The sequence below is a fragment of the Mus caroli genome, unplaced genomic scaffold (assembly GCF_978045245.1).
Source record: "Mus caroli unplaced genomic scaffold, Mus_caroli_1 scaffold_2, whole genome shotgun sequence".
Classification (NCBI taxonomy): Eukaryota; Metazoa; Chordata; class Mammalia; order Rodentia; family Muridae; genus Mus; species Mus caroli.
In genome coordinates, this window is record NW_028227257.1 from 94,886,548 (window position 1) to 94,958,636 (window position 72,089).

A 72,089-nucleotide genomic window follows, 5' to 3' on the forward strand; every position below is an offset into this window, starting at 1 on the left:
CATTTGTAAAGCACTACTACAAGACTGTCACCTCTTTGGTTGGCTTAGGACATTGCAGAACTAGGCAACAGTCATATTGATGTGATCTAGATTTAAACAAAAGAAGTAAAATGGAAGGAGGAGTAGGACTCTGGGGGCAAGGAAAAAGCCAAGAAATGGGTAAATAAAACTAAGAGGGTAATGGAGCCATGATTAGAACCAAAATTCATTTTATACATGTTTGAAAATGTCCCAATGAGGGGACAAGGGAGATGGATGGCTCAGCTGGTAAAGTGCTCGCCACACAAGCACGAAGACCTGAGTTTAAGCTACACAACCTACCAAAAGAAAGTCAGGTGTGGCAATATGCATTTATAATTCCAGTTCTGGATTGGGACAAAGATAGCTTGCTAGCGAGCTATCCTAAAGTAATGGATAAGCTCCATGAGAGTATGGTCCTGCCTTAAAAAGAAAGATGAGCTGTATCTGAGGAATACTATTTGATTTTGTCCTTTGGTCTCCACAGGCCAATACACACATAAAAGTCATGGTATAGCCCATTATCTTTAACAACAAAGATGTGCTGAAGGAGAGAGAGAAAAGACAGCAAAGAGAGGGAAGCTGAAAAGGAAATTCAGAGTGATACTGTGGAGGCTCAGAAAACCAACCCTGTGTTGATGACAAAAAAAAAGCAAACAAAAAACCAGCAACAACAACAACAACAAAAACCACACAGAACCATCAGCCTGCCTCCAGCCTATGACTTATACTTGATGCTTTCCCCATCAATTTATTCATGCATGTTCTTCTTTTGCCCTGACCATTTGGGTGTCTATCCTCATATATCCTGCAGGGAAATCAAATTACCATAAAGACTCACTACCTGACGGGAGCGATTGTTCTTTGAGTATGTGTTGTCATTGGATACTATCCTAACTCAGAGATATATACACAGCTGAGGACTTGGAGAATTAATCTGCAGTAGATAGGAATGCAAATTAGCACAGCCACTGTAGAAACGGAGCATAGATGTCCCTCAAAGAAAGATAAAGAAATAGAGCTACCTTATGATCTAAAAATTCCTACAGCTCTTTTTATATTCAAAGGAAGGTATATCCGTAGGTCAAAGAGACAGTTATATTCTCATGCTCATTGGAACTCTATTCACAATAGCACAGAAGTGGAAGCAAACAAAATGTACATTGAGGTTTATACATAAGGCAAGTGTGGTTCATAGTGTGTTGCATGTGTGCACACACACACATATGCGCACTCACACACATACAAACACATGTGTGCATTTGCACATGTGTGAGGCAAAATTCTTCAGCCATGAAAGTTTTGCTGCAGTAATGAAGCTGGAAGATGTTTTGTGAAACACAGAAGAGAGGCACTTACTGGTGCTTACCAGAGGTTGGAAGGAGTGAGGATCATGAAACAGAAAGGGTGTATAATGGGTAAACCCATCAGTTAGCTTTGAATAATCACCATAGAGTAACTACAGTGGACTAAAGCTAATTATATAGTTCAGAATAGTCAGTAGAGAGAACTTTAAACTTTCTCAGCAAGCAAAGTAAGAGTATGCAATTATGGTCAGAGCTGCTCCTGTGATCTAAGCATTAGATATCATAGAATGTCTCTACTATAGGCTCTACAATAGCTACATCACTTTAAATTCTTTATTACCATTTATTTCATTAAATGTCTTCTCGTGTGTATGTGTGTGTATGAATTACACACACATACATAATGTATCCTGTTTACTATCCTCTCCCCCATATACACACACATAACATTTCCTCTCCCTTCCATCCTTGTTCATGGCCCTCCCATCCCTACAAGTCCCTTTTCCATGTTGGTGTCTTTGGTTTTGGAGAGCCCGTTGAGTTTAGCCAGCACCATCTCCATGTCTATGAGTTTGGAACTATTCAGTGAAGCTTGGTGGTTTTACCAGTGGCTATGCAACTTAAAATAATGACTCTCTTCCCCTGAATCCATCAGTATCCAATATGTCAGCAGAACTATTCACTTCTGGCTATTAGAAGCCCCAAGTGTTTTTAACTATTTTATTATTCTAAGCATATCATGCCTGTGTATATGTTTGGGGGTCAGAATAGGGCATCCCCTGGAACTGGAGTTACAGACAATTGTAAGCCACCAGGTAGATGCTCAGAATCTAAACCTTGGCCCTCTGCAAAAGTGATAAGAGCTTTTAACTGCTGAGTGAACCCTCTAGCCCCCAGTTTTCTTTCTTTCTTTTTGTTCGGATCTAGTGCCATCAACCACAGTTGTCAGTTCATGATTTCATTTACATGAGATAACCAGAAGACAGCATTTCTTGCCCTTCTCTACCTCTTCTACGCACTGCATCCTTCTGATTCTCCTTTTCATGGTGTGCCCTGGGCCTTAAGGAAGGTGGTATACATGTTCTAGTTTGAGCTGAACAATCAACATTTCCTTATTCTCAGGACCTCATGCAGTCATGAGTCTGTATTCATCAGTCTGTGCGAAAGAAGCTCCTCTGACTAACACTGAGAAGCCTTTGTCTGTGGCCACAATCAAAAATTATTTGGATGCCCAAGTCAGGCATTCCATGTCAGTTTAGCTAAATAATAGTAAATTCTATACTGCGATCTATGATCTCTCCTACTAAGGGATTTTTATTGTTATTATTATTATTGATTTTACAGTATTGAGTATGAATTCTCCAAATCCAAGAGCAGTTGGCCACCCGTATAACAGTGATCCCACAATTGTACCAGTGGGCACATCTTCCCAGATGGTTAGTACCATACTTCACAAAGTTCAGAACTGTCTGAGACTATTGTTTTCTCATTCCTAGCTGCCTGAATAATGTTTTTCACACCATGAAATCTAAGAGGACGTTTTAAGCTTATTTTCTGCTTGATTTCTCTATATGTTACAAAATGTATGTATGATGTCATCAGCAATGGAGTCCTATTGACTAGTTTTGCTAGGCAACCAAAAGGAATTATAATAGTTTGCATGCAATGGGCCCCCTGAGCTTTCCAATCCAACTGAACATAAGGGAGTATCCCACTCCTGGCACTGGGATTGTTGTTGTTGTTGTTGTTGTTATTGTTGTTGTTTAATAACCCATGTTTTCTAGAACCAGCATTATCTAATCAAACAGTATCTTTCCCTTCAGACTCCTTTAAGGAAAAAGAAAATTTTAAAAAGTAATGCCAGGGACTGGGGAGATTAGATGAACTTGCCACACAAGAATGAAAGGGGCAATACTTCAGAGGCACTAAAGAGGCAGAGACATGGGATTCTCCCAAGAGAGCTGGCCAGCTAGAATAGCCAAATAGGTGAGAGACCTGGGTTCAGCAAAAGACCTACCTCCCTAAATAAAGTGAAAGCAATTGAGAAAAGCACACAGAGCCAATCTCTACTCTTCATGTGCACACAACACACAAATACATACACCTGCACATGTGTGTACCTTCACTCATGTCAACAGGCACATGCATCTATATACATGCAAAAGAGGAATAATACCAATAACCAACATTTTTAGGCTTACCCTAATAACTTCACATGAATTCACATATTTAACTGTCACAAAAAAAAAAGCATGAAACATTTTTACTAGTAGTTTCGCCCTTTTTTTTTAACTTTTTTCTTTTAAAGTGTGTGTGTGTGTACACATGAGTACATTTCCCTAAGGAAGATAGAGGCATTGGATCTCCTGAAGCTGAGCCACTCAAGGTGGATTCTAGAAGGCCAGATTAGGGTCCTCTGTAAGAGCAGTACATGCTCTTAAGCCCTGAGCAATGTCTCCAACCCCATCATCTATGTTCTAATGTGAGGAAATTAAGGTGGATGCAGTGACTCACCTGTCATCCCATTACTTTGTGTCTGATGAATTAAAACTTGAGTTAATGACCATCCTGGTCTTCATAGTGACTTCCACACAATCTTGGGATATAAAGCCAGTGTCTATCTCAAAGTTAATTAATTAATAAATTGTGACACAGTAAAGTTAAAGAATTTTTTCACATTAGGAGTTCTTGATTTTTATCCTCTGTTGCTCTATAAAGAAGTTGAAGCTCAAGAAATGAAGTTTTGTTTCAATTTGTTTCATTCTTTTTTTAATAGTTTTCTGTAAAGAGAAATGAGAGTGTGGCTCATGTCTCAACTCTAAGATGGCAAATAGAAAACTCTTAAGTTATCGGAGAACCTTCAGTAAATTAGAGAATGTTCTTATGGACAGGAAAATACTTTCTGATGCTTCTAAAGAGATCTGGGCAGAGGGATAAGGATGTGGCTCATTTAGTAGAGATATTATGTCGAATGCACAAGGCCCTGGGCTCAAACCCTATCATCACATATACTAGGAGACTGCAGCATACACAGGCCTGTAACTTTAGCTCCCAGAAGATGGAAGCATGATCAGAACTTAAAGACCATCCTTAGCTACATAAGGAGTCTAAGGTCAGCTAGAGATGCATTCAACCCTGTCTCCAGATAAACAAAAAATAAAAACAAAGATTACAGAGATGAGAGAGCCACAGGTATTATGAAGGTTGAACCCAAATAGCTCAGAGATATTGTTTGAGACTTTTCTGTACCTGGCATTGCTCAGCCATGTCCTGTTGAGTGATGGTGTCAGAGTCAGTTGATTTTGAAGATTACCACAGTGCTAATCACAGAAGCTGCTCAATACACAGCTCTCTTGCAGATTTGAAAACAACTGACTCACCTTCTCCTGACAACAGATGGTGGCTTTCAAAAATCTCTTTATAGGATTGATATCCCATGATCTTATCCTTACAAAAAACTTTGGGCTATACCCATCTTTTTATAATCAGAATCAGCCTAAAGAGTACCTTCACGATGAAGCTTTTACTTAATTGTTCCCCAGCAATTTTACTGAGGTCTGTTGCTGCTACAAACCCCCTAATACTAGTCCCTTCTGAATCTCCCAGATAGGTAAGGAGGGTATGAAGGATGGATATGTTTATGTCTTGAGGTACTTTCCTAAGTGGTGTGTCTGCCTGGCATGATATGGTAAAGACAACACGTTCTCCAGCTTATAAAACATTCCAGCCTATTCCCTCAGAGAAGCGAACCAGCCTCGAGTAAAATGCTAGGCTGACTGTTGTTTCCAGACAACCCTATTACCAAAATCCTTGACTTTTCCTAAATTTATCCATATGATCTACAAATAGTCCACACTGGCACATTTGTTGGAAAGCTCCACTTAGAAATCATGGAAATGATGAGTTCGTGTGATAGCACAGCATGAAGGCTGGTTTAATGAAGTCACGAGGTAGATGCTTCTCCTTTCATTTATCGGTGGAAAACTAAAATGCATAGACATCATTTAAGGGATACCCCTTAATAAATGATACAGATGAAATATGGTTCTATCTAGTATCCAAACCTATGCCATATTTTCTTTGGTTCTTGTAAATTTTTCATTTCAAAATCATAAAAATTGCATCCATTTATTTGTAAAAATTTGGGAAATGCCACAAGCCTCCAAAGATAATGAGCCAATAACCTACTTCCTTCTTATCACATGTTATTCAGTAAATACAACTTGGATGTTTTTTAGTAAAATTACTTTAAAGTACAATTTGTCTAATATTTTTCCTTTGCATTAATGGTATTGCAGTCATGAGAACCTTCCAATAAAAATTCTGTGAACTTTGATTTAAAAATGCTTATATCCAGAGACTTGATGCCTCCAGGAAGAGGAAATGCCTGGGAGAGGCGAAGAGGAGGGCGTGAGAGGGGACCGGGAGGGAACAACAATTGGGATGTAAATAAATAAAATAATTATTAATAAAAATAAAAATAAAATACTTACATCGTATTCAATGTTCAAAACAGATACATTCTTCTCTCTTAGAGCTGAGCACTGAGACCAATTTTAGCAGCTGCAAATATCAGTAGAATAAATACCTTTTTATGACAATTTTGAACTGTGTTGAAGAATCAATTCAGTCTCGCAAACCTGTGTTCTTTCTGTTATTTTGTGCAACTGCTTTTCTCAAAATTAAGAGTCTTCCCATCACTTGGGAATCTCTTCTGCTTTGCTTCCAAACAATCTCATTTAGTTGCTGCATTTCTAGAATCCAGTTGTGGGCAGAGGAAAAAAGACCTGGAGTTAGACATGGACACATCTGGCTTGCTCTGGGTTACTTCTCATTCACCCACGGGGTGGCTATGATAGGGTGATATGCTTCCTGGACTGTCAGTCCTTTGTTTTCTAAGCTGGAAAATGGGGCACTAAGAAGCTTCCCCGGAAAGAGGGATGACAGGATTAAGAGATAAAACATGTGACAAGGACTCTAAGCATGGTTTGCTCAGGTAGCCTTTAGAAATGTTTGCAGATTCAGAAAGATTTTAACTGAGGTGTAACAGGGTGGGGAGGCTCCCCAACTCACGCTTTTGAAAATGACACTTAAAAAAATTTTTTTAAACCTACTTGAAAGCTTTTGGGTAAAATGACAGCTGTCCAAAGAGCATTTCCCTAATCCAAGCAACAGACTCCAGTCATCCAGGAAATTCTGAAAGCTTTTGTTCTCATGTTGAATTTACAAATCTAAAGGTTGTCATTTGGAGGCGTCTCAGAGAGCAGGTAAACCCAACCCACCACCATGAAGTCACTAGAAAAATCAGAGAGCAGATCTTAGCCCCTCCTCCCATGGCGCGGGGGGGGGGGGGTGAGCCAGAGAGGGTGTGGAGGGAGGGAGGTGGCTCTAATCCATCCAGACTGTGATTGGCTCAGGTTCTGTACTCTGGGACATTTAATACTGAAGGAAGATGCTGCTAAGGTAACAGCCAGCAAGGAGAGAGGTGAAGAAAGAAACGAAGTCTAGTTGTCCTCAGTGCAGAAGATTAACTACAGACCAAAACAGGGCACGCTGGGCAGGTGCTCACTGTCAGTTTCTGAAGAGCCAATTTAGTCAAAGGCTAAATTGAGTACCAGGACTGCTGTGGAATGAAATAAGAAGAAAGGAGTAGTTTTATGGCTCAATTATAGAACTAGAAAGTTTAGGCATCGACTTAGATAATCTCAGGGATCCAGGAATAATGAAGTTGGAGGAAAAGCTTGAGCACAATGAGAGCCTTGTTGGAAAAAGTCGACCGTGTCTCCATGACACACATCAGGCAAACGGGAAACCGATAGCTAATGGGAATCCGACAGCAAATGGGAAAGTGGAGGTCTATGAAAAGCAGGAGGCAAATCGCAAGGGCTACAGGCTCGGGAAATCTCTCAATCTGTACACCTGGCAGGAGATCCAGAGACACAGTCAGGAAGCAGACCAGTGGCTGGTGATTGATCGCAAGGTTTACAATGTGACTGACTGGGCTGGCAAGCATCCAGGTGGACGTCGGGTTCTCAACCACTATGCTGGGGAAGATGCAACGGTAAGGACATCGACGTGCTAACTATTCTCTCTCTCTCTCTCTCTCTCTCTCTCTCTCTCTCTCTCTCTCTCTCTCTCTCTCTCTCTCTCTCTGTGTGTGTGTGTGTGTGTGTATGCGAGTTTCCCTTCCTTCCTCCCTCTCTTCTGACCCCTCTCCCATCCCCTCCCACTTTCTTGTCCTCCCTTCCCTCTCTCCCTCCATTCTTTGCCTTTCTCCAATGCTGCTGAGTGCCTGAGGTCTTAGCTTTCATCCCCAAAACACTGACGTACATGATGTGCATGCCTGAGCTCCACTATCACTGGCTCCTCCCAGACCAATTTCTCAGGATTCCTATCTGTCAAGAAACTGAAAGCAGATGGGGCTTCAAGGTCTAGCTGTCCAATATGGGATACATTCAAATGTCTATGGTGAAGATTGTGACTTTGCACTGTGGATTTTTTCTTTGTTGTTTTTTAGTGTTTTATTTATCCTCCTTAAAGTAGAATAACTGTCCTATAAACAAGAAGTTATAAATAGATAAGTAATACCTGGGGAAGTCCTGTTGTTAATTCAAACAGGAATTTACCGAAAACAATTCACTTCATGTACATCAAATGTTTGTGAATAATAGTGAAAGCCAAGGACTTCCAGGACTTGGAGAGTTCACGGTTTTCTCCTGCATAGTGTAGCTCAAGCAGTTTGACAAGTGTGATGCAATTCTCACAGATGAGATCAAAGGCACCACCTTAGTTACTCTTGCCAGGGGTGTGCATGTTATTCCCACATCACAGCTGAGGTACCTGATGCTCAAAGAGGTAAGCCATGTGCATAGAAGGATTGATCATGATAATGCTGGTCTTCAGGTTGCTTTGTTTTAACCATAAAGTTCTGTGTATCTGCATGTCCTTTAAAATAAAATAAAATAAAATAAAATAAAATAAAATAAAATAAAATAAAATAAAATAAAATAAAATAAAACTTAGAGACAGAATATAGCTCAGCAGGTAAAGACATGTGCCACAGAGCCTGGCAATCTGAGCTCAACCTCCAGGGACTACCTGGTAGGAGATGAACCAACTCCTGCAAGTTGTCTTCTGACATCCACATGTATTAGTATACACACACACACACACACACACACATTAAATACGTTAAGTAATGCAAATGAAAAATATTTTAAACTTCACTAAGTGTTTGATAAGGAGGTATGCCAGACTCTTTAGTGCATTTAAGAATCTGTTTTTAATCTGGATGTGGTGAGGCACACCTTTAGCCTCAGCACTCAAGAGGCAGAGACAGACATATCTCTGGGAGTTCAAGGTCAGTTGAATGTAAACAGAGAGTCCTAGGCCAGCCAAAGCCCTATAGTATGATCCTAGTTTTTTAATCCCTCTTTAAATATTGTGTGCATCATGCACTTCCTCTCACGCTGCAGGTGTTCTTTTCTGTCACAGTACAGAAAAACAAAGAGCTAGAACCCATGTACAAACTCAAGTCAGAAAATCTGTATATGGCAAAACAGGAATTTAAGCTGGGGCTTGATAGTTTTTGCCTTTATTTCACAAACTAGCAAAGAATTTCTCCAACTGGTTTCTTCTCATAGAACATCTGTATGCAGATAGTATGTTCCAGAAATAGTATTTTGGTAGATACCTGATGGATTTTAAAGTTTAAATTTGATGTCTTTCCCATAACTCTCCTTTTTCCCCTAATTTTTCATCCCCCTTCACTGTCTAGCCCTTGATCTTCAGTCAATCAGATGAATGTCTTTCCACTCAGGCCTGGTCATATCTATACTACTTCAGTTCTGATACAGTTATTCGCACGCATGCACACACACACTGTAGCTATCTTTAGACACACCAGAAGAGGGCATCAGATTCCATTACAGATGGTTGTGAGCCACCATGTGGTTGATAGGAATTGAAATCAGGACCTCTGAAAGAGCAGTCAGTGTTCTTAACTGCTGATCCATCTCTCCAGCCCCTGATATGGTTTTTAAATAATGTTCAATCTTTACTTAGCAGCTAAGGAGGAGGTGTCATAGGTGTCAGAAAAGCACACTCAGAGCCAAGCAGAGTATATATGAAAATAAAAGAAGAACAATGAACAAATGTCAAATGGCAAAAAGACAACAGCATAAAAACAAAATAGCCACAGCTGCCTAGCTAGTCCATCCATCCCCTTGTTCCTACAGCACACAGGAAATACATGGCTTTATTTGTTTGTCTGAAACAAGATCTCCAGTGTGCCAAGCTGACCCTGACCTCTTGACCTCCACCTTCAGAAGGAAAGGCCATCCAGAGACTGCCTCACCTGGGGATCCATCCCATATACAGTCACCAAACCCAGACACTATGGTGTATGCCACCAAGTGCTTGCTGTCAGGAGCCTGATATGGCTGTCTCCTGAGAGGTTCTACCAATGCCTGGCAAATACAGAGGTGGATGTTCTCAGCCAGCCATTGGCCTGAGCACAGGATCCCCAATGGAAGAGCTAGAGAAAGGACCCAAGGAGCTGAAGGGATTTGCAGCCCCATAGGAGGAACAACAATATGAACCAACCAGTATCCCCCAGAGCTTTCAGAGACTAAACCACCAACCAAAGAGTAAACATGGAGGGACCCATGGCTCTAGTCGCATATGTAGTAGAGAATGGAGTGAATGGGTTGGTGAGCAGGGGAAGTGAGGAGGGGATATTGGATTTTCAGAGGGGAAACCAGGAAAGGGGATAACATTTGAAATATAAATAAAGAAAATATCTAACAAAAAACACATCTATTACAAGTTATGTGAGGAGCTGGAGAGATGGGCTCACTGATTAAGAGAACTGGCTGCTCTTCCAGAGGGCAGAAGTTAATTCCCAGTACCCAGATGGTGGTTCACAACCATCTATAACTGTAGTCCCAGCAAATCTGATGTCCTTTAGTGCTTCCACAGGTACAGCACACATGTGGCACATACATGCAGGCAAAACACATACACATAAAACTAAAACCTTAAAGATTAAAAGAAAGTAAGTTATGTCCATGACTTATATTTTTTAAAAACTTTTCTTAAGTTATGTGTATCTGTATGTGTCAGTGTGCATGTGAGCGCAGGTGCCCTAGAAGGCCAGATTTGGGAACATTGAATACTAATGTAATACTCTGTGTGGTGGTGCATGCCCTTGATCTGAATCTTTGTCTCTAGGCCAGACAGGGCAATACAGTAAGAGCATGTCTCAAAAATAAAATAAAATAAAATAATTGATTTTAAAAAACCAGAATGCTGGGATTATAGGCATACATCATCACACTTGGCCTGGGTCAGGGTTTTCTATGTTAAATCACAGAATTGCCTCACAGATGTGTTGGCCAGTACTTGAGCTTTCAATCATATTGAAAATTGCTGACTGTCTCACTCAGTTTGTAGTAGCCCAGGTGATAGATTTGAATTTTGATATGATTTTTAATACCCCAGATGTTAGGAAGTGGTCATTTCCAGCCTAGCCATTGAGGAAGAAATGCTTAATATCATCAAAGCCACCAGCCTTGATGATGCCACCTTATTAGTATTGAGACATATCAAGAAAGAAAATCCTATGTTTGGTCAACCACATATTTTAGAAAAATAAATCCAAAAGCATTCAAATAGAAAGTTCTCTAAAGGAAGGTGGCTCAAGAATGGTAGGAGAGAGACATGGGAAGCAAGGAAATTCTAATTCTCCCCGGCTACTCAGAGGACCAAGAACACATGTACTGGGATTTGTTGCGTGAATTTAGGGAAACTATTGAAATGCCCAGAGTTTCAATTCCATGATCTACAAAAGAATACCATTGTCTGCCTGTCTGAACTATGGTAAATGGAATGAATGCAAGCATAGTATGGTGTATAATTGAAGACATTAAGGTTCAGCAAATTATAGCATCCATATCCTCCAAGTGTGATTATTACTCTCAAAAAGTTTATTCTCAGCACAGAAATTCTGATTATAGTTTGTACCATTTAATTGGGATCAGAACACCAAGCCCAAAGGCCCAAGGACAAACGCTCACTTTATGGCTTAGGAGGTATTAGCACAATTTTTCCTGACTGGCAACTGAAGACCACAGTATAATTTCTGCATAGTAGATACTAGACTCATGACTGCACTTGCCCAGATAGCGTACCTTTCTCTTAGTTACAGAGAAACTATTTTCTGGGCCTACTAAAAGGTGAATAGGGTACTTAAGACATGGAAGAAATACCACAGGGTCAACTCGAGTAAGTGACTCAGAGGTCAGTCACTTGCCTTTTTAAAGCTTTGTTAGGAATCTGGCCTAATGTTTAAAACTATACATTTCAGAATGGAGTAGACTCAGCGGAGATCTGGGATCCACACTTATAGGGGAGGTCCTGAGGAGACTGTTTAAGCTCTTGGAATCTTCATTTCTTATTAATTAAAGGAGATAATAATATTTTAATCTTGGTTTTTGTTATAAAAAAATCAATGGAGGTCAAAGAAAATGCCCCTTATGGTGCTCAGTTGAAATTAAATATTCAACTGTGACAGTTTTGTATTTTGTCATCTCTTCATTCTCCTGAGATGGATTTTAATGCTCTCCATGGTGGTTTAATAAACCAATAAAACAAAATCCACACATAAGCTTCTGCTACTGCATGCATTGTTATTTGGTTGCTTGCAAGCTATATAATTGTGAGCTAATGTAAGAGTGTCAATAAACAGAGTTTAGGGCTCAGGACTTCCCATGTTTATGAATTTACTGAGGAAAAGCCAGTAAGTTTAAAACTATTGTAAAGATTATCATTTAATTTCACAATGATAGATTATTTTTGCAGTCTCTAGAATGAATATCTCTAAGAATTTTGATGATAAGACACACATACAAATAAATACTTGTCCATACATTTTATACTAGACATTGGTATGTTCCAAGGAATTAGCTACAATTATAATGGTAGATACATAGATGCTGCAATGTTTGCAATAATGAGAGCAAGTTCAGGGCAATCTCTCAACATCACACCTTAGGAGAAGCAATGACAGGGCTGAAGTCAGAAAAGTGTTTGCCATTTGTGATGGTCTGTATATTCTTGGACCAGGGAGTGGCACTATTTGGAGATGTGGCCTTGTTGGAATAGGTGTGACCTGGTTGGAATAAATGTGTCACTGTGGGTGTGGGCTTAAGACCCTCACCCTAATTGCCTGGAAGTCAGTCTTCCACTAGCAGCCTTTGGATGAAGATGTAGAACTCTTAGCTCTGCCTGCATCATGCCTGCCATGCTCCCACCTTGATGATAATAGACTAAACCTCTGAATCTGAAAGTCAGTCCCAATTAAAGGTTGTTTTGTTTTTTTTTTTTAAGAAGACATTATAATTGGTTATGGTGTCTGTTCACAGCAGTAAAACCCTAAGACGCCATTCAAGCATGAGGGCTTGAATGTGAATCCTCAGCACTCTCTTAAAATGCTGGGCACTGCATCATGTATGTGGTCCCAGTACTGGAGACCTTTAAATTAAAGGATATTCTTTACTATCAGTGTAGACACAGGTAGATTCCTGAACATTGCCTCTGGCCAGCTAGCATAGAAGAATTAATGAGCTCCAAGGAAGGGAGAGGCACTATTCAGGGATAAACAGTATCTCTAAGAATAAGGGAGAGAGTGACTGAGAAGATGCCTGACTACAACCTCCAGTCTCCATATACATGTGCACACACGCTCACATGAGCACACACACACACACACACACAATATAACACATTCTGTCAAGTCTTTTCTTATATTGAATGTGGAAAAAACAAGGAAGAGATGGCCAATGAAAGCATAGAATGAGTCTTCCTCAACACTTTAGAGGATGCTTAGGGAGAAAACACACCATGTACAACTGCAAAAGAAAGAAACCATATGGACTGGGATGAGCTCAGCTGCCAGAGGCAAAGCTAGGGCAAAGAGAAGACAGTGTGAGAAAACAAGGTGAACATATGTGACTATGTCATGACTACGTATCCAAGCATCATGGCCATCCACTTCCTCTGCTTAGCATAATACTGGCCAAAGTGCACACTTGACTGATGGCTGAGAAAAACAGACAAAAGACATTCCAGGTTCTAGGAGATGAAAATAGACCATGGCAGCTAAGAGAGAGGGGCACAGGAGACCTCACCCTTCCTGAGTATCCATAGGAAGTTAACAGTCCTAGCGATAGAGAGAAATCTTTTCTTCAGTAGTGTAGCCATGTTTAAGGAATCCATGCTCCTATAAATAATCTCTCACTCTGGATAATATAAGCAACCCTAATGAAATTCTTTAGGTCATCAAATGAAAGAGAAAAGGGAGAAGGAATAAAAAGACAGAAAGACAGGAGGGAAGAGGAAGGGAATCTTCTAGAGTGTGAGAAGAACAAGGGATAACTGTAATTAAAATTATATATTCATAATAACATATATAGAAATTGTATGTATATGGTAATGCCATAATGAAACTGATTGTTATGTATAATTACCATCTGCTAGTAAAAAAGTTAATTACAAAAACATAAAGAAGAGAGAATGGAACATAGAAAGATGTTGCCACTCTGAGAGGTCAGCCTGGCAATTAACTAAGAAACTAAGAAAAGACAGTCAATTGCTTCTCGGCCTTTTGGCTTAGATCAAATGTAGAAAAGACAGTCAAAAGGAAGGGAACCAAGATGGAGTCCCAGAAACATGTTGAAAGTCCAAATAGAGAATGAACAACAAAGCTGGAAAGAGAAGATGAGTGGGAGTAACACTATGGAGACATGATTTAATGTTTGATGGGTAGCCAGATAAACAAGGAGGATGCCAATCTTAATTGATGTGGGCACCTCAGTAAGCCACCCCGGTGCCCATTATTAGAATATCAAAAGAAAAGTTTGTAAGGTAGGAGAATGAAAGGATAGAGGGAGAGGGAGGAGGTGAGAGAAAGAGGAATGGCAATAGAGAGAAAAGGCTGGAATTCACCTGAAAGTAGCAAATGAAGGCCTTCCAGTGGGACTCTGGTGGAGATATAGCCACCTGAAAGCTCATGTGGGCACCCTCTCACGCTGCTTCTCTCTCCCAAGGCAAGGACAAAGATGCATTCTCCCCATAACTCAGTCTACTTACAACTCACCCTACATTTGGATCTCAGGATTCTTGTGCTAGCCACAACCTAGAAGCATACAAGTTCTGAAAAAAAATGGGGTGGGATTACTCAAGGGAATGTAAAAACAAGTGGTCTTATGTATTCCAGGCTACCTGTAATTCACTATATATCCAACAATAACCTCTTGGCTCCACTTCCCAGTATGGACTTATAAATTTGTGAGCTCATGTGTGGGAAAAGCCACATCCCACATGTCTTTTTTTGTGATATTGATCCTACTGGTGCCTCATGAGTTTGTGTTTGTCTGTTAATCATCATCTTTTGGAACAGTTCAACCCTTATCAGACTAACTGCTAGGGTCCAGGTTTGATACCTAGCACTAAACAATATTCCAAAGTAAAATAATATTCAATATGATATGATGTGATATGATTTTGGAAATAATTGGTTTCAAGAGGCACTGCAATATTATGCAATTGATGGTGACCTTAAAGAGCAGAGATGATTGAAGAGGGAGTCAAAAAGAGTGCAGGGAAAATGGGAGCAGCATATTATTCATGCTTCAGTCATTCTGACACCTCATGCAGAACTGCTCTGCCCACCTGTTTTTCATATTTTCCTTACTCATCAGGGGTGTATTCACTGCACATTGTATTCTAGGCACAGTGGTAGATGTTAGGTCTACATTAATTGATAACTAGTAAACAGTCTTAGTTTCAGAAGCTCACTAAAGAAGCAAGGTTCAGTACAATACAAAAAGGCTTTATAGTCTATGAGATGGCTCAATAGGTAAAGACAATTTGCTGCCAGCCATGAGGGCCTGAATTTGAGCCTTGTGATGAATGAACCCCATAGTGCAAGGAGAGGACTGGTTCCCAAAGTCTGTCCTCTAACATCTATGCATGTGTCCCAATACTCATTAAATAAACAAATAAATGTGTGTGTGTGTGTGTGTGTGTGTGTGTGTGTTATGAGATTGCAGGGGGTATTCGCGAACAACTTTCCTCCATGTGCAAAGGATGGAAAATATCTAATATTGGTAACAAATTCTAAGAAAGACCTTTGTGTAGAGAAAACTGGAAGGAGGAACTGAAGGGAAGAGTATAAAATCTGTAACCATTCAGTTCTATAAAGGTGGAGAATTTTACTCAATACAAGGTTCCAGTAGTGAATTCCACAAAGGGTTAGCCTAAGGAGGCAAATTGAAGTCAGCAGCAAAGTGCTTCATGAGACTGCCTACAGTAGGGAACCCATCACCATTTGTCCAGAAGATACAGACTGATTTTAATATTATCTCAAGATTATCTAGCAGCATGTCTCTCAGGAAAAGGATTATAGATATTGATGGCTGGGGTAGAACTTTATGGTGTCATTCCTCTATTTAGCTCCAAGGTCAAACATTAGCTCTGCTGTTCTCCATGTAGTATGTAGGAAAACGCGATGTCTCTCTGTACAATAAAAGCAATAACTCTTCACAGGAATAAGCTGGTAGCTATGAGCCTGTATGGTCCTTGTACATAGAGTGAATTCTGTATATACTGGCATTCCCAGACTTCTTCCTTCTCTTTACTCCACGCCCTTCAGCAAGAGCATGCTTGCCCAAGAATGTGGGTAACAGAACCTGTTTTTACTAGCTTTCAAGCAGGGATTTCACAATTTAGTATATGGATTCTATTAGAAAAGCATTGAGTACTTTAAGATTAAATGAACTCCTTTGTTCTACTTCCTCAATATTATGATGCAAAGAGCTCCACAAATCGTCATACTTACTGTTCTGCAATATTCTGTGGCTCCTCAGTGTCAGTCCCCAGAGCCCAGACTTCAGATCATTCCTCAGGCTCAAAAGTGGCAAGGAACCCAGAAGAGTAGGTTATCAACACAACTTAAAATCATGCTAGATCACTTTATTGTAAGGTCTACTAAATATTCTGAAACTTATTATGGTCATCTGTACGCTGACACTTGATCCGCCAGTATGCTATCCCATTCTAACCTGCTGAAAAACAGCAGGTGGATGATTTAATCAGTATAGATTATCATGAGACACATAAATCACTCCCTTAACCAATGAATAATTATTTGCCTGGTTAAGAGAGCTAAACTTTAGTATCACAGAATGTAAAAAAATGTAAAACACCTTTGAAAAAATGTAGCCCATTGTTGTTCAAAGTTATCTTGAGAAGTGTGCAGAGTAAAATGAACATAGAGCCCAGGAGGATTCTAGCATTCTATCTATGGACCCTTTGGTGAAGTCAATCTACAAACTTGATATTACTGCATACTTCTAATTCATCATATATGTACCTTCTCACATGAAGGCTTATGCAAACTTCCATGGCACTAAAAATCCAGGGTTCAGTATATTCATTTGTATAATCAGAGCCTACTGATGGTTAGAATATATAAATAAAAGCCTGAATTGCCACATTGAAGAGAAGGTTGAGTTCTTATCACTGAACAAACATAAAAAGATGGTTAACAAGTACTATAGAATGAAGCCTAAGAAAATGGTTCAGTGGTTATAAGTACCTGTTATTTTTATAGAACCCAGTTCGTAGCACCCATGAGCAGCAGTTTACAACAGCCTGTAACTCCAGCTCCAGGAGATCTCATGCTCCATTCACCATTGCAGGCTCTCACACTCATATGTACATATACATACATACCCATAAACATAAGTAGTGATAAAAATAAATCTCCTTTTAAAAGTACCATATAGTTAGTATGCACCAATCAGCATCCTAATTAATCCATTCAAACCTTATACTGAGTTCTGAATTGAGTGTCAACTGTCACTTCAATTTAAAGAAGAAAATATAGGATTCATATAAGGCAAGAACACAAAAGGCTCACACTTGCACAGCAGTAAACAGCAAAACCAGATCTGAAGTGTAGGAATGGCTCCAGAGTCCTCGTTTTACAACCAGTACTGTGCAAAGCCATTGCTCCACATTTGTACCCGATCCTTGAGTATATATTCCAGGCAGAACATTTGTTATTTTTATTCAGTTTTAATCACTCCAACCTCAATGTCATAACAGCAGAAAGCTAATAATCCCCATCTTGTAAAATCCAACCCCCCCAAAAAAAAATTATAAAAGCACTTGGGAGGAAAGAGCCATTTACTTGCAAACATACACAGGATATAAGAACTCCACCGTCCTGCAGTGATGTGGAATTACTACTTAGCAACATCATTTCTATGGCGTGATGAGAGTCCTTCGATGATGAATAAAGCTGAGAGTATACAGCCCATGGCTCAAGGACTGTACTCCTCCAATCATTCATATCTTTATTTTAAGATGTTGCTCTCAAATTCAATCTACTGTTCTCTGGAATAACTAATTGAAGAGGCCTCATTCTTCTGAAACTTAGTCAAGAGCCTAAAGGGAACCCTCAATAGAAAATGTAATTTGCGTAGAGTCTTGTTGACTGCATGCCTTACATAGTTTAAGAAACTTTCACATGAAACTTGATATGGACTTTAAAAAGACTCACCATGGCTAATTAACTAAAGGAACTCTTCTTTTCAATGCTTAATAAAAAGAAACAATGATGTAATCAATGTTCTAGGAATTACCTGTTCCTCGACAGTGTCTGCCCTAGACCCTTGTAGAAGCATCTCAAAAATAAAGTTGGTGCCTCACCTTAAAGCATCAGCATGGTATTATAAGCAAATTCTCTGAGGGAAGGTCTGTGCTGTCGCCAGTTTAGGACCAGGATGGGCAAGGAAGGAGCATGGGTGAGAATAAACACATCTTTTACATGCTTCTAACAAGTATCTATGCTTTACAGGATGCTGTCAGGGCCATGCACCTGGATCTGAGCATTGTGAAGCTGTATCTTAAGCCACTACTCATTGGAGAACTTTCTCCAGAAGAACCAAGCCAGGAGAAAAACAAAAATGTAAGTACAGCTTCAGGATCGAAGAACGTAGAAGGATTGGGGTAAGGCTGTTCCCCAAGAACACTGAATATTACTAGAGTATATCCTTATTGTCTTCAAGGTGTCCACCCTAAGACTTTTCCCCAACTAGAGGCCTAAAATACTGGATAATATGAGCAGTAGGAGAGTATTTATGACTATCAGAATGGCTGCTAACTAACTGGGTAAAATGTAGTATATCCAGGATGAAGGGGCAATTCAGGTGAAAGAAAGGGTGGAGCAGAGTAGCAGGATATTCCATCACTATGCTCAGAACAATGCACAAATTATAAATTCTGGAATTTTCTTCTATTTTAGTTAGGGATAACTAAAAGTAAGTGAAACTGCATGAAGTGCAGGTTCTTTTTTTTCTCCATCTACTGAGGATTGATTCTTTCACAAAATATCTCCTGATTGAAGTTCCCTCCCTCTATTATTCCCAACCCCTCTCTCATCATGATATGATCCCTGTCTGTCTCTGTAAGGATTCTCAGAGATTATAATAAAATATAACAAAATATAATAAGACAGAATGAAAACCATCACGGGAAATTGGACAAGACAAACTAATAGAAGGAAAACAGCCCAAGAAAAGGCACATAGACCAGAGATACACTCATTCCCACACTCAAAAGTCCCATAAAATACTAAATTAGAAACAATAATGTATATGCAGAGAGCCTGGTGCAGATCTTGTGCAGACCCCTCTTCAGTCTCTGTAAGTTCATGTGAGCTTCTACAGGGCATTGTTTTCTTGATATCCTCAATCTCCTCTGGCTCTGGAACACTGTCTGACTTTGCTTCCTCATGCTTCCCTGAGTTCTGAGGGGAGTAATTTGGTATAAACATCTTATTTAGGGCTAAGTGTTCCAAGGCCTTTCTCATTCTCTGTGGTAATATTCAGCTATAAGTCTCTATATTTGTTCCCATCTCAAGGAGGAAGAAGATTCTCTGGTGATGGCTGAACAAGGCACTAATCTGAGTATAGCAGAATATCATTAGGAGTCATTTTATCACTAATTTTTATACTTTTGTTTTTATTTTAGATCAGTATTATTTATTTAGTTTTACTCTGGGTCTCTGGGATATATTGCCTGTGATTCTTGACCACTGAAGCAGTATTGCATATGGGTTCCATCTTGTGGTGGGGGCCTTAAGTCAAATCAGACATTGCTTGGTTACTCACAATGTTTGTGCCACCACTACTCTAGCATATTTTGCAGGCAGGGCAGTATTATAGATCATAAGTTTTTTGACTAGCTGGGTGTTTACATTTGGTAGTGTTCAGAGAACCTTCCTATACCAATGATGGTAGTATGTAGGGATGAAGGTCAACCTCTCCACGATCAATGAGTTATGGAGGTGTTGTCTTCAGCAACGAGTCCTTGCTGTCAGTTTGTAGAGAGTAACCTATTGTCTTGGCAAGAACCTAGGTTATAAGAACCTTGGGATTCCATTGGACCCCTTTATCCAGTAACCCAATTTTGGTATTAGAAACTTTAATTTATGGCAAGAGATGGCCAGTTGGGACTCTTTTCTCCCATTATTTGACAACTTCATATATTGATATCCATACTACCCCTAAAATGCCCCTTAATTTTAGCTGTATCTTCCCATATTCCCTCCCACAACCCCCTTTCCTCTCCTCTCTTGATCTCTCTGTTCCAGCTCTATGCCCATCAATCCATAATTATATATTCTATTTCCCTTTCCTGATAATATCTATATGTTCTTCTAAACGTTTACTCTATGCCTACCTTCAGTAGTTCTGTAGATTGTAGTTTGGTTATCACTGACTAATATAAGTAAATACTTAGCATATTTATTTTTCTGGGTTTGAGTTATCTCTCTCAGGATAATTTTCTCTAGTTCCATCCATTTGTCTGTAAATTTCATGATGTTATTTTTTTTAACAGCAGTATAATGCTTCATTGTGTAAATGTACCACATTTTATTCATCCACTCTTCTGTTGAAGGGCATCTAGAATGTTTCCAACTTTTGGTTATTATGAATAGTACAGCAATGAACATGGATAACCAAGTGTCTCTATGATAGAATGAAGTATCCTTTGGGCATATATACCAAAAATGGTATAGATGGATTGTAAGGCAGATCAATTCCCATCTTCCTGAGGAAATGCCACACTGATTTCCCTACTGGCTGTACAAGTTTACACTTTAACCAGTAATGGAGAAGTGTTCCCCTTATTCCATATCTTTGCCAGCATGAGCTGTGACTTGTTTATTCATCTCTAAATAAGCAGATTCTGCACATTTCAAAACTCATATTTTTCTTGCGAAGATATTTTCTTTACTTTTTATAATTCTATATGCATATAATGAAATATAATATTTTATTCCCAGAATAAAGCAATGGAATTTATAGCATTTCATCCAATACAACCTTTATGTTTCTGAGCATTTAATTCATCATGCCAGACAACTTAGACATGACTTTATTTCATATTTGAAGCCTTGCTAAGATAAGTTCTATGGGAACAAAGACTGCTTCATTTATTCTTGTGTCCTCCAATCTGCCTACCTAGGATCAGACATGCAGAAAATACTCAGTAATTATCTGTTGAAAGAAAGATACAAATAAATCTTAACCACGGTCCTTTTATGTTTAGGGAAATTACCATTCATGAAGAATAAACTACTTTCTATACACAGTTACTTTATCAAAGAAATGGGGCTTGAAATCACTTCTCTCTAGCCTCAATTTCCTAACTGTTCCCCAAGATAGGTGTTATTTTTTTTTAATAGTTTGGCTGTTTTATACAGTCTTCTAATGTTTTTACATGACTAAAATTTTGCTGGAATGTATTTGCAAAAAATCTAAAGGAATTTTATTTAATAACAAATGGTTCACTTGTTTGAAATTTATGTTTGTAGAAACTTAAATCTGTCTGATATTCAATAAGTCATTTATACAAAGTACTGTGTCGTATAGTGCTATGAAGTAGATAAGAACTGAAGAGTTGACTCAGAAAATGAGACTACTTAAGGAAATAAAGTTGTTGTGTATCTGGAAGTAATACTTGGTTTCATTTTACACACATGCATCCTACATAGCTGTGTACCTGGTGGCACCACTTTATCTTGAAGACTGGACTCCGAGAGCGGATGGCAGAGTCTCACCCTAACCCTCCTCATCTCAAACCCATTTAATCGAGTTCTCAAACTTTGTTGTATCCCAGTATCTTTTCATGGAAAATAGTAACACTATCACCACATCTTTGAATTATTGGGACTGTAATAGAAAAAAAATCACACATTTTTTGAAATAGTGTTTAAAATACAGTAAATGCTCTAAAATAAAGATATTAACATTATTATGAACATAATGGTGCTAGAACCAAATCTTACAACCTCCACACATGTCCCCACCACTTTCAGCTGGTGACCCTAGGTTTAAAAGATTAATTGTTATTTTTAAAGTGTTTCCAAAAGACAAAGCAAATTCAAATGACTTCTGAGAGCTGAAAGGTTATCATTATCTAAACTATTGTTCTTCTATGAGAGTTAAAGTTGACTGTGAGTTGATATCTGTATAACTATTGGGGTTACTACTATAAAAGGCTGGTAAAACTGGGTGACAGGAGGTGTGGACTTAAGTCCAGCATCTGTCGCTGGCTTGCTAATCATTTTGAGGTAGTTGCTCTTCTGAATTTCAGTGATCTTCTACTCTAATTGTAGTAAAAATGAAAAGGCTGGGAGAAATCCTAGAGACAAATTAATATCACAGGCTAATCAAAACTGTCGATAGCCACCAGAATTCAAAGTTTGATGGGAGTTGGATATGGGCTTGTGAGCATTTGGGGCTGATAGTGGGTCCTTTAAAAGTTCCATTAATCACAGGTACACCCACACACATAAAATAATGTGATAGCCATTAGCAATTAGGAAATCTATTTAAACAAATATGCTACTTCAGGAATTTCACAGCTTGGTGATTGTGTAACCCAGAACCTAGGTTCTGTGATACTTCTTATTCATCTACCCATCGCCCCCAAGAAGAGGCTTTTCATGCCTAGATGAAAAGCACTCACCAGTGAAATGGATACATACTGTATGTTGCTGAAAACAGCACACAGTAGCTTCCTTTTTCCCAAGATTCACTTTATATTATTTCAATGATCTATCATGAATCAAAGTCCAAAAAATTCCCTAAAATTTCTAGAAAATACAAATGCATATGTGTTCAATTATTCAGAGCAGTATGTAAAGAATCATCTCTTTATTTGGTTTATTCAAACTGTGTGATCACCTACCCATTTACCCTAGAAATCCTCTTGATTATGAGATGGGACTATCTTTTATCTCAGATATACATTGATAATATCTGAGTATTTTCTCTGTAGATAAAAGAGTCAACTGTGTAGTCATTCACACATTTCAGAATCCTTCAAAAACTTCTTCCATCTTCTTCCAACTTCCTTCTTCCCCACTTTTCATATCTTCCTCTTCCTCTGTATATAAGAGAAAGAATTTTGAATATGAAGTGTCTTGACATGACAGCACGTTCTATATGAATGAATGTATTGATCTCTAAATTTTAGTAGGAGATAACCATGCAGGCCTAAACACTGGAGCATGAAAGAGAACTAAAGCCAACCTTGAACCACCCTGAGAAGAATTAGGAGTAAGATGTTGCTTGCAAAATTCCACATCCTAAACCCTTCACTTATTAGAAGTATAAATCTATTGATTGGAAAGTTATCCATGAGAATAAAGATATGATTCAAATGAAATATTAGACAAATATCCTTTGTTTTAATTTTAACTCTTTGCTTCAAAGTGAATTTCATTGAATTTTCCATAAATAAATGTAAATGTAAATAAGTTTATTTCTATTCCTCTTGGCCATCCAATAATAAATCTATGGTTTTAGGCACCAGTTACTCATACATAAGTAGATAATATGGTTGTTGAAATGTCTTTGGTGGCCTTCAAGATGGGTCAGCAGGTAAGGGAGTTTGCTGAGCAAGCATAACATCATGAGTTTGAGCCTCAGAACCAGCATAAATGTGCAAGAAAATAAAACTGTTCTGCAATGGCTGTCCTCTGCCTTCCTCAAGCATAGGACATATGTGCCAACCTTCAAATGTACTGTAATAATAAATACATTTTAAAGATACACATAGGAATTTTAAAATGAGACTCCTGGTATCTGGAATTTCCTTTACAGATCTCTCATTTCTATTTCCACATTCCATTTATACATCTCTAAAACCCTGCTACTTTTCTCCTGCCCCACTCACATTTTGAACTGTTGTGATTTTCAACTACTGTCCTCATTAACCCAAGAATGTTTCTGCTCAACCTCCAGAACAATATGGCAAGTTTGCAAACTAATGCTCGTATTTTACTCATGCACAAATGTATAATATCCATGTACTGAGACCATGCTAACCAGCAAACAGACTGAGGCTGATCATCTTGTTCTGGGGGGAATCCACTAAGAAGGTCTGTGAAAGTTTATCCCACAAGCTAATCTACCCAGAACACACTGTTCTGGCCTACTTCAATCTGTAATGATTCACTTGTATGCAGTAAATCACTGATGACTGGAAAATCACTTGCACACTGTACTAGCAACTGTGGCAATACATATTCCCACAAACAGTGTGTCCTCCCAAATGGAAACAGAGTTCAACTCAGTTGTCAATTGAATAATAGTGATGGTTTCAAAAGCAACTGTTGGACTTTCATATATCACAGCTGCCCCCACATTGCAATCATCCCCCAGCTCGTGAAACAATTGCTTTTACCTGCCCTTCTTAGGAGCTGAGGAGAGATTTTCTCATTGCAACTCATTCTTTCCTACCCATAAAACATGTTATCCCTACCTTTTCAACATCTCATTTAGGCTTCATGGACATTGGTTTTCAATTTTAATCAAATACACTCATATTGAAAAATAATTTATTAATAACTTAATAAGTGGCTACTTGCATTCATTTATCTTCCCAGTCCCCTGAATGAACTAATTCCAACCTTGAATATTCACTTCACAGCCACAGTTGGTGGAAGATTTCCGTGAATTGCGCAAGACGTTAGAGGCCATGAACATGTTCAGTGCCAATCTGTGGTTCTTCTTTCTCCACCTTGCCCAGATCTTGATCTTGGAAGTCTCAGCATGGCTAATACTACGTCATTTTGGCAGCGGCTGGATTGTTACAATACTTATTTCCTTTCTTCTTACAGTGTCTCAGGTAAGCAGTTGCCCTGAGCTACAAGAGTGGCCTCTGAGAGAAGCTTGAGGGTTGTGATCCTTTTGTTTTTCACTTGAAAACTTCACATATGCATTCAACATGTCTTGATCACATTCACCCGTCATTGTCCACTCAGGATATGACTCATCTTCCTGCCAACTTCATGTCCTCCCTTTTAAATGGTAATTTTAACACATGATGTCCAATTAGAGCTGCCCATATGCACAGGGGTTTGGAATCAGCCATTGGAAGACTTGAAAACGACCAGTGGCCACACCTACAAATTAAATTTATTCTCCCTTTCCCAGAAGCCAAGTAACCTCTCAGCTAGAATGGTGCTGTAATTTTTAACTGGCTTGATCGTGTTCTGGTTGTAACCATAGCTGCTGTGTGTTCATGTGTGTAACATGTATTTCATATCCAGAGGACAACAGTTCACATCTCTCTTCTTCATGCTCCATTTCCTACATCCTTTCTGTCCTCTCTACTGTAATGTTCTCTATCCTACTTAGTTGTGCTGGTACACATCTTGACATATTACTCATATTACTCATAAGCTTTAATAGCTTTCCAAAGTGTTGGACTCCAGTTCTCTCATCTATTAGTTGACGACAACAGTGAAAATGGAATTATTATGAAGAAAACTAAGCAAGTTAATTTTTAAACAAGCTAGCACAGCATCTAGCATATGGTAATGGTTAAATAAATGGCAATTGATATTATTCCCCCTATTTTATCCTGACTTTAATAACTAAAATTCTATCCTCAGCCATATCACATCAACCTCTATCTTTCACTAATCAATCCACTAACATTTATAAATACATCAACCCATGAATTCTTCAAGGGAAAATTACATCATAATATATAAGAATAAAATAACACAGGCGTTTCAACATAAATAACATCAGCAACTGGCACTTATCGGAGCATTTGATGAATCTTTGTTAAGTTATATATGCATGTCCAAATACTTGTGCCCTCATATGAGCCCAGGATTTGTACAGATATAAAAGGAAATTCCACGTTCCTTGTTCTTAATGAAGGTGTCCTCCAGGACTGAGAGAACCGCCCAACTGAACACACTGAATAGTAAAAGGGGGGAAGCACTGCCAACAAAGGACACACAGGCTCCTGAAACCAGAAGGAAAGTTCATTCTCAGTGGAACAACTCAGGAAGCGTTTCTAAAGATGAAAGAGTAATGTTTCCAAATCCCAGAATTTTTACATCAATATATTTCTTGAAAAGTCAAACTTCTTTACTCTTTAGGAAGTAATTTTTGGAAACAAATATTCATTTCATACTTAGCATTAACTTGACACTTTACAGTAAGTAAATTAGATGACAGTCTTATGAGTTTGACATTATACCCAGGGGGGATCAAACAGATTGCTGAGGATCAAAACTGCTGTATAACTTGACCAGAGTTATCAGCTCTGATAAGTATTGAAGATCCCAAACTTATTAGACACTAATGCCTATTCATGGTCTTTCTACTCCAACACAGAAGATGTCAAAGAGTGACAATGAAAGAGCTTGAGGCAGGAAGAACCAGTTGCAAATATATAGATAGAGGTTATAGAGATAGTGATATATGAAGGAGATTGAAAATAAACTTGAGTGAGCTCAAAGAAGGTCTCCCAATATTCTGCTAGGCTTGCAATCTACTTGTGGGCTTGATAGTCCTTCTTTGTAACTTCTCTAACCGCCTTTTCTTTCTTAGGCTCAAAGTTCATTTTTACAACATGACATAGGACACCTTTCCATGTTTAAGAAGTCCAAGTGGAACCATCTAATGCACAAATTTGTAATGTGTCATCTCAAGGTAAAGGATGTGGGGAAGTGTGATGAAGATTGATTGCAACTCCCTAACACAGAGGTTGCTTTGTCTTGCTTATGTACTCGAAGCAGCAAAACTTGTTATAACATGTATTTATAAGATAAGTTATATACGTATAATATTTAATATAACACCATAAAACACATAGCAAAATCAAATTGTTAAAGTTTAAGAGGAAAATGTTTAGTGTTTTTACTGTTATTGTTATTACTCTGATCAACTATTTGGCTCAATTCGCATTGCTCTAGGGAATGTATACAAATTCTTCATATCTAGCTATGCACTATAAAATCATGAACAGGAATCTTCTTAGAATGGATGTGAAATTTTTTCTTGGAGAACTCAGCAGACCTAGTTAATCATGAAAGGTTGAGACTGAAAATGTCAGAAGACAAATAGCAAATAAGATAAAAGAATAGTTGAAAAAGGTTAGGTGATTCCATTTAAAAGGTGGATTACGAAACTCAGACTTCTGCAAAAAGCAAGAACTAATAACAAAAACTGACATTATTTTCTGAAAAGGGTATGTGTTATCTTATGTAGCATCAAGTGAGTTCCTAGACACGGTTCTTCACTAAGCTTCTGTGCATGAATGAGTGAAGGAACAAAGGAACAATGTGGTAGGATGGCAGCGTTAAGGGATTTGGTCCCTGACAGTGCTCAGTATGTCATCCCAAGATCATCATGTCTGTCTCTGACCTTTAGCATCCTGTAACATTAGGAGATAAGCTACATCTCTGTTTTTCTTTAACTATGTACATCTTTCTTACCATGTACTCTGGCTCAGAAGGTGAGAAAATGTCCTCCAGTCAAGAAATCTCAAACAAATTCTCCCACTCAAGCTAGAGCCTCCTAGGAAAAGCTAGAACCCACTCATATTGCTTTTTCTTTCATAACATACTGTCTCTTTATATTACTTCTTAAAGATGGCTACTTGGTTTCCCAGACTAAAAATAGGCAACTAATTAGTGGAGTAAAGGAGTACTGGAGCCAAAACATTGGAGAGCAATGAGCAGCAGCCATGGGCAGCAAGTGATAATGGATGGTGGGCAGGAATTTGATGGTAAAATTTGCCAGATGCCAAGTGCAGAGCAATCTCCCTAGAAATGCTTGTAAGACTTCTGTAAGACTCACGAGATGAATATTACCTTATACCTGTTTTTCAGATAAAATGAGTCTTCAAAGGGGTTGACTATTTAAGCAATGTCTAGGAAATGATTAATTAGAGAAACTAACACCACAGTAGTGAATAGTGTAGGCCAGAGTGGGGTTCTCAATTTGAATTATCATTTGAAGGACACTGAGAATCTTGGTAAATGTAGGCATGCCTAGACTATTAAACATGATTTATTTTATTTTATTTTCAGTGGGGGTTGGGTGTTAGTAAGGGTGAAGCTCATCTCAGATGATTCTAACCTAGAGCCAGTACTGAGAACTACTATTCCAACAACAAACCTTCTTGCACTGAAACTCAGACTCCTGTGAACTGGGTCACTTTGAACAAGTTATTTAATGTGTTTGAACTTAATTTCTTCACTGAACAAAAAATGAAGAAGGATAGATAAAAGCTTTAACCTGTGGGATTTTTATCAGCTATATGTGATACTTGTGTGTCATGTGTAACACAATGCCCAGAAACAGTCATGTCAGCTGCTGCTAATATTAGGAACAATATTTTCACAACCAAAATAAGGATCCAAACTAAATAAGAAAAATGTTTGATCATGATAGTAATAATACCTAGATTATAAGTCAGACTATGATTAGTTTACAGAAACCACGTGCTCTTAGCCACTATCATTCACTATATGGAGCCATAACTAGGCTAAGCAATGGAATTCAACTTTGAGTTACTATTAGAAATATGTCTGCCCATCAAAACAAAGAAGTAATTGTCACATTGTATGAAACTATTTATTTAATCAGATAATTTCTAGATATATTTTCTTCCTTGCTTGTAGCCACCATTGCTAAGGAGATGAGTTTTCTGAATTCACTTTGAAATATCACAAAATAAAAATAAAGGCATTTTCCCTATCATTACGAGCTTTGGGTAGTGAAGTGTACGTGTTTCCTCCCCTGTGCTCAGAAGACAGAATAATTAAGAAATTTTTCCTCAAGGTAATTGGCACCAATTACCAAGGTTTGGTCCCAATTAATTCCAGAGAGTTCCACCCTTGCTTGTTGCTTTTAAAGTCAATGTTTTCCCACTAACCCAATTTTACACATAAGTCTTTCTATACTACATCTCTAAAAGATAGTTTTATGATTTGAAATGTATATCTTTGGTGACTCCTAACTTGAATGAGAAAATGGGAAATAGTTCTAAAAGCAGAGCCAGAATGCTTTGCCTTTTTGCTAGCAAAGCCAGTGAGTGATTCATGAACAAGGTAAATGTAGGCTTCAACATGTACAGAAGAGAAAATTACTTGTGGGGTGGTAAAGTAGGCGGAAAGGAGATGGCAACAAAAATTATAAGCAGCAACATCCCCTGCTCTTACAATCATTACAATTCTAAATTTCAAAACTAGGCTTAACCTCAGTTTCCCTTACAACTAAGAAAATCATGGATAGCACTGAAGTTATTATTCAGTGTGTGTGTGTGTGTGTGTGTGTGTGTCTGTGTGTGTGTCTGTGTGCAAGTGCATGTGTGTATACATGTGTGCCTATGTGTATGCACATATGTATGTGTTTGTTCATATATGTGTTCTAACATACACAGTATACAGACATTCAAATACCCTGTCTAAAAATGAACAATGAAATCTCTATATATTTTGAATTCTCATGTATTACAGATTGAGTATTCTTAATTAAAAGATCAAATACCAAATATGAGGTATTTCAAAATCTAAATATTTTTAACACCAAGATGGTTCCAGGAATAGAAATTTTCATACCATGAAACTTCCTTTCAATTCTCTCAAAATTATTTTAAATGCTAATTAAATATATCCCCAGGATCAGGTGTATATGAGACAAATGAATTTTATGTTTATACTTAACTCTCATGTTCATATCTCATTTTATATGTACAAGTATTCCAAAGAGGTTTTTAAAATTAAATTAAAAATACTACTGGCCCTAACATTTGATATAGACATGTAACTTTTTCTAAGATCTTCCTATATGAACATTTCCAAATAGTAAGAATACAGTATGATGATAGAGATAATGGAGCAGGAAAATTGGGATTACAACCTGGCCTGACTACAGCCCATGACTATATCCTAAAATAATCTGGTGGGAGGGAAGAGGAGATGTCAGGAAGTTACTTCCTGTAATCTTGCAGAACTACATCCATTTCCTGGTTGAGGAAATTTCCAAATTCATACACCTAGTAGATGGTCAAGCAAGAATTTAAGTTCCAATTGACTTCAATCCAAAGACTAGGTTTTTTTTCCTGCACTGAATGAAGGGCATAACTTAGGAATAAGGACTGGCCTAAGGACGATCTGTGTAGAACTGTCCCAGGATAGCCACATATGGTAGTAAAATTCCTCCCCTGCTCATGAAAAAATCTCCTTCATCTCCAGTAAGAGTGTTTTCTAGACACAGGGGTTCAGGTAGAACTGGTTGTTTAGATCACACCCATCATTATGTTAGCCACCATTCTAACCTCTAGGGCTTTGTGGTATTAAGATCTGTTCTCTGATTTACTGTGCATTAAAACCTGTCTCCCATGTTACCAGTTACCACAGGTAGTCATTGCCTAAAAGTGTACAGTCAGCTGATAGAAGAGGCCAAAATATCAGCTGTGGGAAGAGATCATTTTAAAAGAGAACCACTTCTTATCATGTTGAGTTTGGCTGTCAACTGTTCCCATCAGATTGTATATGGCTAGCGTGGGAACCTTCTCACATCACGTCTTACTTAGCATCACAGGTACCTACCTAGATCAGAATCTGATATGCTTCAAAATAAATAGGAAATGAGTGAATAAGAGAGTGGATGTGAAACCTGAAAAGTATAACTTGACAGGAGTAGGAAAGACTGTAATGGAACACAACTCTGACATAAGCAATCCTAGAGGGAGATATCTGGAAAGTGACTCCTGAGGCAGTCAGGAAACAGATACAAACCGGAGCTCGATCTTCCACTGGAAAAGTGTTAGAGAGTGTTGGAGGGAAATGGAATACAATGTCCCACTCTTTATGTCTGTGAGTGGTAGATAATCATTATGTCTCATATTAGAGCTTCCAGAAAGATTATGGGAAAGTGGGGCTAATGCTTACAACTTTCTCAAATCATTCTCATCATGTTTGGCAGAAATAATATATAAGCTACATGAAGATGACATCACAAGGCCAAGGAGCCTGCTTCTCGATGGTGTCCTTTAGGCATAACAAGAAAAATGAATTCACAGACTCTCAACAATAAGGTTATCTAAACGATACCAGCATAATGATAACACCAGTGGATAGGACAATATGGACATGGGAAATTCTGCAAGGTTCTACCCCTAGATAAAGAGCTATATGTGATCGAGAGAGAGAGAATCAGTTTCCTCCAGGGACAAGCTCCCTCATAGATTATTCAGACACAAGTAATCAGCACTCAACACAGGTACATATGAATAACCCTAAATGGACTCTGTAGGCTATATAAGTATGCATATGAGTATTAAGTGTATAGGTGTGCACATATATACATGTGTATATATGTAACAATAATAATTTTCATGAATTTGGGAGAGTAGGGGACACAAGAGTAGTTGGGGGTTTAGTATGGTGTAGATAGATACGATGTTGAGGTATAAAATTTCCAAAATAAACAAAATTTAAATGATATCATTCACCTTAAATTTTATATAGTCATACTTAAACTGCCTATTTATAGCTATAATATGATAAAATATTATGGCTCAAATCTGTGACTAACATAAAAGTTAGTGAAATATTTTGTCTTTAATTTTTACATTGATTCTTCAAATTGAATCTTGAGACATAATTTGTCTAACCATATACAGTTAGTAGCTCATATTGGACAGAGCTGATGTAAAATATGTATACATTAATTATTAAGACATGGTAAATATGCAATAAAATATTATTGCTATTTATTTTTCTATAATCAATTGACACAAATGAGAAGAAATTGGGTTTCTCAAAGAGTCAATATTATATCTCCTTGAGCTATCCATTGAACTAAGTGTCACCACGCTCAGTTGGAATTGAGCTTCAACAAGGATGAGTGGATTGTAAAACCTACACATTGGCATTTAAAAGCCAGTATATGAAAGCAGATTGAGAGACCTCATAATCTTTTGCTTTATTAAAACTCTCAAACTTAGAGTAAGAGAGAAAACATCACTAACAGCTTAATCAAAGATGATTCTAGCTTGGCACCCGCAAAAATGTTTTTATTCTCATTTATTTTTATAGGAGAGCATTGAGCTGGGACTTACAATGATCTGAGTATATTTCTCCAGGAAGAACACTTGAAAATCATGATTCTTTGAAATATTCATTGAAGTCTCATATATAGGGCCACTTTTCTCCCAGAAATAATTAAAATCTTGGCTGTGAGATTCGTTTATGTGTCAAATAGGAATAAGAATCAAATCACTGTTCCATCTACCTTCAGAATCATTTCTTAGATTATGCTCTTATACAAGAAGGCTAGAAAACCATTCCAGATGAGGAGATTGTTTCCATTCTCACCTGTTCTTTTTAGCTTGCAGTGTGTTCTTGAATTAGAAAAGTCCTTCTTCCTAAACTAATTGCCTTTTTCTAATAAGTCATCCTGTGGCCCAGCAGCAGCAGCAGCAACAGCAGCAGCAACTAGAGAAGCCAAATCTCTTATTTTCACGTTGAAGATACAGAACACTCCAACAATGAGGGTGACTTGGGGGAAATTTTTCTGTTTGTTAATGAGTTCTGTCTTCTCCTCAGGGCCTGTCAGCTGATTGGTGGAATTATCGACACTTCCAACATCATGTTAAACCAAATATCTACCCCAAGGATCCAGACATTGATGTGGGCCCACTTTTTCTGCTTGGAGATACTCAGCCTATAAAGGTGCATTTAACACTACCATCAACATTAAGAAAATATCCCTGGAAGTGGCCCCTTATCACAGAAAGATAATCACAAAGGTTCTCAAAGCTCTTCTCTCCCTTTTAATGTCCATATATAGATCTGACATTTTAAGGATAAAAGCATTTTACGAGTGATGACTCTCTGACCATAAAGGTCACTTAGTGCAGGCTCCCAGAGCAGAAGACACAATAACCTGTGTCACCCTGCTTGAGCAACCCCAATGATAGGTTCACTTCTAGTGCTTATCACTATCTATGAGGCAACATAAACAATTCTCAAGCAGTAGAATCAGGCGACGAAGACCAACATTAGTTTTCAAAGCAAGATGGAGAGATGCTCACTGAGAGAAAATATTTCATTGCATTTGGTTAAGACTAGGCTGCAAACATCTCAACGCTGGTTAACTGAACTCACTCTAGTCTAGTTCAAAGAAGCGATATTATTTTAGTTCATGTTCATTTTGGTGTGTTTGCTTTATATGAACCACATTGCCCAATGATGCCTGTAATCTCACGCACAATTTGGACACTCAAAACCTAGACTGTTTAAGTGTTATGCTGAATTTTTCAGTCATGGATTTTTCTTTAAAATCTCAATTTGAGTCTATTTAAATTACTTGAGACTATTTAAATTACTAAATTTTTATACAAAATAGAGTGTTTCTTAAACAAAAGAGGCATACTGATTAAAGCAAAGCTTTATCCCTCCTCTAGGAGAATGGTAGCTCCTGAAAATCACATACTTTCAACACAGGTCTCTGTCTCTATTTTCTAGAACTTTGGGGTATTAGAAAATGTGATTCCATCCTTGTTGTTTGTTGTCTATGCCTGTCTTACACAGAACCCAAAGACTGTGTAACTTTTAGAAATTTTTCTTTTCTTAGCTTTTACGGATTTATTTCTGCCCCAAGTAAAGTAGAAAACGAAGGTTCTTGCTAATATATGTGTTAAAGATGATATAGCTGTCTCTTGTGAGGCTATGCCGGGACCTAGCAAACACAGAAGTGGATGCTCACAGTCAGCTATTGGATGGATCACAGGGTCCCCAATGAAGGAGCTAGAGAAAGTACCCAAGGAGCTAAAGGGATCTGCAACCCTATAGGTGGAACAACAATATGAACTAACCAGTACCCCCCCAGAGCTCGTGTCTCTAGCTGCATATGTATCAGAAGATGACCTAGTTGGCCATCAGTGGAAAGAGAGGCCCATTGGTCTTGCAAACTTTATATGCCCTAGTACAGGGGAACGCAAGGGCCAAGAAGTGGTAGTGTGGGGGGGGGGGGGGTAGTGAGGGGGGAGGGTTTGGGGAACTTATGGGGTAGCATTGGAAATGTAAATGAAGAAAATAACTAATTAATTTAAAAAAAGGATTTACAAAGTTAATTAAAAAAATTAATATAAATTCAAAAAAAATGATGTTACCTATTATCACAAATTGATTGCTTTTGACAATAGCTCTACAAAAACTTTGATTCCCTTGATGCTTGTGGACTTGTGTGCTCATCACTAGAGTAGTGTTACATTGGTGTCTGTGATATCCTCTCTTGAGCATAGGAAGTTTGTCCATGGAGCACCATCTAAGGCACCTTCTAGACAGCTGTGCTTAGTGTACATGCTGACACTTCACAAATACAGAAGCCACCTCTATAAATTCTAAAAGCTACCTGTGCCATTCATAGACACTATAGTTCAAAGCATGACTTACAGTTATTCCATCTCTGAAACTCAGTGGTGTAGCTGCACAGCAGTGGTATTTCTTCTGAGTTATGAGCTTTTCCTTTCATATATCTTTCCTGAAACTCTTCCTAACCCTTCTTTCAAACAATGTTCTTAACCCACATTGAATGAATCTTCAATATCTTCTGTCTATGTCCAGAGAGACTTACTGTCCTTCTTCACTGTATTGTTCAGCCAGTCTATCTACGTTTACCAAGTCTCAAGTATGTTCCACATTATCCCTTTTTCTCATTTCTCACTAGTTAGTTTTTTGGAGACTTGAGAGCATTTATAGATATTTCCTCATACTTTTTCATTTTTATGGTAACAAAATGAGAAGATAACTGCATGATCGAGATAAATGAAGATACCTGTATATAAGAGAGGGAGGAACAACTGAATAAAATGAGTAGAAGACATTCTCTAGTGTTGTAGTTGAGTCAGAGGGTGAACCGAGTGTGTGTGAATTGTCATGCTCTCATGTAAGCTTTCAATGAATGTCAGCTACATACTAGAGATATACAAACGTCAGTGCTGTGTCTCCTGACAAAGTAATTGCTACCATTGTGTCCTGAGCACAGGTCAAATTGACCAAGGAAAAACCCAACAAGTGAACCAAATTCTAGTTTATGAATGGAATCTTATAGTTATACATCATGAGTAATTATATAAGATGTTTGTAAAAATATTATATATACTATCATGATGACTTAGAAATACTAAGATGAAATTGAAATCTATGATGAGAATATAAAGGATAAAAGATAGATAGACAGGCTGGATCATGTATGTCCTTTTTATCAAAAAAAAAAAAACATTTAATAAGCATCCATTGGATGAAGGGGGAGAGATAGTGCATGATGTTCAATCCAGGCTCTAAGCACTACAGTCTTAAGAAGAGCTTAAAGGCTCCACAGAAATATAGATTTTGAAATTAACATTGCACATAAAAGGAAAACATTTCAGAGTTTTTAAAAAATCACAAAAGGAAAACTAATTTTATATTCTATTAGATAAGAATTTTTATTTTTTTTTTTTTTTGCAGAATTCTACCATACCTTTATTTTTTTTTCCAATTTATTTTTTTTAATTAGGTATTTTCTTCATTTACATTTCAAATGCTATCCCCAAAGTCCCCCTGACCCCCCTCCCACTCCCCTACCCACCCACTCCCACTTCTTGGTCCTGGCATTCCCCTGGTTCTTTTTTTTTTTTTAATATTTTTATTACATATTTTCCTCAATTACGTTTCCAATGCTATCCCAAAAGTCCCCCATAGCGCCCCCCCACTTCCCTATCCACCCATTCCCATTCTTTTGGCCCTGGCATTCCCCTATATTGGGGCATATAAAGTTTGCAAGTCCAATGGGCCTCTCTTTCCATTGATGGCTGACTAGGCCATCTTTCGATACATATGCAGCTAGAGACAAGAGCTCCGGGGTTCTAGTTAGTACATCATGTTGTTCCAACAATAGGGTTGCAGATCCCTTTAGCTCCTTGGGTACTTACTCTAGCTTCTCCATTGGCAGCCCTGTGATACATCCAATAGCTGACTGTGAACATCCACTCCTGTGTTTGCTAGGCCCCAGCATCATCTCACAAGAGACAGCTATATTTGGGTCCTTTCAGCAAAATCTTGCTAGTGTATGCAATGGTGTCAGTGTTTAGAAGTTGATTATGGGATGGATCCCTGGATACGGCAGTCTCTAAATGGTCCATCCTTTCATCATCGCTAGGAACTTTGTCTCTGTAACTCCTTCCCTGGGTGTTTTGTTCCCAATTCTAAGAAGGTGCACAGTGTCCACACTTTGGTCTTCATTCTTCTTGAGTTTCATGCGTTTAGCAAATTGTATCTTAAATCTTGGGTATCCTAAGTTTTGGGCTAATATCCACTTATCAGTGAATACATATTGTGTGAGTTCTTTTGTGATTGTGTTACTTCACTCAAGATGATGCCCTCCAGGTCCATCCATTTGGCTAGGAATTTCATAAATTCATTCTTTTTAATAGCTGAGTAGTACTCCATTGTGTAAATGTACCATAATTTCTGTATCCATTCCTCTGTTGAGGGACATCTGGGTTCTTTCCAGCTTCTGGCTATTATAAATAGGGCTGCTATGAACATAGTGGAACATGTGTCCTTTTTACCGGTTGGGACATCTTCTGGATATATGCCCAGGAGAGGTATTGCTGGATCCTCCGGTAGTACTATGTCCAATTTTCTGAGGAACCGCCAGACTGATTTCCAGAGTGGTTGTACAAGCTTGCAATCCCACCAACAATGGAGGAGTGTTCCTCTTTCTCCACATCCTCGCCAGCAACTGCTGTCACCTGAATTTTTGATCTTAGCCATTCTGACTGGTGTGAGGTGGAATCTCAGGGTTGTTTTGATTTGCATTTCCCTGATGATTAAGGATGTTGAACATTTTTTCAGGTGTTTCTCTGCCATTCGGTATTCCTCAGGCGAGAATTCTTTGTTCAGTTCTGAGCCCCATTTTTTAATGGGGTTATTTGACTTTCTGGAGTCCACCTTCTTGAGTTCTTTATATATGTTGGATATTAGTCCCTTATCTGATTTAGGATAGGTGAAGATCCTTTCCCAATCTGTTGGTGGTTTTTTTGTCTTATTGATGGTGTCTTTAGCCTTGCAGAAGCTTTGTAGTTTCATGAGGTCCCACTTGTCAATTCTCGATCTTACAGCACAAGCCATTACTGTTCTATTCAGGAATTTTTCCCCTGTGCCCATATCTTCAAGGCTTTTCCCCACTTTCTCCTCTATAAGTTTCAGTGTCTCTGGTTTTATGTGAAGTTCCTTGATCCACTTAGACTTGACCTTAGTACAAGGAGATAGGAATGGATCGATTCGCATTCTTCTACATGTTAACAACCAGTTGTGCCAGCACCATTTGTTGAAAATGCTGTCTTTCTTCCACTGGATGTTTTTAGCTCCCTTGTCGAAGATCAAGTGACCGTAGGTGTGTGGGTTCATTTCTGGGTCTTCAATTCTATTCCATTGGTCTATTTGTCTGTCACTATACCAGTACCATGCAGTTTTTATCACAATTGCTCTGTAGTAGAGCTTTAGGTCCGGCATGGTGATTCCACCAGAGGTTCTTTTATCCTTGAGAAGAGTTTTTGCTATCCTAGGTTTTTTGTTATTCCAGATGAATTTGCAGATTGCACTTTCTAATTCGTTGAAGAATTCATTTGGAATTTTGATGGGGATTGCATTGAATCTGTAGATTGCTTTTGGCAAGATAGCCATTTTTACAATGTTGATCCTGCCAATCCATGAGCATGGGAGATCTTTCCATCTTCTGAGATCTTCTATAATTTCTTTCTTCAGAGACTTGAAGTTTTTATTATACAGATCTTTCACTTCCTTAGTTAGAGTCACGCCAAGATATTTTATATTATTTGTGACTATTGAGAAGGGTGTTGTTTCCCTAATTTCTTTCTCAGCCTGTTTATTCTTTGTGTAGAGAAAGGCCATTGATTTGTTTGAGTTAATTTTATATCCAGCTACTTCACCGAAGCTGTTTATCAGGCTTAGGAGTTCTCTGGTGGAATTTTTAGGGTCACTTATATATACTATCATATCATCTGCAAAAAGTGATATTTTGACTTCATCTTTTCCAATTTGTATCCCTTTGATCTCCTTTTGTTGTCGAATTGCTCTGGCTAGGACTTCAAGTACAATGTTGAATAGGTATGGAGAAAGTAGACAGCCTTGTCTAGTCCCTGATTTTAGAGGGATTGCTTCAAGCTTCTCACCATTTACTTTGATGTTGGCTACTGGTTTGCTGTAGATTGCTTTTATCATGTTTAGGTATGGGCCTTGAATTCCTGATCTTTCCAAGACTTTTATCATGAATGGGTGTTGGATCTTGTCAAATGCTTTTTCCGCATCTAACGAGATGACCATGTGGTTTTTGTCTTTGAGTTTGTTTATATACTGGATTATGTTGATGGATTTCCGTATATTGAACCATCCCTGCATCCCTGGGATGAAACCTACTTGGTCAGGATGGATGATTGTTTTGATGTGTTCTTGGATTCGGTTAGCAAGAATTTTATTGAGGATTTTTGCATCAATATTCATAAGGGATATTGGTCTGAAGTTTTCTATCTTTGTTGGGTCTTTTTGTGGTTTAGGTATCAGAGTAATTGTGGCTTCATAGAATGAGTTGGGTAGAGTACCTTCTGTTTCTATTTTGTGGAATAGTTTGTGAAGAACTGGGATTAGATCTTCTTTGAAGGTCTGATAGAACTCTGCACTAAACCCATCTGGTCCTGGGCTTTTTTTGGTTGGGAGACTATTAATGACTGCTTCTATTTCTTTGGGGGATATAGGGCTGTTTAGATCATTAACCTGTTCTTGATTCAACTTTGGTACCTGGTATCTGTCTAGGAACTTCTCCATTTCATCCAGGTTCTCCAGTTTTGTTGAGTATAGCCTTTGGTAGAAGGATCTGATGGTGTTTTGGATGTCTTCAGGATCTGTTGTTATGTCTCCTTTTTCATTTCTGATTTTGTTAATTAGGATGCTTTCCCTGTGCCCTCTAGTGAGTCTGGCTAAGGGTTTATCTATCTTGTTGATTTTCTCAAAGAACCAGCTCCTTGATTGGTTGATTCTTTGAATAGTTTTTCTTGTTTCCACTTGGTTGATTTCACCCCTGAGTTTGATTATTTCCTGCCGTCTACTCCTCTTGGGTGAATTTGCTTCCTTTTGTTCTAGTGCTTTTAGGTGTGTTGTCAAGCTGCTAATGTGTGCTCTTTCTAGTTTCCTTTTGGAGGCACTCAGAGCTATGAGTTTTCCTCTTAGAAACGCTTTCATTGCGTCCCATAAGTTTGGGTATGTTGTGGCTTCATTTTCATTGAACTCTAAAAAGTCCTTAATTTCTTTCTTTATTCCTTCCTTGACCAAGGTATCATTGAGAAGAGTGTTGTTCAGTTTCCACGTGAAGGTTGGCTTTCTATTATTTATTTTGTTATTGAAGATCAGCCTTAGTCCATGGTGATCTGATAGGATGCATGGGACAATTTCAATGTTTTTGTATCTGTTGAGTCCTGTTTTGTGCCCAATTACGTGGTCAATTTTGGAGAAGGTACCATGAGGTGCTGAGAAGAAGGTGTATCCTTTTGTTTTAGGGTAAAATGTTCTGTAGATATCTGCCAGATCCATTTGATCCATAACTTCTGTTAGTTTCACTGTGTCCCTGTTTAGTTTCTGTTTCCATGATCTGTCCATTGGTGAAAGTGGTGTGTTGAAGTCTCCCACTATTATTGTATGAGGTGCAATGTGTGCTTTGAGATTTACTAAAGTTTCTTTAATGAATGAGGCTGCCTTTGTATTTGGAGCATAGATATTCAGGATTGATAGTTCCTCTTGGAGGATTTTACCTTTGATGAGTATGAAGTGCCCCTCCCTGTCTTTTTTGATGACTTTGGGTTGGAAGTCAATCTTATCTGATATTAGAATGGCTACTCCAGCTTGTTTCTTCAGACCATTTGCTTGGAAAATTGTTTTCCAGCCTTTCATTCTGAGGTAGTGTCTATCTTTTTCTCTGAGATGAGTTTCTTGTAAGCAGCAAAATGTTGGGTCTTGTTTGTGTAGCCAGTTTCTTAGTCTATGTCTTTTTATCGGGGAGTTGAGTCCATTGATATTAAGAGATATTAAGGAAAAGTAATTGTTGTTTCCTGTTATTTTTGTTGTTAAAGTTGGCATTCTGTTCTTGTGGCTGTCTTCTTTTAGGTTTGTTGAGGGATTACCTTCTTGTTGTTTCTAGGGCGTGGTTCCTGTCCTTGTATTGGTTTTTTTCTGTTATTATCCTTTGAAGGGCTGGATTCGTGGAGAGATAATGTGTGAATTTGGCTTTGTTGTGGAATACTTTGGTTTCTCCATCTATGTTAATTGAGAGTTTGGCTGGGTATAGTAGCTTGGGCTGGAATTTGTGTTCTTTTAGTGTCTGTATAACATCTGGCCAGGATCTTATAGCTTTCATAGTCTCTGGTGAAAAATCTGGTGTAATTCTGATAGGCTTGCCTTTATATGTTACTTGGCCTTTTTCTCTTACTGCTTTTAGTATTCTATCTTTATTTAGTGCATTTGTTGTTCTGATTATTATGTGTCGGGAGGTATTTCTTTTCTGGTCCAGCCTATTTGGAGTTCTGTAGGCTTCTTGTATGTTCATGGGCATCTCTTTCTTTAGATTTGGGAAGTTTTCTTCTATAATTTTGTTGAAGATGTTTGCTGGTCCTTTGAGTTGAAAATCTTCATTCTCATCCACTCCTATTATCCGTAGGTTTGGTCTTCTCATTGTGTCCTGTATTTCCTGGATGTTTTGAGTTAGGATCTTTTTGCATTTTCCATTTTCCTTGATTGTTGTGCCCATGTTCTCTATGGAATCTTCTGCACCTGAGATTCTCTCTTCCATCTCTTGTATTCTGTTGCTGATGCTTGCATCTATGGTTCCAGATTTCTTTCCTAGGGTTTCTATCTCCAGTGTTGCCTCATTTTGGGTTTTCTTTATTGTGTCTACTTCCCTTTTTAGGTCTAGTATGGTTTTGTTCATTTCCATCATCTGATTGGATGTGTTTTCCTGTTTCTCTTTAAGGACTTCTACCAGTTTGGTTGTGTTTTCCTGTTTTTCTTTAAGGACTTGTAACTCTTTAGCAATGTTCTCCTGTAGTTCTTTAAAGTCCTTCTTGATGTCCTCTACCATCATCATGAGATATGCTTTTAAATCCAGGTCTAGTTTTTCAGGTGTGTTGGGGTGCCCTGGACTGGGCGAAGTGGGAGTGCTGGGTCCTGATGATGGTGAGTGGTCTTGGTTTCTGTTAGTAAGATTCTTACCTTTACCTCTCGCCATCTGGTAATCTCTGGAGTTGTTATAGTTGTCTCTGTTCAGAGGTTGTTCTTCTGGGGATTCTGAGTATCCTCTGTCAGCAGACCTGTACAGACTAAGTTCGGCGGAGTCCCGGAGCCAAGATGGCGCTCCCTGCAGGGCAGGTCACTGTTCTCCAGCTGGGAGGGTGCCGGATGTCTGCGGCCCCAAAAGGGTGCTGCCTCAGCGGCTCTGTGGCTCCCGCCTGTCCCAGAAGCTGTCTGCCTCTGTGGTCCTCACTCTAACCTGTAGACTAAGTTCGGCGGAGTCCCGGAGCCAAGATGGCACTCTCTGCAGGGCAGGTCTCTGTCCTCCGGCTGGGAGGGTGCCGGAAGTCTGCGGCCCCAAAAGGGTGCTGCCTCAGCGGCTCTGTGGCTCCTGCCTGTCCCAGAAGCCGTCTGCCCCCGTGGTCCCCACTCTGACCTGTAGAGACTAAGCTCGGCGGAGTCCCGGAGCCAAGATGGCGCTCCCTGCAGGGCAGGTCACTGTCCTCCGACTGGGAGGGTGCCGGATGTCTGCGGCCCCAAAAGGGTGCTGCCTCAGCGGCTCTGTGGCTCCCGCCTGTCCCAGAAGCTGTCTGCCTCTGTGGTCCTCACTCTAACCTGTAGACTAAGTTAGGCGGAGTCCCGGAGCCAAGATGGCGCTCCCTGCAGGGCAGGTCACTGTCCTCCGACTGGGAGGGTGCCGGATGTCTGCGGCCCCTAAAGGGTGCTGCCTCAGCAGCTCTGTGGCTCCCGCCTGTCCCAGAAGCCGTCTGCCCCCGTGGTCCCCACTCTGACCTGTAGAGACTAAGCTCGGCGGAGTCCCGGAGCCAAGATGGCGTTCCCTGCAGGGCAGGTCACTGTCCTCCGACTGGGAGGGTGCCGGATGTCTGCGGCCCCAAAAGGGTGCTGCCTCAGCGGCTCTGTGGCTCCCGCCTGTCCCAGAAGCTGTCTGCCTCTGTGGTCCTCACTCTAACCTGTAGACTAAGTTCGGCGGAGTCCCGGAGCCAAGATGGCACTCTCTGCAGGGCAGGTCTCTGTCCTCCGGCTGGGTAGATAAGAATTTTTAAATGATAATAAACTCAATATAGTAAAAAATAGAATAATTCATGTGGGCAAGAAGTACCCACAGTTAAAGCACACTAGTTACTCCCAAGCCTGTTCTGGTTCTTCTAGTGCCTCAGATTTGGCAGGCAAAGTCCTAAAATCATACCTCTCTTTCCTCCCTCTCCCTGCTCTCTCTCTCTCTCTCTCTCTCTCTCACACACACACACACACACACACACACACACACACACACACACATGTACACACACACACACATGCTGAAGAATAATGGCTCTTATTCTCTGTCCTTTTAGTATGGCAAGAAGAAAATAAAATACATTGACTATGAGAAGCAGCACCTGTACTTCTATATGGGTGAGTCTCCTGTAGCCACTCTCCCTGTAATCAGTAGTCAAGCTGATGGCATGACTAGAACTGTCTCACAGAAACCAACCCATATCTGATTTGTTAATGATAAAATAAACAGATCTTATGTCAGGCTTGCTGGTGGGAAACTATGAAAATGAAAGAGGCAAAGTAAATAGGCATTTGTAACAGATGTCCATCATACTAGGCATTGGACAAGAAAGGAAAGGTATTTAAAAAAAAAAAAAAAAAAAAAAAACCTTAAAAGAGAGTCAGAAGGCAGACTTCTAATCATATTGTCCAGCATTCTTGTCTTAGGAAAACCTTTACAATATATAGATAAAAGAATAATAACATTTTTGTAGGGAGAAGAGGTGTGGGAAAACAGTGTGATACCAGAGAAAATAGACCCAAAAGTCAAGAGCATCAAGAAAGTTTGTACATGGAAGAAAGCTTTTATCTGCTATGATCAGCAAACAGCTCTAAAGTATGCACACATACCAGATGCTTAGATGATAGGTAAAGGATGGATATGGTAAACGGATAGATGTTGAATGATATATTAGTATAGATATATTAGTAATGATATATTAGTATAGATATATTAGATAAAGGTATATTAGTATAGATAGATGATTGATATATTGATACATGATAGATAGATAGATACATATATCCAAATATTCATAGACAAATAGAAGACAGATTACGTTAAAGAGATGATAGATAGATAGATAGATAAATAGATAAATAGATAGAAAGATAAATAGAGATAGAGATAGAGATAGAGATAGAGATAGAGATAGAGATAGAGATAGAGATAGACATGATAGAGATAAAGATAGAGAGGTAGGCAGAACAGTATATTATCAAGCTACTAAGCAAAATCACTTAGTTCAGTAATTCTGACATTATTATTATTATTATTAAACAAAATCAAACTCCTGGTGACTTATGGACAAGTGTTCAAATAACTCCAAAGTCTACTCATCTGAAACAGACGTGTACATCTGATAAACCAACATCAGAGAAGGAAACAAACGCCTCCTATACCAGAGGTTGTCCACTGAGGATATTTTTGTTAATGAAGAAACATTTGAACAAGGTCTAAAGACATTTTTGTCTCTTTTGTGGAAGGGGTTGATGATAATTTAAAAAGTCCTATAATGCACAAGAATAGCCCATCATAATAAATAATTACCTAGCCATATAATTTAGTACTTCTGAGACTAAGACACCAACACAGCCTCTCATTTGCCTATAAGGCAGCTAGTGGTCATTTGTAACATACCTGTTGAACACAACCACTGAATGAATTACTTGTCAAGTGGAATTACCCATTTCGGCTCTCAACTCCACACTGGGATTCAACCCCTACACCCTGTACCCATCATTAGACCCTTTTTTGTGACATATTCCAAACGGCAGCTGACATCAGATTAAATCATATGTAGTTTCACACAAACACAAAAAATGTTTTTTATTACTGAACTTGACTAAGTAATATGCCTTAATATCATGTCTCTGTAGTAATAAAGTTTCCCCTTTGCTGATGAGGAATGAGTACTGATTATAAGTTCACTCCAGGATGCCTATGTCACAAATCCTCGACAGTTTCTTGATGCCCCTTTCCTTGGAATATCAGCTCAGAGCCTCTTGAATACAAATAAGTCAGGCTCAAATTGTTACAGAAAAACAGTGTCAAACACGGCTAGAAAACTTTTATTCAGACTGATGCAAAATGAGAGAAAAATTTCAGTACCAACTGAGCTTAACTCAGCTGAAACAAATGGTGAGGGGGAGACTTTAAAATACTAAAGAAATAGATTTAAAACGATTGGATAGGAGAGAGAGAAAGCAGTATGATGAAGTTAGAGCGTCTGTGTTTGCAGTCATGTGTTTTTCGGTGCTAAGCTCTAGTACCACTAGGAAACATGGACCTTCTTCTTATAATTTGAAATCATATGTAGTCTAAGGTAATTCTCTAAGAAAAATGATGGTAGGTTTTTTTTCAGTTTTCCCAAGCAGGAACTTTGACAAGGCTGATGTGCTCTGGCTTTGAGCTGCTACAGTGGGTATGGGTGAAATCATGTGTCCTGACAATTAGCAATTCTCATTGGTCAAGTCTGAGATCTAGTTGAGAACAAAGTTCAAAGTAACAAAACTAAAGCTTGGCCAGTGAAAGGTAATTGCTCAGAGCATAAGGGTCCCTCTGAGATTATTTTTGCTCTTGAAGGTCTTGCTGATGCTGTAAGAAAATTGGGTATATAGCTCTGAAATAAGTATACGGACATAATTCTTGTCATACCAATGAATCATAACAGAACGCACTCTGAAAAATTCAATATATCATTTGCTACTTCAGGAAACTTGAACATGGAAATTCTGACCAAATTCTCTCCCCAGCCTCTGAGGTGTTAAAGCCCAGAATGTCATTCTGGATGTCCTCCTTGCATCCTTTCTCAAGGCCAGCACTCTAGGGAGGGCATGCAAAAGAATCAAACACCTGCTGGCTTACACTGGGGTCCACATTGCTCATTTGTCTTTTTTCTTTTATCTTTTTTCAGTTGCACTCCCCCTCCTCATGCCTGTCTACTTTAATTTGCAATCCATGCAAGTGATGTACCTGCGAAAATACTGGACGGTGAGTCACTCATCCCATTTTCTAAACCTAGACCAGATAGAAAATGAGTTGACAGTGCTTAGTGTCCTCGGGTATAGCTTCTGTGAGTAACAGGACATCAGATTGAGACATTTCTCAAAGAACAAGATCTGAAAACATATTCAAGACTTCTCACTGTATTGCTTATCTCTGCAGGACATTGCATGGGTCAGCAGCTTTTACATTCGTTATTTCATCACATTTGGCCCTTTCTATGGAATTTTCGGAACAGTGTTGCTCATATATTTGGTCAAGTAAGAATATTCTCTTATTTCTATAACTTGTTTTTACCAGAGCTACTTGTAATTAGCAAAATATCATGATAATGTGGTCCATTCCCATGAAAGGCAACAGTTCAAGTGATTGAATAACACAAATTCCATCTAAGAAGAATTTGTCCAGGTTCAGTTGTCCCCATGTTTTTAGATTACCAACTAAGCCATATCAATTTTTCTTTAAGGCCAATATAACTTAAGCTGCTTTGACATCATAAACTCTGCCAAGAATCATGATAGGACAAGACAAATTTTAAGCTGTAATGCAAGAAGTTCTTCACCAAACCACATGGCTTCAAAGCACTATTGTGCATAAATAGCCCTTTCCAAACTTCTAATTAGTTTATAGTTCATTCAGTTGCATTGCTATACTAAATCCCTATTAGTTGTAAAGACAATGAGAGAAACCGTGGATCAGACAATCTGTTAAGTGTTAACAGTCATCATTTTGTTTGATGTAATCCCCATATTGCCTTACAATGTAGATAGTATCATCTTTCTGCTCAAGGAACTGACGTTTGGGGGATTAAATTGCTTGCCTAAGGTAACAGAACAAGTAAGGGCAAAAATGTTGTCAATATAGAACTTGAACAAAACTCTATCTGTTGACAAACTGTCAATTACTTTACAAATGCCCTTAAAGAACCTGGCTTAGTTTTTTTCTTTTTTCTTTTCCTTATGCTAGGCATTGAACTGAACTTCCTGCATATCAGGAAAACACTCAGCCCCCCCAATATCTTTTATGCTTGCACCAAAGCTAGAGTAGAATATTTACAAGCAGTGCTCCTTTGAATCAGGAAATGGGACAAGCCATTATCATCAAATACTTGTGTGCCAAAACTTGTTAGAAATGGCACTCGATGCTCGCAGTCAACCATCACACTGAGCTCATGGACCCTGACGGGGGAGCTGGAGGAAGGACTGGACAAGCAAAGAACAATGTGGGCTGGCCAGACCACCCGGTGCTCCCAGAGACTAGGACACCAACCAAAGGGTGTACAGGGAGGGATCCATGGCTTCAGATACATATGTAGCAGAGAATTGCCTTTTCTGACATCAGTGGGAGGGGAGGCCATTGGTCCTGTGGAGGTTTGATGCCCCAGCATAGGGAGATGCTGGAGTGGTGGGGCAGGAATGTGTGGGTGGGCCTGGAAGTACCCTCATAGACACAAAGTGGAGGGGGAGAAGGAAGATGGGATGGGGGGCTGTGGATGGGAAATCAGAAAGGGGGTAATATTTGAAGTGTAAAGGAATAGAATGATTAATTAAATAATAATAATAAAAAGATTTTTAAAAAAAGAAGAAATGGCACTCGAAAAGGACATAGACAGTTACTAGAATCTTAGAGCCACTTTCATTTCCTCCAGGGTTTGGCCAGTTCAGAGGTCATTCAAGCTCAGTGATTACACCTAAAACATACTAAATGAGTTGCCACTCCCACTTTTTATTCCTCCACAGGTTTATTGAGAGCCCCTGGATTGCTTATGTTACCCAGATGAGTCACGTACCAATGAAAATGAGCAGGGAAGAGAACCACGACTGGCTCAGCACTCAGGTGATGATGATGGCATTCATGAGGGACAGTCCTTCCAATCAGACTGGCTTATAACTGCTAACCGCAAATCAAAATAATAACTTGGCCTTCATAAAACAGTTTCCTGAGGACAGGCATCATGAGATGTTTTGCATGCAATGGAACAAGGGGGACACAATGATTATTCTCACTTTACAACATGATGAAACCTACTTGTGAGAAGTTTTGGTAACTTCTATATGGTCACACAACTAATACATGATAGCAACAAGCTTTAAACCTAAGCAGTTTGATTATAGAGTCTTGACTGCAAAGTAAAATCAGTCAATTAAAATCCCGAGGCCCAATCTGAACCACTGGTTGTTTGTGTACATGAAGGTTTACTGGGCCATGGTCATGTTTCTTTATTTATATATTATCCATGGCCACTTTGATGCTACAACAAAATTGAATGTTGATGACAAAATTAAAAGATGTACTATTGAAACTATAACGTACTCCTTTATTGAATACAAAGTGATCATGCCAGAAACTATATACACACAAACAATAAAAAAAAAAAAAAATAAAAAAAAAAAACTTCAGTGGAACCGGGCGTGGTGGCACATGCCTTTAATCCCAGCACTCGGGAGGCAGAGGCAAGTGGATTTCTGAGTTCGAGGCCAGCCTTTTCTACAAAGTGAGTTCCAGGAAAGCCAGGGCTATGCAGAGAAACCCTGTCTCAAAAAAACAAAACAAAACAAAAAACTTCAGTGGGTTATACTTACATATTTGTTTATATATGGACATATATATGTAACAATAGTAATCAAAGAAAAAGGCTATCATTGTGAGAATAGAGTAGTTCATGGGAGTAGTTTGAGGGGATGTTCTTGAGGAGGACTGTAGGGAGGAAAGGTAAGGGAGAAAATGCTACAATTCTATAAACAATAGTCTAAAGATAATGTTTATTATCTGAGAATTTATAGAAAATGTGTTTTGATTTTCTATTCTAATCATTAAATATAACAAAGTCTTTCAAGTGAATCTAAGACTTCAAATTGTAAGACGAGTTGTACCCTAGCAATCAAAGGGCCCTGACCCTTTAGAGTCAAGAAGAAGGGTTCTCGGGTGTTTGCCCTGAGAGCTACTTCCATATCTTTCAGTTCACATTCATCATTTCTTTAAGCATTGGTTAGGTCCCATGCTTTCCACATACCCTTCACCTTTTTATGTGAGAATTATATATTTGGATAACATCTTATAAAATAGGGCTTTTAAAACATTGCCCATGATATATGTTATATAATTTTTCCTATGTGGTTCTTAACCCTGTAATTTTACTGTAGAAGGACTTCATTAATACTTCATTATTTCATGTCACTCAGAAGCCCTCATGTTCTAACCTAACCATGCATTTTACAACACAATCCTAAAAACCCATCTACATCAGTCAAACTCCTCATTCATGATGAAATAACCATCTGTGTCTGAGGAATGATTGTGGCATTTTCTCCTTCAGTCCTAATATCCCTTGACATCTATGTGTACTTCTTAGCAAAATATATTAGTATGTTTTAAATGGTAAACTTCTTGAAGGCTGGAACTGTGTCAATGTAACTCAGTTATATATTTACTAACAAATAAAAAGTAAACAATAATATGCATGTTAGTAGATTTACATAAAAGATATAGCATTTTTTGACACTCAGGCTCACTTATAGCTAATACAAACTTTTTCTTTGCAGATTGTGGCCACCTGTAATATTGAACAGTCCTTTTTCAATGACTGGTTCACTGGACATTTGAACTTCCAAATTGAACACCAGTGAGTGATGCAAATGGTCTATTATGGAGCAATGTCTGACTGACCCTTATTATCATGCAATATGGCACAACCATTCAATTAAGAGTCTCAGAGAGTTAAAAAGTTTAACCAGAGTTCACTAAAGACAGCTGCCCATCAGTGCCAAATGGCTGGGATAGTGGGGTGAGAAGGAGCACCTAACTGTTGTGAGAAGTGAAGTAGAATCATAGAAATAGACCAATAACTTAGTTACCATATGTTCTGAGTTTTAAGAATAGGTGATGTCTATGGTGGGGTGCAGGAGGTATCTGGAGTATGAGTTCATGTGCTCACGCATATTTTGTTTGTTAAAGAGACCTAAGAAAAATTATAGCCCTTCAGTAACCAAGTTTTGTTGAATTTAAGTGCAATTTAATGTAAGTATCAGGTTAGGGCCAAAGACATAAAATAACCAAGAATGAAATATAGCTACTTCTGAAATTCACCAGTGAATCTAAAAATATCCTTCCAACTAATCAGTGAACTGGAAGTACAATAAAGAAATGGAAAATGGTAATGTTTGGACATCTGATCTCCCTAGAATGCTTACAAGATGCTTCTCATGGTTCCTTCTGTGAAGTTACATCTAGGAGGCAGAGAACAAAAGAGTTCTTAAGGTCTTAATGCTGTTTTTTCAATCTTTATTCTTTGTAAATGCTTGCACATCCTAGCAAAAGAAGAATCATGAGTTATATATTATTAAAGAAAATATACAGGTCAAGAAAAATTACTGGGTTTGCTACATGCCAAACCTTGGATTAAAGACTTCTTCCCTTAAATTCCAATCTGAACTTCAATTTAAATGTCACAGCTAGACCTAGGTGAATACTTAGTTGTTCAACAGTACTTTTTAGAACATGAGAGAGGCAAGAATGAAGGAAACATGATCTGATCTTTTAGCCAATTCATAATACTAGCTAATCCATATTTTCATTTGAACTGACCAAAAATATGCATATTAAATGGCTAGTAGTTAATCTCTTAGCATTTCCCAAACACTTGCCATTCACATGGCTTGTAGAGATGTTACAAGAGAAGAGTTTGGGGTAAAAGATTTGGCTTACTAGAAGGCTTATACAAGGTCAAGTTTGGGTCTTCATTCCCGATACTATTTTATTTAGAAATAAAAAAAATAAAACTCCTTCTGGGTTTCTCTTTAGGTTTAAATCTCACATCTGCTGTTTGTTTTCTTAGCCTCTTTCCCACAATGCCACGCCATAATTACCACAAAGTGGCACCTCTGGTGAAGTCACTGTGTGCCAAGCATGGATTGCAGTATATAAATAAGCCCATATTGAAGGCCTTTGGAGATATTGTCAGGTAATAACACAATATAACTTTGCTCATTTTCCTTTCTTTCCAATTTCTAAACTTTTCAGCAGCTTTTGAATCGTTCATCTAACAACCATTTGTTAAGAAACACTAGTATCAACAATAATAAAGGCACACAAATCTTTACCATTTACCTACTTGACTTTATTATATTTCTTATTAGAAATACCCTACTGTTCTCCTTAGATCAAATTTCCTGAAATCATAGCTATATAAGATTTGTGTTTGTATTTATTTCCCATAGACCTCTGGACATACTTTAGAATTTAACATGATTGGAAAGACCAACAAATCTTCTGATTCGGTGGAGAAATTATTAATGTGTAGATGGGTGTGATGCAAGAATCAGTCAGGGCAATTAGCCATGTGTAGTTAATCTAACAACAAATACATATGCATGCACATGCATTTTCCTGCAGAAGATGTTACTGACAACTTTAAAACCACTGGTCTGAGTTTAATAATGTTCTATTAAAACAAAACAAAACAAAACAGGGCAATATTTTGAAGGCTACCATGGCCACATCTGATCTCATCTGGCTCTTTCAGACTGTCCACATTCTTCTTCCTTTCTGTCATATGCACTTCTGGTCTACCTCCACTTCCTGAAAATAACTGTACCTGACCATCTTATCCCTTTGCCACTTTTTCTCATGCTTGCAACATCCTTCAAAATGACTGCTCTTCATTTCACCTTCTCAATCCACAATCATTCTCTAAGACCATTGCAATTTTTTCCCTTATGTCAGCCTTCCATCTCAAGACTAAATCTATCCTTATCACAGTCCTTATCACAATCTTGATTAAACAGCTTGCTGAGTAAACAATTATTTAATGCTTATCTTTCAAGATAAAGAGTCTGTGTGTCCAGAATTCATTTCTGTCTCTTTTGATGTTACATTCCTAAACCCTAGAAATTCATCTTCAACATTATAAAATAGGGTAGGTAGATGAATATGGTATGAGTTTATATCTAAGTATATGGTATAGAAAATAATAAAACAAAAACTAAACTCAAATCTTCTCCCTGAAAAAAGGCAAATTTATCTGCTAAAAGAAATTCAGTGCATTTGATCCCCTTCCCTGGTTCACATGCAATGACATTTATCAAATATGACTAGAAACTACATTGTCTCAAAACAAGCGGTGAATCTGATAAATGATTCATGGAGAATCCCTTTGCACTGAGTTTCACTTTCTGACAATTTTGTTTTCTTTTCTAGGTCCTTGAAGAAGTCTGCTTCCCTCTGGATGGATGCTTACTATGAATGATGCAGAGCCTTGCATTTATTGGTGTCTCTGAAGAGGGTGATGTCTGTGCATGTGCTTTTCTCTGATTAACTGAGAATTAACTGGCAAAAGCAGCATACATGAGTGTCCCAGGAATGTGAATCCCAAGAATATATATTAACCTCTCCCTGAAGGTCTTCTCTGTAACTGAGAGAAAGAAGAAACAGAAAGATGACTTCTCTCAGAATCACAAAGGGAAGACACTCTACTTTTTCATTAGGGTCCTGGACTTAGTTCCAATAGACCTCAGTGAAATTGTTTCTTGAGGGGTATAATATGATGTAGACAGAAGTGAAAGTGAAAAAAGTAAAGATCTCTGACAGAGCCCATTGAAAGTCAGTGTAGTTGTTCTTAGAAGAGAATTGTTTATTTAAGACATTCCTGCTGAATAAATTTTTGCTTAATCTCCTTTAAAATAGGTGAACTTCAAATTGTGATTTTAATTAACATTAAAATACCTTCAAATGCTTGTCTTCACTTTGCACTTGCAGTATTGTAAATAAAACATGTGTGTTATTAGTGTATATATGCATGTGTTTCTATATGGAGAAATTAGAATTTCTATAGTCTCTTAAAAGAATTCCCCAAGAAACTCAAGAAGAATGAAGACCAAAATGTAGACACTTTGCCCCTTCTTAGAATTGGGAACAAAACACCCATGGAAGGAGTTACAGAGACAAAGTTTGGAGCTGTGTCAAAAGGATGAACTATCTAGAGCCTGCCATATCCACGGTTCCATCCCATAATCAGCTTCCATACGCTAACACCATTGCATACACTAGCAAGATTTTACTGAAAGGACCCAGATATAGCTGTCTCGTGTGAGTCTATGCCGGGGCCTAGCAAACACATAAGTGGATGCTCACAGTCAGCTATTGGATGGATCACAGGGCCCCCAATGGAGGAGCTAAAGGGGTCTGCAACCCTATAGGTGGAACAACAATATGAACTAACCAGTATCCCCCAGAGCTCGTGTTTCTAGCTGCATATGTATCAGAAGATGGCCTAGTCGTCCATTATTGGAAAGAGGCCCATTGATTGTGCAAACTTTATATGCCCCAGTAAAGGGGAACGCCAGGGCCAAGAGCAGGGTGAGTAGGGGAGTGGGGGGGGGTATAGGGGACTTTTGGGATAGCATTAGAAATGTAAATGAAGAAAATACCTAATTAAAAAAAAAGAATTCCCCAAATCTAATTCCAATAGCAACTGATGAAAATTTGTTTAATGAAGATTTGTTTGATGAAGAAGTGTTTCTGTTTGACTGAAGAATAGTGTCCCTTGAGTATAGAATTGGGTTTCCTACACCATACATAGCAGAGCAAAAGTCCCCACACACTCTTACTGAATTCTACCTGAATGAAGGAAAGAGCTCCATTTTCTATAATGAAAACCATAGGCTATATCAAGTCTTTATTGTTTTAATTTTCATAGCAAATTAAGACAGTCTTAGCCATTTCTTCCCTCAAGAGTAAATTCCTCAATTGATCTTTATTTCTATTCTTTTTGTTCAGTCTTGGTTTCTTCCACTCTATATTTTTAGGAATATATCCTCATTTTACAGATTCTCTAATTTATCTCTTAGGTTCTTCTGACTGAAGATTACTTAAAAACACATACTAATAAATGAACACCTTCAGTGCCACACTAATTTCCTTTGTTAAGCTATTTCATGAAGGGCATAATAAATCATGACCTTACTTTCAAGGAAAAAAAAAATGTGTAAGAACAAGGCTTTCTTCCATAGCATTCAGCAAAACAATGTTGTTGATTTATCTGTTGTCCGAAGTCTTCAGTAAACATTCATTCATTCTCCCAAAGCTCTTAAAAATACTATAGGTTTGTTTGCATTCTAATTGAATCGCATAAAGAACAGAGCATTTAATCACTTACTCTTCCAAAGGTTTCACAAACCCACAGACCAAAGTTAAGAAAATAAGAAAAAAACTCTCTGGAGAAGAGATGCTAAATTGTCATAATGTCCAATGGGAAAGTTGAGCAGAGGATGAGAAGGATGCAGAGCTCTGTCCCCTCAGTGCTTACTTTTACTGCTAGTAGAGACACAGGTGATTTCTCCTATCTGGACTCAGACTTGCATGTAGGTGAAGTTGCAATCTGGTGGCTTTCTCTAGTTCTACCTGATTCACTTCCTAGAGTGTCTCAAGCTCTGCTTTTTTAGAGAGGGAGACATAGGCGCTAGGAAATAGCAATGAGTTTTGTGCACAACTCTAATTACATCAAAGGAATTCCTAGTCAGTATTAAAACATGGCTACTTTAAAAATTCTACAGAAAGTTCATTACTATGAATTTTTAAGAAATGTAGAGAAACTATACTGAAAAAGTCGTAAAATTAGTTCAATAAATAAGTAGATCTAGCCAGTTAGTCCTGAGCTCTTCTTTCCTAGGAGGTTTGAATTACTCTTTATTAATCTAATTCTATTCTTTATGATTCATCTTGCTAACTTGTGTTGTATAGCCGTAATGAACTTTCTATGCCCACCCTTTAAAGACTACTGAGATCTGGGTAATTTCACATGGAGAGATGCAAGCAGGGTCCTAACCTTCCTTTAAGAAAGATAGATCCTGCATAAATACAGAATATCAGGATACTGAGATTTATCTAATAATTTGTAATGACAAACATGAATCAACCCAAGTAATATCCATTCTCCCTGTGGTACTATTTGTTTGGCTTTCCCACTTATCCTATCTCCTTGTTCATTTTTGGTAAAAAAACAGAAATGATAATTTGCCTAGGTTTTTAGCAAGGTAAATGAAATAGTGCCAGAAGCCTATAATCTAACTCTAGGTCATTAACATTATATTTTATAATATACAGTGAAATTATCCAGATCATTTACCTCACTCTTATACCTAAATCTCCACATCTTTAAAATAAGTATGGTGCATATTATGTGCCTACATGCACTACTAGCAAGATTGTAATAATCAAAATAATTCAGGTAAATGCAATGATTACATTAGTGAGGACATCTATAGATTCTTACAATAATTATTATACTGAGAGGTTTCCCTATCATAGAACTACTAATATCCAAAAATAATATAAAATGGATGCTTCATTTACATTTCAAATGCTATCCCCTTTCCTAGTTTCCTCTCTGAAATGCCCCTATACCATCCCCCCACCATGCTCCCCAACCCACCCACACCTTCTTCCTGGCCCTGGCATTCCCCTATACTGGGGCATAAAATCTTCACAAGGCCAGGGGCCTCTCCTCCCATTGATGGTTGACTAGACCATCCTCTGTTACATATGCAGCTAGAGACACAAGCTCGGGGGGTACTGGTTAGTTCATATTATTGTTCCTCCCATACGGTTACAGACCCCTTCAGCTCCTTGGGTACTTTCTCTACCTCATTTATTGGGGACCTTGTGCTCCATCCACAAGATGACTGTGAACATCCACTTCTGTATTTGACAGGAAACGGCATAGCCTTACAAGAGATAACTATATCAGGATCCTGTCAACAAAAACTTGCTGGCATATGCAATAGTGCCTGGGTTTGGTGGTGGTTTATGGGATGAATCCCTGGGTGGAGCAGTCTCTGGATGGTCCTTCCTTGCATCTCAGCTCCAAACTTTGTCTCTGTAACTCCTTCCATGGGTATTTTGTTCTCCATTCTAAGGATGAACAAAGTATCCACACTTTGGTCTTCCTTCTTCTTGAGTTTAATGTGTCTTGCAAATTGTATCTTGGATATTCAAAGTTTCTGGGCTGATATCCAATTATCAGTGAATGCATATCATGTGTGTTCTTTTGTAATTGGGTTACCTCACTCAGGATGATATCCTCAAGATCCATCCATTTGCCTAGGAATTTCATAAATTCATTGCTTTTAATAGCTGAGTAAACAAAAGGAAACAAATTCACCCAAGACAAGTAGATGGCAGGAAAGAATCAAACTCAGGGCTGAAATCAACCAAGTGGAAACAAAAAGAACTATACAAAGAATCAACCAAATGAGGAGCTGTTTTTAAAAAAAAAATCAACAAAATAGTTAAACCCTTAGCCTGACTAACTAGAGGCCACAGGGATGGTATCCTAATTAACAAAATCAGAAATGAAAAAATAGATATAACAACAGAACCTGAGAAAATCCAAAACATCATGAGATCCTACTACAAAAGGCTATACTCATCAAAATTGGAAAACCTGGATGACATGGACAATTTTCTAGACAGATACCGGGTACCAAAGTTAAATCTGGATCAGATTAATGATCTAAACAGTCCCATATCCCTTAAAGAAATAGAAGCAGTCATTAATAGTCTCCCAACCAAAAAAAGCCCAGGACCAGATGGAGTGCAGAGTTCTATCAGACATTCAAAGAAGACCTAATTCCAATTCTCCTCAAACTATTCCACAAAATAGAAACACAAGATACTCTACCCAATTCATTCTATGAAGCCACAATTACACTGATACCTAAACCACACAAAGACCCAACAAAGAAAGAGAACTTCAGACCAATTTCCCTTATGAATATCAATACAAAAATACTCAATAAAATTCTCACAAACTGAATCCAAGAACACATCAAAATGATAATCCATCATAATCAAGTAAGCTTCATCCCAGGGATGCAGGGATGGTTTAATTTATGAAAAACCATCAACATAATCCACTATATAAACAAACTCAAAGACAAAAATCACATGATCATCTCCTTAGATGCTGAGAAAGCATTTGACAAAATCCAACACCCATTCATGATAAAAGTTTTGGAAAGATCAGGAATTCAAGGCCCATACCTAAATATAATAAAAGCAATATACAGCAATCCAGTAGCTAACATCAAACTAAATCGAAAGAAACTTGAAGCAATCCCACTAAAATTAGGGACTAGACAAGGCTGCCCACTTTCTCCCCACCTATTCAAGAAAGTACTTGAATTCCTAGCCAGAGCAATTAGACAAAAAAGGAGATCAAGGGGATACAAATTGGAAAGGAAGAAGTAAAAATATCATTATTTGCAGATGATGTGATACTATATATAAGTGACCCTAAAAATTCCACCAAAGAACTCCTAACTCTGATAAACAACTTCAGTGGAGTAGCTGGATAAAATAACTCAAACAAATCAGTGGCCTTTCTGTACACAAAGGATAAACAGGCTGAGAAAGAAATTAGGGAAACAACACCCTTCACAATAGTCACAAATAATATAAAATACCTTGATGTGACTCTAACTAAGGAAGTTAAAGATCTGTATGAGAAGAACTTCAAGAATCTGAAGAAAGAAATCAAAGAAGATCTCAGAAGATGGAAAGATCTCCCATGCTCATGGATTGGCAGGATTAACATAGTAAAAATGTCTATCTTGCCAAAAGCAATCTACAGATTAAGTGCAATCCCCATCAAAATCCCAACTCAATTCTTCACCGAGTTAGAAAGAGCAATTAGCGAATTCATCTGGAATAACAAAAAATCCTAGTATAGCAAAAACTATTCTCAACAATAAAAGTACCTCTGTTGGAATCACCAAGCCTGTCCTCAAGCTGTACCATAGAGCAATTGTGATAAGAACTACATGGTACTGGTACAGAGATAGACAGGTAGATCAATGGAATAGAATTAAAGACCCAGAAATGAACCCACACACCTATGGTCACTTGATCTTTGACAAAGGAGTTAAAACCACCCAATGGAAAAAAGACAGCATTTTCAACAAATGGTACTGGCTCAACTGGAACTGGAAGTTAGCATGTAGAAGAAGGCGAATTGATCCATTCTTATCTCCTGTACAAAGCTTAAGTCTAAGTGGATCAAGGAACTCCACATAAAACCAGAGACCCTGTAACTTATAGAGGAGAAAGTGGGGGAAAGCTTCCAAGATATGGGCATAGGGGCAAAATTCCTGAATAGAACAGCAATGGCTTGTGCTGTAAGATCAAGAATCGACAAATCGGACTTCATAAAATTGCAAAGCTTCTATAAGGTAAAGGACACTATCAATAAGAGAAAATGGCAAACAACAGATTAGGAAAAGATCTTTACCAATCCTAAATCAGATAGAGGACTAATATCCAATATATACAAAGAACTCAAGAAATTGGACTCCAGAAAATCAAATAGCCCCATTAAAAAATGAGGTACAGAGCTAAACAAAGAATTCTTAACTGAGGAATACCGAAGGGCTGAGAAGCACCTGAAAAAAATGTTCAACATCCTTAATCACCAAGGAAATGCAAATGAAAACAACCCTAAGATTCCACTTCACACCAGTCAGAATGGCTAATATAAAAAATTTAGGTGACAGCAGATGCTGGTGAGGCTGTGAAGAAAGAGGAACACTCCTCCATTGCTGGTAGGATTGCAAGCTGGTACAACCACTCTGGAAATCAGTTTGGCAGTTCCTCAGAAAACTGGACATAGTACTACTGGAAAATCCAGCAATTCCTCTCCTAGGCATATACCCAGAAGTTGTTCCAACTTGTAATAAGGACACATGCTCCACTATGTTCATAGCAGCCTTATTTATAATAGCCAAAAGCTGAAAAGAACCCAGATGTCCCTCAACAGAAGAATGAATACAGAAAATGTGGTAAATTTACACAATGGAGAACACTTTTGTTTGTTTGTTTGTTTGTTTGTTTTGTTTTTTGAAACAAGGTTTCTCTGTATAGCCCTGGCTGTCCTGGAACTCATTCTATAGACCAGGTTGGCCTCGAACACAGAAATCTGCCTGTCTCTGACTGCCAAGGGCTAAGATTAAAGGCATGTGCCATCACTGCCCGGCCGGAGGACACTTTCTTAAAATGAGAGAATTATGAGTCACAAATAAGAGCATGAATTTTCCTTTTGTAACAAGTACCGATTATGAGCCACCTAGAACTTCCGACTGTCCCCAATTTTTGGAACCAGTGGCAGAACATAGATAGAAAGGGAAGAAGAGATACTGCCTCTGTAGCCTCTCATTAGTCTGGTTAAGGATTTGTCTAATTCCTTTTGTTTCTACTTGGTTGATTTCAGCCCTGAGTTTGACTATTCCCTGCCTTCTACTCCTCTTAAGTTCTATTAAGTTCTTAAGTTCTATTGAAAATGAAATACTCTTTTCTAACTATCTAAAATAGTATTTTCTAATGAAAATACTCTTTTCCAGAGTTGTTTATGAAAGTTTAAAAACAGGAACCTTGAAAAATTTTGCAGCCAACACCTCTGTTGCTATCACATGATTTCAACATCAAATTTTAGTAACCTTCTTTATCCTGTATTTACATATCAACTCAGTCATTTACTCTAGGTTCCCTTTTGGTTATCCCATGAATCAGCATTCCATGACCCCAGACCCCTGATTCTTAGAAAAAGATGGCAGGCACATTTTTTAACATTGCAAATGAATTCAGAGCTCTGCCTGCCTTTGTAAGCACAAACAATAAACTCAGCTGGGTAGGATCTATCCTGAGATTACCATTCTTACCATGACTGGACCTAACATTGCTGTGTCCCAGCCTGACCTTGAACTCAGGAATCTGCCTGCCTTTGTATCTGCCTGACTTTGTATCTTTCTGACAAGCTGACTCATAGTGCTACTGCCTCTGTTCTTTTAGGTCAATGAATGCTTCATATAATTCATATTACATCATTATGTCTTGCTTAGTTGAGAAATTATATGTTTTAGAACTCATGTTTTCAGAGTTCTTTCCCACAGGCTTAAGGGCTGTCCTGAAGGTCATAGCGGTTTACCATTTTTGCTAAGGATATCAACACACACTTGGCTCCCAGAATCATGCTGTTTCTGATTTTTCTGGAGCCCTTAACCTTAGCAGAGAGGATATTTCCCAATAACCTTGGCAGAGAAAATATTTCCTGATAACCTTGGCAGGGAGAATATTTCCCAAAGGATGAACATGGAGTAATGAATATATATCATACAAACAAGCCTCACTCACAGCAACTGTCAACACTCATAGTTAGGTATGCACCTTGAATTCCTGCTCTCTCCAATATTTTTAACATGAATTGGTGTTGAATTTTGTCAAAAGCTTTTTCCAAATCTAATGAGATGATCAGGTGCTTTTTTTTCCTTTGAGTTTGTTTATATATTGGATTATATTGATGGATTTACGTATATTGAACCATATCTGCATCCCTAGGATGAAGCCTACTTGATCATGGTGGATGATCATTTTGATGTGCTGTTGGATTTGGTTTGTGAGAATTTTATTGAGTATTTTTGCATCAATACTCATAAGGGAAATTGATCTAAAGTTCTCTTTCTTTGTTGGGTCTTTTTGCAGTTTAGGTATCAGTGTAACTGTGGTTTCATAGAAAGAATTAGGTAGTGTTCCTTCTGTTCTTATTTTGAGAAATAGTTTGAAGAGCATTGGTATTAGATCTTCTTTGGAGGTCTAATAGAATTCTTCACTAAAACCATCTGGTCCTGAGCATTTTCGGCTGGGAGACTTTTAATGACTTCTTCTACTTCTTTAGGGGTTATGGGACTGTTTAGATGGTTTATCTGTTCCTAATTTAACTTTGGTATCTGGTATTTATCTAGAAAATCATCCATTTCATCCAGGTTTTCTAGTTTGGTTGAGTATAAACTTTTATAACAGGATCTGATTATTTTTTAAATTTCCTCAGTTTCTGTTGTTATGTCCACCTTTTCATTCCTGATTTTGTTAATTTGGATACTGCCTCTGTAGCCTCTCATTAGTCTGGCTAAGGATTTGTCTAATTCCTTTTGTTTCTACTTGGTTGATTTCAGCCCTGAGTTTGACTATTCCCTGCCTTCTACTCCTCTTGGGTGTATTTGCATCTTTTTTGTTCTAGATCTTTCAGATGAGCTGTTACGCTACTAGTGTGTGGTCTCTACAGTTTCTTTTCAGAGGCACTCAGAGCTGAGTTTCCCTCTCAGCACTGCTTTCATTGTGTCCCATAAGTTCTGATATGGTATGCCTTTATTTTCATTGAATTTGAAAAAGTCTTTAATTTCTTTCTTTATTTCTTCCCTGACAAAGTATCATTGAGTAGATAGTTGTTCAGATTCCATGTGTATGTGGGCTTTCTGTTGTATTTGTTGCTATTAGAGACCAACCTTAGTCTAGATAGAATGGTGGTCTGATAGAATACATGGGATTAATTCAATGTTCTTATATCTGTTGAGGTTTGTTTTGTGTCCAAATACATGGTTGAATTTTGAGAAGATACCATGAGAAGGTATATTCCTTTGTTTTAAGGTTAATTGTTCTGTAGATATCTTGTAAATTCATTTGGATCTTAATTTCTTTTAGTTTCACTGTATCTGTATTTAGTTTATATTTATGTTTCCATGATCTGTCCATTGATGACAGTGGGGTGTTGAAATCCCCTAGGACTATTGTGTGAGATTTAGTGTTTGTTTTGAGCTTTAATAGAGTTTCTTTTACAAACGTGGTTGCCCTTGCATTCAGGGCATAGATGTTCAGAATTAAAGTTCATCCTGGTGGATTTTTCCTTTTTTATAAGTATGTAGTAACCTTCTCCATCTTTTTTTGATAACTTTTGGTCGAAAGTCTATTTTGTTGGATATTAGGTTGGATACTTCAGCTTGTTTCTTGGGACCATTTGCTAGGAAAATTTTTTCCAGAGTTTACTCTGAGGTAGTGTCTGTCTTTGTCACTGCGGTATGTTTCCTATATGCAGCAAAATGCTGGATGCTTTTACATATCCAGTCTGTTAGTCTGTGTCTTTTTATTGGGGATTGACTCTATTGATGTTGAGAGATATTAGATGATTAGATATCATCATTGCTTTGTGGTTGTTGTTATTGTTGTTGTTGTTGTTGTTGTTAGAGTTGGAATTACATTTTTGTCTTACTCTTTTTTGGGGGTTGTTGTGAAATGATTAATTTCTTGCTTTTACTTGGATGTAGTTTCCTCGTTATGTTGGACTTTTCCTATTATCCTCTGTAGAACTAAATTAGTAGAAAGATATTGTTTAAATTTGGTTTTGTCTTGGAAAACTTTGATTTCTTCATCTATGGTGATTGAGAGTTTTGCTGGGTATAGGAGTCTGGGCCAGCATTTTTGATCTCTTAGAGTCTATATGACATCTGCCCAGGATCTTCTGGATTTTATAGTCTCTGGTGAAAAGACTTGTGTAATTCTGATAAATCTGCCTTTATATGTTACTTGTCCTTTTTCCCTTACTGCTTTCAATATTCTTTCTTTGTTTTGTGTATTTGGTGTTTTAATTATTATATGATGAGAGAAATTTCTTTTCAGGTCCCGTCTGTTTGTTGTTCTGTAGGCTTTTTGTATGTTTATGGGAAGTTCTTTCTTTAGGTTAGGAAAGTTTTCTTCTATAATTTTGTTGAAGATGTTTGCTGGCCCTTTGAGTTGGGAATCTTCCCTCTCTCATATACCTATTATTTTCAGGTTGGGTCTTTTCATTGTGTCGTGGATTTTTTGAATGTTTTGAGATAGGACCTTTTTTCTTTTTGTATTTTCCTTTACTGTTGTATCAATGTGTTCTATGGTATCTTCTGCCCCTGAGATTCTCTCTTCTATCACTTGTATTCTGTTGGTGATGCTTGCATCAATAGCTATATAAGTGCAAAGAAGAAGAAGAAGAAGAAGAAGAAGAAGAAGAAGAAGAAGAAGAAGAAGAAGAAGAAGAAGAAGAAGAAGAAGAAAGCAATCACAAGTGAGGAGGGGAAGGAATGGGAGGGAGAAGGGAACCTGATCTGGTATTGGGTGAGGGAAAAGAACTGACACCCTGAGGGCTAGTAGAAAGAATGGAAATAGGCAACCTCTGAAAATAGGAGGTTCGCGATGACCCTCCATAATGGACCAGAGACCTGGGAGGTGAGAGACTCTCAGGACTCAAAGGGAGGAACCTTAAATGAAATGCCCAAGAGTAGATAGAGGAAACTTAGAGTCCACCTCTAGGAGGAAAACAGGACATCAAGTGAGGGATGGGGTTGCCATACCACAGTCACAACTCTGATCCATAATTGTTCCTGTCTGAAAGAATTACAGGGATGAAAATGGAGGGGAGCCTGAGGAAAAGAAGGTTCAGCAACAGGCCCAATGTGGGATCCAGCTCAAGGGGAGGCCTCAAGGCCTGACACTGTTACTGAGTGTACTGGCTATTTTTGTGTCAACTTGACACAGCTGGAGTTATCACAGAGAAAGGAGCTTCAGTTGAGGAAATGCCTCCATGAGATCCAACTGTAAGGCATTTTCTCAATTAGTGATCAAGGGGGAAAGGCCCCTTGTGGGTAGGACCATCCCTGGGCTGGTAGTCTTGGGTTCTATAAGAGAGTAGGCTGAGCAAGCCAGGGGAGGCAAGCCAGTAAAGAACATCCCTCCATGGCCTCTGCATCACCTCCTGCTTTCTGACCTGCTTGAGTTCCAGTCCTGACTTCCTTTGGTGATGAACAGCAGTATGGAAGTGTAAGCCGAATAAACCCTTTCCTCCCCAACTGCTTCTTGGTCATGATGTTTATGCAGGAATAGAAACCCTGACTAAGACACTGAGGCAATGGAGCACTCACAAAAAGTGACCTAGCATGACTAGACTCCAGAAGACCGAATAAGAATCTGAAAGAGTCAGATGCAGATATTTGCACTCAACCAATGGACAGAAGCAGCTGACCCCTGTTGTTGAATTGGGGAAAGCTGAAAGAAGTTGAGAAGGGCAAGCCTTTAGGAGGACCAATATTTTCAATTAGTCTGGAACCCTGAGATCTCTCAAACACTGGACCACCAAACAGGCAGCATACACCAGCTAATATGACGCCCTCAACACACATATAGCAGAGGACTTCCAAGTCTGGGTTCATTCAGAGATGATGCACCTAACCCTTACGAGACTGGAGACCCCAGGGAGTTCAGAGGTCAGGTCAGGTGAGGGATGGAAACATCCATATAGAGACAGGGGCATGGGGAGGAGGTATGGGATGTAGAACAGTCAAATAGTGCTCTGGGGGGTGGGGGTGGTAATAAAATAGGGAATGTAAAAAATGAGTGAGTTAATTTAAAAGTATATATAAAAAAGAAATGCTGTTGAAATTATGCTTAGGTGTTTTCTTGTATATGTCCCGCATTTAATTTAGTAAATGAAAACACATTGGCAGGGCTCAGTGAATAGTTTAGTTAATACAGTGCTTACCCAGGATCCCCAATGAAGTAGCCCCGTAGGAGGAACAATATTATGAACCAACCAGTACCCCCAGAGCTCCCAGGGACTACCCCTCCAACCAAAGAGCACATATGGTGAGACTCATGGCTCCAGCTGCATATGAAACAGAGGATGGCCTAGTCGGACATTAATGGGAGGAGAAGCGCTTGGTTCTGTGAAGGCTTTATGCCCCAGTGTAGTGCAATACCAGGACCAGGAAGTGGGAGTGGGTGGGTTGGTGAGCAGAGGGAGGGGGAGACAATAGGGGGAGGGAGTTTTCAGAGGGGAAATCAGGAAAGAAGATGACATTTGAAATGTAAATAAAGAAGATATTCAATTAAAAAACAAAGGTGCTTACCGTGTAAGTATGAAGACCTGAACCCCATTCGCAGAATGCATGTAAATAAGAAAAATCCTGATGTGGTAGTGAATGCTTACAATACCTGTATAGGAAGGCAGAGACAGGTAGACCCTTGGGCTCAGTTTCTAGGAAGACTGGCCTATTTAGTGAGCTCCAGACCACTGAGTGACACTGTCCCCCAAAACAAGAAGAATGAAGCTCAGAATTAGACTGAAGGTTGTCCTGTGACCTCTCTCCCTCTCTCTCTCTCTCTCTCTCTCTCTCTCTCTCTCACACACACACACACACACACACACACACACACACCTTATAGATGAACTGGTTGTGGACTGTAAGAAATTCATTGGTACCAAGTGATTATTTATTCTATAAAACCATGATGAATTTCTTACAGTTCATAAGGACTTTTCTTTAGTTGCCAATACTTTTGACATTGATGTAGTTAATCTTAATTTTATATTTCTCTTTTCCCATTCTGTATTAGTCTTAATGCAATTGTCAATCAACCTATCCAATCAACCTATCAATAGCAGAATGATTGCATGCCCACACTCCATGTACCTGGAGTGTATATTGGCCACCACATAGGTTCACTTCAGTGACTTGCTAGCTACTGTGAAGTTGAACATCAAAAGCACAGCTTTAACTTCTATAATCTTAAATATGCCCAAGATCTTTGTCCACAACCATTTTAACCTGGCCTAAGCCAAATCACCTTTGTAGAATACTATGAGATGCAAATGATGGCTTGAAAAGGGCAAACAAATCCAAGAATATCACTGAGAAAAAAAAAAAAAACAAGAAATTTTGCCTTTTTGGCATTCTGTCAATGGATTGATGCTCATTTTCCATTCTTATTCTCATTTATGCCCATCTATCCATCCACCCATCTGTCCATCCATCCATCCATCCATTATCTTTCAAAGTGCTCTCTGGCTTTCTGTGTTAAATCTTATCCTCCAGTGGGATGAGGTTACCATCTATTCAAATTTTGCTGGATATTATGAAGGAAACAAAATGATAATTATAGAATTATAAGTAGTCATGGCGAATATTAAACTTTGTGTTCCTATGAGAAAACAAATGAAATTAGTAGTGAAAAAAGTCAGAAATTTTGCATAGTTTTATAGGCTTAAAGGGTAATGCCCCAACAAGCTTGGTGTCTAGTGAGAGTCCTAGACTAGGGTTAGGCTAGTATATGTATTTACACTATTGTATTGCAACACTATTTCATTGGAGAGTTATTTTTTTAAGACATGAATTGGGAAAATACATTATTGACTATATATATATATATATATATATATATATATATATATAATTTGTGGAGTAAAGTGTAAAAGTTGCACAGCTACATTCTAGTAAATACTATAAAACAGATTTCTACAGGAGGAGACATGAATAATGAAGAGGGGTACATCATGCAATTATGTGAGACAGCCCAGGCAAATATAGCACAGGCTTGAAAGGTCCTGATGAAGGAAGACAGAGACAACAAGAAGTTAGGAAACTTACACAATAGTCAGGCATCATGCATATAAATTCAAATACATCACACTTTAAAAGTCAAAGTAAGCAACTATTTATTCATCATCTGTAGTTAGAAAAGGACATCCGTGGAGATGAAGTAGTAAGTTTATAGTCACACAAGGAGTTAAGAGTATTGACTAGTATAAGTACTAAGGGATACACACACAGAGACAGATTTTTTATGCCCCTTGGCAGATAATAGGGAAGATTCATGATTTTATCTTTCCCACTATGAACATTTCAGTTTTTCAACACAAAAGCACATATTGAACAACAATTCTCTTGGTGCTGGTTATTGATTAGGTTTGTCTCAAACAGAAGTAGATCCAGAACACTCTTGTGTCATCTTCATTTACTGAGTTAAACAAAAGATCCAAAATATAGGATTACAAAGTCCATTTATGGACCGGTACTGGACCAGATCCCTCACAGCACACACCCTAGTTGCAGCTCCACCCTCCAGGTACTCAGACACATCCAGCTTTACAGGTGAAATCTTAAACCCCGCCCTGAGACCAGGCTTACTGGGACTCCTGAGACCCAGGGAAGCAGATTTCCGCCTAGCTGGAGACCCAGGTGCTGTGCCTTCTGGCTCCCACCTGTGCCCATTGGGAGCAGAGACCTGATCCCATACAGCACACATCAGTGGCAGCTCGATGCCCCCCACCCCCAACCCCCGTATTCAGACACATCCAGCTTCACAGACTGGGAGTAGAGCCCCAGTGCAGGATCAGATCCCACACAGCCCACACCCCAGTTGCAGCTTGACTCCCTAGGATCAGAGGATCACAGGAAGGAAAGGCTTCAGTCAGAGATAGGGAGGCCAGATAACATCAGAGATAATCAGATGGTGAGATGCAAGAGCCAGAATATAAGCAACAGAAACCAATTTGACTTGACAACATCAGAACCCAGTTTTCCCACCATAACAAGTCCTGGATACCCAAACACACCCTTAAAACAAGATTCAAATCTAACTCTCATTTCGTGAAGATGATAGGATACTTTAAGAAGGACATAAAAACTCCCTTAAAGAAATGAAGAACACAAGTAAACAAGTAGAAGCCCTTAAAGAGGGGAGGGGGGATGGGAGGGGGGATTGGAGGGGAAATGAGGAAAGGGGATAAAATTTGCAATGTAAATAAAGAAAACATCTAAAAGAGAAAGAAAGAAAGAAAGAAAGAAAGAAAGAAAGAAAGAAAGAAAGAAAGAAAGAAAGAAAGAAGGAAGGAAGGAAAGAGAGAAAGAGAGAAACAAAGAGAGAAAGAGAGAGAGAGAAAGAGAGAGAGAGAGAAAGAAAGAAAGAAAGAAAGAAAGAAAGAAAGAAAGAAAGAAAGAAAGAAAGAAAGAAAGAAAGAAAGAAAGAAGCAGTAGCAATAAATCCTTTCACTTAGTCCCCTGCTGTTTATCATGAGGTGCTAAACAGTTTCTAGCCTCAGAGGAAAGCAGAAGGCAGGTCAGGTAGACAGATAAGTGACTTAGACTTAAGACAGGTAAAGGTTTTATTATACAGCAACCCTAAATACTTTCTTACTCTCTCTGATGCTCATCCCCTCCACTACCTCAAGAAGAACTGAAAACAAGAGAGAAGACCTGCAGGAGCTGGCCCCAGACACCCAACTTCTACTTGTATTGCACATACAAGTAGGGACATCTAAGTTGTTTCCAGCTTCTTGCTATTATAAATAAAGCAGCAATGAACATAGTTGAGCAAGTGTGTTTGTGGTAGAAATGCAGCATCCTTTTGATATATTATATGCCTGAGTGTAAAAGAATGCAAATAGATCCATAGCTATCATCCTTGCAAAACTCTACTTCAAGTGGATGAAAAATTTCAACATAAAACAAGATATACTAAACATTATAGAAAAGAAATAGGGAACAGCCTTGAACTCATTGGCCCAGGAGAATACTTCCTGAACAGAGCACCAATAATGTAGGCACTAAGATCAATAATTAATAAATGAGACCTCATGAAACTGAAGATTCTGTAAGACAAAGGATACTATCATTCATTCAGACATGGTGACAGCCTACAGAATGGGAAAAAAATTTTTACCAACTCTATATCCAATAGAAAGCTAATATTCAAAAATAAAAATATCTGTCTTAGATGGGGTTATATTGCTGCAATTAAACTCCATGATAAAAAAGCAAGTTGGGGGTGGGGAGAGGGTTCATTTAGCTTATACTTCCACATTGTGATCCTGGAGGCTAGAGCTGAGACATAGACATGAGCTGGTGCTATTTACTGACTTATTTCCCCTGGTTTGCTCAGCCTGCCTCTTATAGAACCAATGACCATCAGTCCACGGATATCACCAACCACATTGATCACTAATGGAGGAAATGACTTATAGCTAGGTTTCATGGAGACATTTCCTCAACTGTGGCTTTCTCTCTGATGACTCTAGTGTATGTCAAGTTGACACAAAACCAGCCAGTACAAGAACTCAAAAAACTAGATATAATAATAATAATAATAATGATAATGATAAAAATTTTAAAAATGGGGTACATCTCTAAACAGAAGTCTCAATAGAGGAAACTCAAGTGGCTGAGAAACACTCAAATAGATGTTCAACATCTTTAACAACAAGGGAAATGAACATCAAAACTACCTTTTAGATTCCACCTTACACCTATCAGAATGGCTAAGATCTAGTAACACAAGTGACAGACAGCTCACACTGGCAAGGATGTGGAATAAAGGGAACACTCATCCATTATTGGGAGTGCAAACTTGTACAACCAGTATGGAAATCAATATAGTGGTTTCTCAGTAAGTTGGGAATTCAGTCTACCTCAATTTCCAAATATAACATGAAGTATTTAACATGGGGTTACTGAATTTATGTTCTTGCTCAGATAAATTGAAAATATCTGCATGCTTTTTATTTAAATGATTATTTTCATTATGCTTTTAATTGAAATAGAATTATATCACTTTCCCTACATCTTTCCTCCCTCAAGCCCTTCCCAGTTATCTTCTTTAGAATCCTTCCCATGTCCCCCAACTCTCAATCTGACAGCCTCTTGTTGTCTGATTATTGTTGTTGCAAACACCTGTAAAATTCAGATACTAACAGCACTTAAGGCACATAGTGGTTAATATATTTTAAAAGACAATACAATACAATCCTTTCAAATAGATGCCTTAACATGTCTCTGAACCTTAGATCTCTTATCTGTAAAATTCAGATAGTAACAGATATTATGATACAGTATGGTTTATTATATCTATGCAGTTGTCTGAGTCCGGTTTTGTTGGTTATGGTTTCAAGGCTGACCACTCTGCATTAGATAACCAATAAGGGGCCCTATCCTTGAGAAAGGTTAATTCTCCTTCTCCCATCAGTCACTTGTTGCTTTTAGTATTTTATCTACGATTATCAAATTTGACTATTGTTTAGCTTGCTACGTTTCTAAATTCTAGCTTTGATATGTGCTATAAGTGTGAACATAGGCAAGTTACTTCAAGTCGGAGTCTCAGCTCCCTTATCTGTAAAGTGCAGGTACAAACAATACTTAGGATACAAAGTGATTAACATATTCAAGCACTACAAATCAATCCTTTTAACTGGTGCCTTCAAATGTCTCTGAGATTCAGATCTCTTATATGTAAAATGCAAATACAATCCTTACAACACAGTATTGCTTATATACTAAACAAAATACTGCATATAAATAGTTCAGATTATAAGCCCCTTAAATGTTAAGCTCTCATTAAAGTTTATTGTTATTACTATTGGTATTGTTTTTAGTTCACAGCTGTTATAATCAAAAAGTAAAAATTAGTTTGCATTTCTCTATCACAGACCATATATTATCTTTCTAATTTATTCTATGAAGATACTAGCTGCAGACACACCACAAAACTCCACAGGGACACAAAATTACACAAAACTTCACTTGCCTTAAAGGTGCATAATAATATCCAATTCCAACATATTCCCTTACCAATCATCACATAGGGACCATGGATAGAGATGCCTGTAATCTATGGGAAGTAAATGAAGAGTGAGGGATGTACATCTCCAATAATAAAGAATGAAAGAATAAGCATTGATTAACTAGAAAGTGAATAGTAAGAAAGAAAATGAAAGCAAGAAGGGGGCAGCAGAATACATTAAAAGAAATGCTTTGGTTTGAAAAACATCAATGCAATTCGTAATGGAGAAATTGTGAAAGGTCCTGCATACTGAGCTAATGTCTTTAAGTCTTGTGGTAAAATACCTTGGGAAGGACGATTGAGTCAGGAGAGACATCATCAACTGTGCACTTAAGGGTCAATATTTGTGAGAAGAGAGTCTGATAAGAAAGAGGTTGATTGAAAAGCAGAAACAAGAAAGACATGAACTGGCACAATGGTTAGATGCTGGAAAATAGGAAGCACATAAAACAGGGGTTCCAAAACTACTTCAGGAAGTTCAGTGAATAGGAGACTGGAAAAGAACCATCAAGCTCAGTCGTAGGATTGAAAACTCTAATTTCTTCTAAAGCATGCCCAAGTAAAAGAGTAATTGTGAACATACCCTACATCTTTCAAATCCACTTGGATAGTGTGGCTTTGCCCTTTGGGATACGGTGGATAAATCTATAGAATATCATGCTAAATGAAATATTCCAGGCACAGAAAGACAGATACCACATAATCTCCTTTATATATAAAATCCAAATTAAATCTATAGGAATAGAGAGTGGATTGGTGATTACCAGATGCTACAGAAGAATGGTAAGTAGGGAAAATGGAGATGATGGTCAAGGGGACAATGTTTAAGTTCAATATAAAGGATAAATGTATTGGCCAATTGAACAAATCACTGAAAATATTGACCATTAAAACAGTCATATATCATTTAATTGCTAAAAGAATAAATTTCAAATATTTTCACTGCAAAGAATTAAATATAGGTAAGCATGAGGTAAACTCTAGCTGCATATGTATCAAAAGATGGCCTAGTCGGCCATCACTGGAAAGAGAGGCCCATTGGACATGCAAACTTTATATGCCCCAGTACAGGGGAACACCAGGGCCAAAAAATGGGAATGGGAGGGTAGGGAAGTGGGGGGGGAGGGTATGGGGGACTTTTGGGATAGCACTGGAAATGTAATTGAGGAAAATACATAATAAAAAAATATTTATAAAAAAAAAGAAGTGAAAAGCTAAAAAAAAAAGACATGTTGAAGATACTATTTTAAGCACTGTATAACATGTAAATTTATTATAAAATCTCTTTATGTCCCCAAACAATTATTTTAGTAGTTTTAAAACAATCATCATAACAATAATAAGTACAAAGAATAGGAGAATTTTGTAAAGACCTGTGAGACAAGATATGGTGGGTCAGTTGAATGCAGTAAGACAGTATGAAAAATAGCAATTGCTACTTCCATATTTAGCTCAGATTGGTAAATGATTAGTAAAGTCAGCATTCAATCAAGAGAAGAACAAATAAAAATTGTCAACTACTTGTTAGATATGAAAAAATGGATTCATATATGTGTATGTTCATATATATGTATATAAAATGAACATGACCATAAACAAAAAAATTAAAAATAACTGAATGTATGAGCTAGTTCTTAAATGCACAAGATCCTATAGAGGAATAATACAGCTAATGAAATGAAATCTTCAGTCAATAAGTAATTTGAACTTATCTTTTCTTTAATTATTTTATTTATTTACATACCAAATGTTGCCCCACATCTGGATCCCCCTCCCAGAGTTCTTCACTGTATCCCCCATCCCCTTCACCTTTAAAAGTGTGCTCCCCCTCCCCCTTCCCCTCTCCCAAGCATCCCTCTTCCCTGGAGCATCAAGTCTCTATGGGATTAGGTGCATCCTCTCCCTCTGAAGCCAAACAAGGCAGTCCTCTGCTACATATGTGCAAGGAGCCTGGAACCAGCCTATGTATGCTCTTTGGTTGCTGGCTTAGTCTCTGGGAGCTCCCAGGTGTTTAAGTTAGTTGATACTGTTGGTCTTCATAAGGGGTTGCCATTCCTTTCAGTTCCTTCAATCCTTCCCCTAACTCTTCCATAAGGTTCCTGACCTCAATCCAATGATTGGCAGTAAGTATCTGCATCTGTCTTGGTCAGCTGCTAGTAGAGCTTCTTAGAGGACAGCCATGCTAAGCTTTTGTCTGCCTACACAACATAGCATCAGGAATAGTGTCAGGGTTTGGTGCCCTACTAATGGAGAGAATAGAATAGCTGTGAGGGAGGGACAGCCTAAGACATTTGTGAGTTTCCATCAAAAGAATTAACGTATAGATTACTGAAGGATGAGAAGAAAATAAGATAAACAAAAGTGATTACTTAAGGAAAAAGCTGGAAACTTCCCAAATGTAGGAAGATATAGCTATGAAAATATGCGAATGTCCATGAAGCTTCAGTTTCCCTCAGGACACTTAAGTTAAATGAAAATTCACCAATATTCTACAATCAATTTGTCAAAGTCATAGACAAAGATTTTTTTAACAGTAACTCATGTATATGGGGAACCCCCACATCAGATTCTCAGCAGAAACAGAACAGAAGAGAATGGGGAGAGAAATGCCACAAGTGCTATAAGGGAAAAGGCAAATTAAGAATATTTTACCTAGGAAATCTGCTCTTCTGAAGTGCAAGAGAAAAAGACTTTCCAAGACCAACAAAAATTATGGAGTTCA

The 72,089-nt window shown here is 38.3% G+C and overlaps 1 protein-coding gene across 1 annotated transcript; it reads left to right on the top strand.

Annotated features, from left to right (window-relative positions):
- The first annotated feature begins 6,786 nt into the window (after positions 1–6,786).
- On the top strand, positions 6,787–51,908 carry LOC110289969 (fatty acid desaturase 2-like protein FADS2B). The gene is made up of 12 exons (XM_021156410.2): positions 6,787–7,386; positions 18,250–18,360; positions 24,399–24,596; positions 26,321–26,422; positions 32,332–32,457; positions 42,423–42,483; positions 45,042–45,118; positions 45,293–45,390; positions 46,870–46,966; positions 48,673–48,752; positions 49,965–50,090; positions 51,326–51,908. Exons 1-12 carry the CDS (start codon positions 7,048–7,050, stop codon positions 51,372–51,374), a joined length of 1,464 nt encoding a protein of 487 aa, XP_021012069.1. The 5' UTR covers positions 6,787–7,047; the 3' UTR covers positions 51,375–51,908.
- Positions 51,909–72,089: the final 20,181 nt, after the last annotated feature.

Coding starts and splice junctions, on each gene's coding strand:
- LOC110289969 (XM_021156410.2), top strand. CDS start 7,048: ATGAAGTTGGAGGAAAAGCTTGAGCACAATGAGAGCCTTGTTGGAAAA. Junction 18,361..24,398: donor GCCAGGAGAAAAACAAAAAT/GTAAGTACAGCT, acceptor TTCACTTCACAG/CCACAGTTGGTGGAAGATTT. Junction 24,597..26,320: donor TTCTTCTTACAGTGTCTCAG/GTAAGCAGTTGC, acceptor TTTCTTTCTTAG/GCTCAAAGTTCATTTTTACA.